Genomic DNA, 72,089 nt, shown 5'->3' on the forward strand with positions numbered 1-72,089 from the left:
AAAAAGTATTCACCTATCTTGGATTTAACGGCGCTTAGCCATTTTAACGGAGTCAGGGCACATCATAACTTCTTTGTATGTAGTTGGTTCATTATTGTTCAAAATCAATCCTTTGTCCACAAATCATTTAATTGATCACAAAGTAAACCATACCTACAAGGTTCAATGGGTACTTCGATCTCCATGACTATAACTCTTTGTAGACATGGGAGCTATGATTTTCGTGGCCGCTTCCGGAACCATTTCCGATGCTGCGCTACTCTGATCATCATGCTCAGGTTCATAAACCTTATCAAGTTCCATTGTCCTCCCACTCAAATACTTCGCTAGAAACAATTTCTTGGAAATAATTAAGAAACATCGACAAACACTTTTGTCTTTGTCTCCATAGTGGAAAGAATTCCCAATCAATTCTCTGGGATAACCAACAAAGACATTCATCCGATTTTGGTTGTAAACTTATTTACTTATGCTATGCATACCAAAATTTAAGAAAGGACTATTAGGGTTTATATCCATGCCATAACTCGTATGGTGTCATTTCAACGGATTATGATGATGCTCTATTTAGTGTAAAAGCGGTAGTCTCCAAAGCATAATCCACAAAAAATATAATAGCGTCATATTATTTTATCTCATCATTAACCCAACAAGGTTTGGATACGTCTCTCGGATACTCCATCATCACTATGATACTCCAAGAAACGTGAGTTGTAGAACAATTTCATGACTCTTTTAGATGTTCGCTAAAACTTGTAATTCAAATATTTCCACCATGATCCAATCATAGATATTTGAATTTTCTATTACGATGATTTCCACTTCATGCCAAAATTTATTTGAATCTATTCAAATGTTTCAAAAAAATCCTTATTGAATAAATATATCCTTATATATACACTCATTTCATTGTTGGAAGTTTTCATGAAGTAGAAGAATCTCCCGCACGCAACTATGCCCAGTGAACCACATACATCATCATGTATGATTCCACTAAGTTAGTTGCCCGTTCAACTCTTGGCCTATGAACGGTATTTCAGTCATTCTCTTTAGAAGAGATTTGCATGTGCCAGACGATTCATAAATCAAATGACACCAAAAATCCATTTGCATGGAGTTCCTTCATGCGTTCCTTTCTAACATGACCTAAATGGCGGTTCCACTAATAAGTGGAATTCACATCATTTGCCTTATGGCATTTTAGCGTCAGTGTTATGCATGTGTGCTTCACCATAAAGATTTATAATAACTTATCCATCGTACATGGAATACTGTCATAATTTGAACAACTCATTGTTTTCATTTGACCAGAACAAAATAAAAATTATGAAGTTCTTTATTATAAATCTAAAAGGCTATGTATAATGCCAATGACGAACACAATAACACTTTATTTTGTTCCAGACGTGCATTCCTACCATATTCCTTGTCAGTCATTTAGGCCATCGTATTCTAGTATTGCGTTGTTTTGTATGACACCTCATACCAACCAATATGGTATAAATACCCAAGAATTTCATTGTGTGACCAAACAAGGAATGCATTCATAACATGTATATCATCTATAGACACCTGAGCTAGACTTTCTAGTCTTTTCTTTCTTTCTGCCAAATTTTTTTGTAGTTTCTCTTTTAGCTTTCCTCATTCTCAGAAAACACTTCACCTTCAATAACTTCTAGGTCCATTGGTCAAATACTAATAACCTTGGGGTTCTTACTTTGAAGTTGATCATCACATGACAAGTGTTCCAGATTTCACTATTAGTAACCTTTTAATGTGATGAACAATTTCACTCATAATTTTTATCCATCAAATCATGATGACTTTCCGAGACCATGTCTGTACATGCTAGGCTCGTAAAGTTAACCTTAGTACTCGTATGTGCAAATCTGGCTTGCACTCGTTGTATGCACACGTAGAATCTATAACACCCGATCATCACGTGATGCTTCGAAACGACGAGTCTTAGCAACGGTGCATACTAAGGACGATCACTTCATGGATATGCGAATATCATCAGTGCCCAACTAGTTGGAGGATTGAGACGCCTAGCGTCTTCAACCTTCGTACATTCCCATAAAACTTATGAGTTTATGTAGTCTCACTAAATTAAATTCTATTATCTTGTAATAAGGTCTTTGATATCACATATATCTCACACCTTGTTTATTTCTGAAAACAAACTTTTCAGCTCCTTACTTTTCAAACGGATTTGAACATCAAGTTTCACGAAGACAAGATGATTTTAGTTACTAATTGAAACCATTGCTCTTTGAATCAGCAATGTGAGGTTTACTAAAAGTTTGCAATAGGACTTAATCATTTCTTGATTCTTTAACAATATGGTACCAGTCCATAAAGTTTCTTGTCAGACTTAACAGTATTTCTATCTCAATTATAAAACTAGCGTATGGTAGATAATGGATGCCAATTCTACAAATTTAATTCAAAATACTATTCAGACTATGTTCATGATAATTAGTTCTTGTTTTAATCTAATTACTAATGAACTCCCACTTAATACAACATCCCTCATAGTTGTTTAGTGGCACACGATCCATATCCACTACACCAAAACCGATCATCACGTGAGATGATGTAGCTTCAATGGTGAACATCAACATGTTGATCATATCATCCATATGACTCGTGTTCAACCTTTCGGTTTCCTGTGTTCCGAGGCCATGTCTGTACATGCTAGGCTCGTCAAGTAAAAACCCAAGTATTTCTGCGTGTGCAACATGGCTTACACCCGTTGTATGTGAACGTAGAATCTATCACATCTGATCATCATGAGATGCTTCAAAATGACGAACTGTAGCAATGGTCTATACGAGGGGAGAACACTTTATTATCTTGATATTAATGTGAGGGATCATCTTATAATGCTACCGTCGCGATCTAAGCAAGATAAGATGCATAAAGGATTAACATCACATGCAATTCATAATGTGATATGATATGGCCCTTTAGTCTTTGCGCCTTTGATCTTCATCTCCAAAGCACGGATATGATCTCCATAATCAACGGGCATGATCTCCATCATCCTCGGCGTAGCGTCAAGGTCCATGGTGCCGTCATCATGGTTGTTCACCACATGTAGCAACTATTACAACTACTTTGAAATAATACTACAACATGAAATATAAAGACAACCATAAGGCTCCTGCCGGTTGCCACAATACAATAATGATCATCTCATACATATTCATCATCACATCATGGCCATATCACATCACCGAACCCTGCAAAAACAAGTTAGACGCCTCTAATTTGGTTTGCATATTTTACGTGGTTTAGGGTTTTCGAGTAAGATCCAATCTACCTACAAACATGAACCACAACGCTGATACTAGTGTTGTCAATTGAAATAGTAAATTGAATTATAACTATGATGAGAGAGACAGACACCCGCAAAGCCACTTATGCAATACAAGTTGCATGTCGAGCGTGGAGCAAGTCTCATGAATGCGATCATGTAAAGTTAGCCCGGGCCGCTTCATCCCACCATACCGCAAGATGCAAAGTATATATAACAAGAGACAACAAAAGCATCAACGCCCACAAAACCATTGTGTTCTACTCGTGCAACCAATCTATGCATGGACACAACTCTAATACCACTGATGGGATTCGTACCATAGAAAACAAAAAAATTCCTACCGCAAGAACGAATAACAAGCCAAGATGTAATCTAGTAGATGGTAGCAACGAGATGAAGATCATGAGACTAACCCTCGAAGATTCCAAAGCCTACGAGATTAGATCTCGTTGTTGATGTAGTCGATCACTTGCCGCTTTCAAAAGCGCGTAGAAGATCTTGATGGTGCCACAGTCAGGCAGCACCTCCGTACTCGGTCACACGTTCGGTGTTGATGATGACGTCCTTCTCCCCGTTCCAGCGGCCAGCGGATGTAGTAGATCCTCCTCAGAATCCCGACAGCACGACGGCGTGGTGTCGGTGGTGGTGGAGATCTCCGGCAGGGCTTCGCCTAAGCACTGCGGGAGAAGAAGGAGGAGGGAGTAGCTAGGGTTTGGGAGAGAGGGGGCTTGGGGCGCCGGCCAGGGAGCCCCTTGGTGGTGCGGCCAAGTGGTAGCCAGCCCTCTCCCTCTCCCTCTCTTTATATAGGTGGAACCCCCAAGGGTTTGCCCAAAATCCGAATAAGAGTCCAACTCAAAACCTTCCATATGGGTGAAACCTAGGGAAGTGGGACTCCTCCCTTTCCTTCCCCTATGGCCAGCCATGGAGGTGGAGTCCACCATGGACTCCACCTTCCCCTTTGGCTGGCCGGCTAGGGTCGGTGGAGTCCATCCGGGACTCCACCTTCCATGGCGATTTCTTTTGGAAGGTTCTAGAACATTCTAGCGCCTTCCATAAATGCATCGGATTATTTCCAAACTTGGAAAGTGACTTCCTATATATGAATCTTATTCTCCGGACCATTCCGGAACTCCTCGTGATGTCCTGGATCCCATCTGAGACTCCGAACAACATTCGAACTACATTCCATATTCCATATCTACTTATAACGACATCAAACCTTAAGTGTGTCACCCTACGGTTCGAGAACTATGCAGACATGATCGAGACTCCTCTCCGATCAATAACTAATACCGGGACCTAGAGATCCAGAATAGCTCCCACATATTCAACGATGACTTCGTGATCGAAAGAACCATTAACATACGATACCGATTCCCTTTATCACGCGATACTTTACTTGTCCGAGGTTCGATCATCGGTATCTCCATACCTAGTTCAACCTCGTTACCGATAAGTACTCTTTACTCGTACCGTGATATGATATCCCTTGTGAACCAGTCACATGCTTGCAAGCTAATTGGATGTCATTCCACCGAGAGGGTCCAGAGTATATCTATCCGTCATCGGGATGGACAAATCCCACTCTTGATCCATACGCCTCAACTCATACTTTCCGAATACTTAATCCCATCTTTATAACCACCTATTTACGCAGTGGCGTTTGATGTAATCAAAGTACCCGTCCGCTATAAGTGATTTACATGATCTCATGGTCAAAGGACTAGGTTTACTATGTATCTGAAAGCTTATAGCAAGTTGAACTTGATGACTTGATCTCATGCTATGCTTACTATGGGTGTGTGTCCATCAGATCATTCACCTAATGATATGATCTTGTTATTAATAACATCCAATGTTCATGATCAGGAAACCATGATCATCTATTAATCAACAAGCTAGTTAAACAAGAGGCTTACTAGGGACTCTGGCTGTTTACACAACACACATGTATTAATATTTCCGGTTAATACAATTATAGCATGGGGTGTAAACATTTATCATGAACAGTAAGATATAAGAATAACTACTTTATTATTGCCTCTCGGGCATATCTCCAACATGATCGTGTGCACGGTTCTACCAAACTTTGAGTTATTCTACCCAAAAGAATATGTATCAAGCTACTCTTCTATATTCGTAAGTAAGAATGAATAATCCAGCAATTGCATAGGCTGCTATAGTATCTCCTCATATGGCTTATGCACTGAATATTTTTGTTTAATTTAACACATCCAAATTTATATGCCTCTCTTTTAGTCTTTTTCTTTCTCATGTGATCACTGTTGTTTCCTAACTTCAAGTTATGCATCATCTAATCTAGCGTTCCACTTGACGCGGATTTCAGAAATAAAAAATGACAAGTGTGGGTTTTCTCTACAGCTAGCTGGTACTCCTAAATCCCTTACTTCTGAAGAGACTTGTTATGAAGGTAACTCTCCTCTATAGACAACTCAGTTTCATATTATTATATTTTAGTATTTGATAGTTGGAATCACATTAAGGACATGCTTGCCATAAGCAAGTTAGCTGGTAGCAGATAAACAGTGTTAGCTTTCCATGCGTAGAGGGTATATTGGATTGGTTATTTGTCATGGAAATTTCATCATGGGCCCACTTTATCTTTTTGTCAATTACAGAATCTGCGTGCAAAAAATCCTTATTGTTCTTATCATGACATATATTCGATTTTAAGTTTTCAACATATTTCCGTGCATACTTTTGTATGAAAAAATCATAATCATAATGTGCTAAGTGTAATTCAATTCGTATGCACTTCTTTTTCTATGCACCCTTTCTATATGAGATATTTTTTCAGCGCTCATGGTTTTGCTAGACTAGAATGACATACTTGTAATTTGCCAAATTAGATTCAAATGCAAGGATAGTCTTTCGCCACTGTTAGATGTATATGGCTCCTCGGCTGTGTTGGTCCTTTATTGAGGTAATTAGTTTGCACATTTCTGTTGTCGTAGAAACATGTGTTGGGTTCACTTTTTCTGAGCATGTTATGCTGCTTAATGCCATGTATTATTGTTAGGTACATAGCAATAAAAGAACATAATCATTTTTCAGAACTAGCAAATTGTATAAGGTTTCACTGTGGTGTTCTATGTGGTCTACAGCTGTGTTGGATGATGGATATCTTATTCATATTTTTTATGTATTGGCGAGTTCCTTTTCTATGTAGGAAACATACCACGAAACTAAATTCGAGATTCATACCACTACTAGATCCAACATGCTCATGATGGGATTCGTAGCATAGAAAACAAAAAATTTCCTACCGCAAGAACGAAAAACAAGCCAAGATGCAATCTAGAAGATGGTAGCAACGAGGGGATCACGAGACTAACCCTTGAATATTTGCAAAGCCTACGAGATTAGATCTCGTTGTTGCAGAAGATGATCACTTGCCGCTTTCAAAAGCACGTAGAAGATCTTGACGGTGCCACAATCGGGCAACACCTCCGTACTCGGTCACACGTTCGGTGTTGATGAAGACGACGTCCTTCTCCTCGTTCCAGCGGGCAGCGGAAGTAGTAGATCCTCCTCAGAATCCCGGTAGCACGACGGCGTGGTGGCGGTGGTGGTGGAGAACTTTGGCAGGGCTTCACCTATGCACTGCGGGAGTATTATGTGGAGGAGGGGCGCTAGGGTTTGGGGAGAGGGGGGTCTTGGGCTCCGGCCACTAGGGGGTGCGGCCAAGGTGGAGGCTTGAGTGGCCGCCCCCCCTCCCCTTGCTCCTCTTTTTATAGGTGGAAACCCCCAAGAGTTGTAGTCCAAGTCTTCGAATAAGACCCCAACACAAAACTTGCCATAAGGACGAAACCTACTCAAGATGGGACTCCTACTCAAGGTGGGACTCCCACCTTTCCTTGGGAAGGGGGTGGCCGGCCACCATGGTGGAGTCCACCTGGAACTCCTCCCCCTTAGGGTTGGCCGGCCCTGCTAGGTGGAGTCCCAGGTGGACTCCACCTTCCACGGTGATTTCTTCCGGACTTTTTCAGAACCTTCTAGAACCTTCCATAAATGCACCAGATCATTTTCGAACTTGGAAAATGACTTCCTATACATGAATCTTATTCTCCGGACCATTCCGGAACTCCTCGTGATGTCCTGGATCCCATCCGAGACTCCGAACAAAACTTCGAACTCCATTCCAAATTCCATATCTACTTAAACGACATCAAACCTTAAGTGTGTCACCGTACGGTTCGGGAACTATGCAGACATGGTTGAGACTTCTCTCTGACCAATAACCAATAGCGGGATCTGGAGATCCATAATGGCTCCCACATATTCAATGATGACTTAGTGATCGAATGAACCATTACATACGATACCGATTCCAAGGTTTGATCATCGGTATCTCTATACCTCGTTCAACCTCGTCTCCGATAAGTACTCTTTACTCGTACCGTGATATGTCATCTCTTATGAACCATTCATATGCTTGCAAGCTAATTAGACGACATTCCACCAAGAGGGCCCAGAGTATATCTATCCGTCATCGGGATGGACAATATCCCATTCTTGAACCGTATGCCTCAACTCATACTTTCCGAATACTTAATCCCACCTTTATAACCACCCATTTACGCAGTGGCGTTTGATGTAATCAAAGTACCCTTCCGACATAAGTGATTTACATGATCTCATGGTTGAAGGACTAGGTAACTATGTATCGAAAGCTTATAGCAAATAGAACTTAATGACGTGATCATATGCTACGCTTATTTGGGTGTATGTCCATTACATCATTCATCAATGACATAACCTTGTTATTAATAACATCAAATGTTCATGATCATGAAACTATGATCATCTATTAATCAACAAGCTAATTATACAAGAGGCTTACTAGGGACTCCTTGTTGTTTACATAACACACATGAATCAATGTTTTGGTTAATACAATTTTTGCATGGTATGCAAACATTATCATAAACACAAAGATGTATTATAATAACTATTTTATTATTGCCTCTTGGGTATATCTCCAACAGCTCATCCTGTTTATATGCTAATAAAATGGCAATGCTAACCCTTCTAGAGCCTACTATTTTTACAATTGATATGTTATTTATCAATTAATACCTGATATCTCCACTCTTAAAAAAGTTAAAATGCTGAAGTTAGGATTCTAAAATCACTTGTTCTGTGCAGAGTGTGCCAGCTATTGAAGCAGATTTAGGGATGGATTCGATGATTCATTTCAGTAGGAGAAGAAAGATCGAGCACACCCTTCTCCTTGTCGTCCCGAGTACATCCAGGTATTTTTCCCAGTTCTCTCTTCATTATGGTTGGTTGCTCCTTTTATTTTATAAATTACCTAGACAATTTTTATAAAGAAAGTTTACCTAAGTACATAGTGTACAGTAATTGGTTACTTCAACAATCTCATATAGTACATGCTTCAATAGCTTAAGTTAATGCACTTAGACACAATATTTTAGCACCAGGGTCTGACCTCCTAATTTAATATCTCCATATGCAAACCTATATCACCATGACCTCTGATGCATAACACCATCGGTACCTAGGTACCCTAGTAGAAAATAGTCTTGATGACCCACAAGTATAGGGGATCGCAACAGTCTTCGAGGGTAGTATAACCCAAATTTATTGATTCGACACAAGGGGAGGTAAAGAATACTGATAAGCCTTAACAACTGAGTTGTCAATTCATTGCACTGGAAAAGCACTAGCAACAGGGGTGATGTGAAAGTAGCAGTAATATGAGAGCAGTAGTAATGTGAATACAAGAAGCAAAGAATAGCAATATGAGAGCAATGGCACCGGAAAATAGTTGATACTACTTCCAATGACATGTAGAACAAGTATATTATGATGAGAGATGGACCGGGGTTCCCAGCGATCTACACTAGTGGTAACTCTCCAATAACAAGTGACAAGTGTTGGGTGAACAAATTACAGTTGGGCAATTGATAGGAATCAAAGCATTAAGACAGAACATCAAGATTATTAATTATGTAGGCATGTCTTCCAATTATAGTCGTACGTGCTCGCAATGAGAAACTTGCACAACATCTTTTGTCCTACCAGCCGGTGGCAGCCGGGCCTCAAGGGAAACTACTGGATATTAAGGTACTCCTTTTAATAGAGTACCGGAGCAAAGCATTAACACACCGTGAAAACATGTGATCCTCACATCACCGCCATCCCCTCCGGTTGTCCCGATTCTTGCCACTTCGGGGCCTTTGGTTCCGGACAGTGACATGTGCATACAACTTGTAGATACAATCTAAGCAATAATTATAGAGCTTAAATCTAAGATCATGCCACTCGGGCCCTAGTGACAAGCATTAAGAATAACAAGATTGCAGCAACAATAACTTCACAAACTTTATAGATAGACTAATCATAATGTATCATCCATCGGATCCCAACAAACACAACACCGATTACATCAGATGAATCTCAATCATGTAAGGCAGCTCATGAGACCACTGTATTGAAGTACATGGGGGAGAGTATACCGACATAGCTACTGCTAGAACCCGTAGTCCATGGGGGAACTACTCACGGAGCATGGCGGAGGCGGTGGCATTGATGGAGATGGCTTCCGGGGGCACTTCCCCGTCCCGGCAGGGTGCCGGGACAGAGTTCTGTCCCCCGAATTGGAGTTTCGCGATGGCGGCGGCGCCCCAGTAACTTTTCTGGAGTTTCGTCAATTGGTACTGCGTTTTTAGGTCGAAGATTTTATAGGCGAAGAGACGGCGCAGGGGGGCACCTGGGGGTGCCACACCCTAGGCCGGCGCGGCCAGGGTCTGGCCCGCGCCGCCTTGTGGTGTGGTGGCCCCCTGGCCCCTCTCCGACTCTTCTTCGGTGTTCTGGAGCCTTCCGGGAAAAATAGGAGGTTTGGCGTTGATTTCGTCCAATTCCGAGAATATTGCCCGAACAGCCTTTCTGGAACCAAAAACAGCAGAAAACAGGAACTGGCACTGTGGCATCTCGTTAATAGGTTAGTTCCGGAAAATGCATGAAAACATCATAAAATGCAAGCAAAACATGTAAGTATTGTCATAAAACAAGCATGGAACGACATAAATTATGGATACGTCGGGGACGTATCAGCATCCCCAAGCTTAGTTCCTGCTCGTCCCGAGCAGGTAAACGATAAAAAGAATAATTTCTGTAGTGACATGCTACTTACATAACCTTGATCATACTATTACAAAGCATATGAAATGAATGAAGTGACTCAAGGCAATAATCTATAGTTGCTAACAAATAGATAACATATAGCAAAACTTTTCATGAAGAGTACTTTCAAGACAAGCATCAAAAGTCTTGCACGAGAGTTAACTCATAAAGCAATAGATTCAAAGTAAAAGCATTGAAGCAACACAAAGGAAGATTTAAGTTTCAGCGGTTGCTTTCAACTTTCAACATGCATATCTCATGGATAATTGTCAACATAAAGTAATATAATGAATGCAAATAAGCAAGTGTGTAAGAATCAATGTACAGTTGACACAAGTGTTTGCTTCTAAGATGGAAGGAAGTAGGTAAACTGACTCAACATAAAGTAAAAGAATGGCCCTTCGCAGAGGGAAGCAGGGATAAAATCATGTGCTAGAGCTTTTTAAGTTTTTGAAATCATATAGAGAGCATAAAAGTAAAATTTTGAGAGGTGTTTGTTGTTGTCAACGAATGGTAGTGGGCACTCTAACTCCCTTGCTAAACAGACTTTCAAAGAGCGGCTCCCATGAAGGACGTTATCTCTACCAGCAAGTAGATCATCCCTCTTCTCTTTTGTTTACACATGTACTTTAGTTTTATTTATGGTTGACACTCCTCCCAACCTTTGCTTACACAAGCCATGGCTAACCGAATCCTCGAGTGCCTTCCAACAATCTCATACCATGGAGGAGTGTCTATTTGCAAAATTAAGTTGCTTACTGATGAATCAGAGCAAAACATGTGAAGAGAATTATTAATGAAGTTAATTAATTGGGGGCTGGGAACCCCGCGCCAGCTCTTTTTGCAAAATTATTGGATAAGCGGATGAAGCCACTAGTCCATTGGTGAAAGCTGCCCAACAAGATTGAAAGATAAAACACCACATACTTCCTCATGAGCTATAAAACATTGACACAAATAAGAGATAGTAAAATTTTGAATTGTTTAAAGGTAGCACATGAAGTATTTACTTGGAATGGCAGGAAATACCACATAGTAGGTAGGTATGGTGGACACAAATGGCATAGGTTTTGGCTCAAGGATTTTGGATGCATGAGAAGTATTCCCTCTCGATACAAGGCTTTGGCTAGCAAGGTTGTTTGAAGCAAACACAAGTATAAACCGGTACAGCAAAAACTTACATAAGAACATATTGCAAGCATTATAATACTCTACACTGTCTTCCTTGTTGCTCAAACACTTTTACCAGAAAATATCTAGACCTTAAAAGAGACCAATCATGCAAACCAATTTTAACAAGCTCTACAGTAGTTCTCCACTAATAGGTTTAAACTACATGAAAAAACTTTAATCATGATCTACTTGAGAGCTCAAAACAATTGCCAAGTGTCAAATTATCCAAGACATTATGAGGCATTTTCTGTTTCCAACCAAATAAAAATAATTATTGTAGCTTCCAACTTTTATCATTGAACATTAAAAGTAAAACGAAGAACAAGCGTTCATATGAAAAAGCGGAGCGTGTCTCTCTCCCACACAAGGATTGCTAGGATCCGAATTTATTCAAACACAAACAAACAAAAATAAAAGCACACAGACGCTCCGAGTAAAGCACATATGATGTGACCGAATAAAAATATAGTTTCAATAGAAGAAACCTGATAAGTTGATGAAGAAGGGGATGCCTTGGGCATCCCCAAGCTTAGACGCTTGAGTCTTCTTGAAATATGCAGGGATGAACCACGGGGGCATCCCCAAGCTTAGACTTTTCACTCTTCTTGATCATATATCATCCTCCTCTCTTGACCTTTGAAAACTTCCTTCACAACAAACTTCTCATAAACTTCATTAGAGGGGTTAGTACTCAAAAAATTTGAATCCACCTTGGTCCTGTAGTGGCACATTGCAAGAACTCAATAAAACATTAGCTACAGCTCTCTATGTCTAGAAAAGCTCGCTTAAAGTCCACAAGAGACAATGCAATAAACAGAGACAGAATCTGCCAAAACAGAACATCCAGTAAAGACGAATTTTAATAAAATACTTCCGTTGATCAAATCAGAAAACTCAAAACTAATGAAAGTTGAGTACATATCTGAGGAACACGCACGTAAATTGGCATATTTTTCTGATTTTCCTACAGAGAAAACAGCCCAGATTCGTGACAGATAGAAATCTGTTTCTGCGCAGAAATCCAAATCTAGTATCAACCTTCGATTAGAGGCTTCACTTGGCACAACAAAACACAAAACTAAGATAAGGAGAGGTTGCTACAGTAGTAAACAACTTCCAAGACACAAATATAAAATAAAGTACTGTAGCAAAATAACACATGGGTTATCTCCCAAGAAGTTGCTTTCTTTATAGCCATTAAGATGGGCTCAGCAGTTTTAATGATGCACTCGCAAGAAATAGTATTTGAAGCAAAAGAGAGCATCAAGAGGCAAATCCAAAACACATTTAAGTCTAACATGCTTCCTATGCAAAGGAATCTTGTACACAAATAAATTCATGAAGAACAAAGTGACAAGCATAAGAAGATAGAACAAGTGTAACTTCAACAATTTCAGCATATAGAGAGGTGTATTAGTACCATGAAAATTTCTACTACCATATTTTCCTCTCTCATAATAATTTTCAGTAGCTTCAAACTCAACAATATAACTATCACATGCAGCATACTTTTCATGATCCACTAACATATAATTTTTATCAAGCTCAAAAATAGTGGAATTAAAACTTTCGAACACACTTTTATCAATAATATAACAAGATGAATGATCAATCTCAAGAGATATGGGACACATAGATAATGTCAAGAACTCTCCAATCCCATTTTCATTAGTAGTACAATTAATATTATCAAGTAACATAGGACCATCATCTAAAGCTTTATCATAAACATTTGCCAAGCAAAATTCTTTAGTACCATGCATTTCGACATCAGGCACAAACAAAGCATTATCATAAGATTTATCAAAGTAGCATGGATTATCATAAATAACAGTAGCATAATTATTCTCACAAGTTTTACTCATAGGGAATATTTCAAGAGAATCCACAGGAACATAACATTCAACCTCTTTCGGTAAGCATGGAGGACAATCAAATAATGTAAGAGATAAAGAGTTACTCTCATTAGAAGGTTGGCATGGGTAGCTAATCCATTCTTCCCCCTTTTGTTCGTCGCTCTCCTCTTCTTTTTCATCCAATGAGCATTCAGGTTCATCAATTTCCTCCTCTTTTTCATCCAATGAGCTTTGAGGTTCATCAGTTTCTTCTTCCACAGGTTCCTGCAAATTGTGAGTGCATTCTTGTGCATTAATGTGTCTCTCTTTATAATCAAGGATATAAGGATTCCTATTGTAGCATTCTATGCAAGAATTAAGGATAGTAGAGACATAATCTTTAAGGTCCTTACAAATAGCACACGTTTCATAATTCTCAACCATGAAGGATTCTATCTCGGAGGCTCCCATAAATAAGACAAATTGTTCTACCTCTTCGAACCCATAATGAATATAACAATTCTGATTATAGTTTTTAATTAAAAATTCCTCACTAAAGCCACATTGAAATTTAAGATGTTTATCCTGTTGAGAGCAACAGTTTATATCATGGCGTCTGAGCAAGATTTTAGCCATTGTATTCAATTTTTCTATCATAGCACTCATTATTTTACCAGTTCTCGATTCTCTATAATTATTATAGCATTCTATAAGCTCCAAGTAGGTTGTAGGTTCTCCCATAACATCAGTTTTTAATTTTTTGGTTTTTCAAATTTTTATGGATTTTTGGGTATATGAGACAAATAAAACAAGACAGAAATAAGCTAGACAAAAATAAACTAAGCAAAGTAATACTAGACAGAAATAAACTAAGCACAAGCAAACTAGGAAAAAGTAAACTAAGCAAAACAAAATAAAACAAAATAAAAACAGAGAGAGAGGTAGAGTATACTCCCCAGGTGAACTTATGAGTAGAGCTATGCCTCCCCGGCAACGGCGCCAGAAAATAGTCTTGATGACCCACAAGTATAGGGGATCGCAATAGTCTTCGAGGGTAGTATAACCCAAATTTATTGATTCGACACAAGGGGAGGTAAAGAATACTGATAAGCCTTAACAACTGAGTTGTCAATTCAGCTGCACCTGGAAAAGCACTAGCAACAGGGGTGATGTGAAAGTAGCAGTAATATGAGAGCAGTAGTAACAGTAACACAACAGCAGTAATAGCAATATGAGAGCAATGGCACCGGAAAATAGTTGATACTACTTCCAATGACATGTAGAACAAGTATATTATGATGAGAGATGGACCGGGGTTCCCAGCGATCTACACTAGTGGCAACTCTCCAATAACAAGTGACAATTGTTGGGTGAACAAATTACAGTTGGGCAATTGATAGGAATCAAAGCATTAAGACAGAACATCAAGATTATTAATTATGTAGGCATGTCTTCCAATTATAGTCGTACGTGCTCGCAATGAGAAACTTGCACAACATCTTTTGTCCTACCAGCCGGTGGCAGCCGGGCCTCAAGGGAAACTACTGGATATTAAGGTACTCCTTTTAATAGAGTACCGGAGCAAAGCATTAACACACCGTGAAAACATGTGATCCTCACATCACCGCCATCCCCTCCGGTTGTCCCGATTCTTGCCACTTCGGGGCCTTTGGTTCCGAACAGTGACATGTGCATACAACTTGTAGATACAATCTAAGCAATAATTATAGAGCTTAAATCTAAGATCATGCCACTCGGGCCCTAGTGACAAGCATTAAGAATAACAAGATTGCAGCAACAATAACTTCACAAACTTTATAGATAGACTAATCATAATGTATCATCCATCGGATCCCAACAAACACAACACCGATTACATCAGATGAATCTCAATCATGTAAGGCAGCTCATGAGACCATTGTATTGAAGTACATGGGGGAGAGTATACCGACATAGCTACTGCTAGAACCCGTAGTCCATGGGGGAACTACTCACGGAGCATGGCGGAGGCGGTGGCGTTGATGGAGATGGCTTCCGGGGGCACTTCCCCGTCCCGGCAGGGTGCCGGGACAGAGTTCTGTCCCCCGAATTGGAGTTTCGCGATGGCGGCGGCGCCCCAGTAACTTTTCTAGAGTTTCGTCAATTGGTACTGCGTTTTTAGGTCGAAAGGGATTTTATAGGCGAAGAGGTGGCGCAGGGGGGCACCTGGGGGCGCCACACCCTAGGCCGGCGCGGCCAGGGTCTGGCCCGCGCCGCCTTGTGGTGTGGTGGCCCCCTGGCCCCTCTCCGACTCTTCTTCGGTGTTCTGGAGCCTTCCGGGAAAAATAGGAGGTTTGGCGTTGATTTCGTCCAATTCCGAGAATATTGCCCGAACAGCCTTCCTGGAACCAAAAACAGCAGAAAACAGGAACTGGCACTGTGGCATCTCGTTAATAGGTTAGTTCCGGAAAATGCATGAAAACATCATAAAGTGCAAGCAAAACATGTAAGTATTGTCATAAAACAAGCATGGAACGACAGAAATTATGGATACGTCGGGGACGTATCACCTAGCTAGGCCCGAAGATTTTGTAAGCACTTCACACAATGGGGAGCTTGCTTTGTGAAATTGGGACCTTTTAGAAACAATCACAAATATATTATATTATAAGCTACTTATGAATTATGAGTTATATGTCGGTGTAATATATTTGGATGATCATGTATTTATTGGTTTGTATCAGTAACATATTTTTTATTATACGATAGTGATGAGAAAGAGTGGAAGATGAGCATGCCACACAGATGGGCAGTGATAGTCTCCCCTCTGTTTTTTAATCTACTTTAATCACTTTTTGATATCAGAAATTATTTTTTATCCAACAGGTGCATATGCAAGATGACAAGGACAGAAGAACATGTACATATGCAAGGTGATAAGGACATAAGAACATGTACATATGCAAGGTGACAAGGACAGGGAGAACACAAAAGTTGGTGAGCAAAAAACCGGTGTTCTTTTAATGCTTCCTTTGTGCTATCTAAGGCGACATTACAAAGAAAATAATGAGGTTGGTCGTAAATTTGCAAGTAGCCGAAGAACAATATGGTTATTCTCTCAGGGCGACGTACTGATATTGGAGCAGAACGTAGGAACAAAGGAGCGAGCAGATTGAGAGGGGCCTTGGCAGGGACGATAAAGCATATAAATTACCGGACATGCGAAGAGCTCTTCGAGATATAGGGCGTAGGCACATTGCTAGCGAGGTTGGCAGGCAATGTATTCTCTCCACCTCTAATACCTATTGGAAAGTACTTACATTTATAGCATTTCTTGGGACTGTAATATTTTTTTGTTTCAAAATGATTTTTTATTGAGATGGGAAAAGAGTTCTGTGTTAGAACAATCCTTGAGATGATGTAGTTTTTGAGGGTTTTGTAAGATTGATATAAAGTGGATGACACATGGAGTCGACCTTGAGGGTGGAGGGATACTATTATCTTGAGTTTTTATATATGCGGTAGTAGTTGATGTGCTTTCAGTAAGCAAGTTTGACCGGTTGCTTCCTTATAAGGTTTTTCTGCGAGAAAAATATATTTAAGGTCTTAATAGGTTATAATTATGCTTTTGGTAAAATAGATTCAATTTCCTTGGATTTTTACAATAAGTGGAAACAAAGTTCCTGCTGCCACCGTATCCGCACTTCATTTACCAACTGGGCACCTGTCTACTTATGAGGATACATCGCTGACCAATGTGAGGCGTGCGTCGGATACAAGTCAATGTAAACCTCATGAATCATGACACCGGACATTGCAGTCCAAAGGAGGCGCTGTCATGGGCCACGGCTACCGCGATGGACGCGAGAACAGAGCAGAGGCCTTCAACAGAAAGTGTGATTGTGGTCAGCTGCCGATCTGCTGCCTCCGAGGATCCAGCGAAGGTGAAAACAATTAATGCCACTTTTTTAGATCGGGTTCAATTGATGATCGGATTTTTTTTTCTGGAGCACGAACCCCACTTGCTTTGTTTCTAAACTTGATTTTCCATGTTATATCCTGGTGTGAGTGGCTTTAAAGATAAGTGCTTTGAAAAGTACCTATATTTGATTTTCTCCATTCCCCATGGAAAAGCTTGGTGAAGTTTTTCACCGGTGTGTTGCATCAGGTAGCAAAAGCTAATTACAGATTGCACAATTAAGATTTCAGATGATTTGTGTCATCATATGATATGTTGGTTCGTACGTGCTAAATTCAGCTACGGTTACATATTGAGCTTTAAGATAAAAGCTGGCATTAGTTGGTTAGTTAGATTTGTATGCTCGTGTATAAGAGTTTTAATGAAATTTCATAGCAATTAATTTTTTATGGTATGGAACGCTGCCGGAAACAATCCCATGCATTTTCTTTGACATCTTATCTTTTCTTGATGTGGTGTTCCGTTGCAATGCACACAGTTGACGATCCCTTGCAATACCATCAAGCCCGCACGTATTGGCCTATTGATGTTGTCTCTTCGTAGTGCAAACAAATTTAATAAGTTACTCTCCTTTAGCAACCGTCACCAACGTACAAGGATTCAGAGTTTGACCCTCGTGTCTCCCAAAACGAACATCTCAGTTTTATTTTCATTGCAACGCACGGGCAAATATTCTATTAAAAAAGATATTCATGTTCTCTAACAATTGTTCACAGACATTTAAAAAAATGTTCATTACATTGCAAAGATATTCTGTTTCTAAAAAAGGTTTACCAATTTTTTTTAAAAAAATCATGCATTTCAAGAAATGTACATGTGGGAATTATATATGTGTATTGAGAAATAAAATTTAAAGATTCGTGGCAATGCACGGGCATTTGTACTAGTAAAAAATCAATTTTAGAATTTCAAAGCCTTGGTTGGAATGGAATGGAAAGGAGTATTTCAACAACCCAAGAAGAGAACACAAAAAACGGAAGGAATGGAAATTATGGTAGCTGCGCGGCTGGATCCGTCGGCACCGTGGGATCCTCTTACCCCGCTGACGGGCGGGCCCCGCATCACAGCAGGATAAGAGCACGGTTGGCCTTGGCCACAGACAGACAGACAGACGGACTGCCACCTTCCGGCGAGCTCCAAGTTCCAATGGCCACCACCGCCTCCGCCTCCCCGGCCCTGCACCTGCTCCACCCAACCACCTCCTCCCGCCGCTGCCATGGCGGACGCGCACGCCTCGTCACCCCACGCGCCTGCTCCGCCCCCACCCGCCGCGGCCTCATTGCCGACACCGCCACCGCGGCCGTCGCCGCCGCCGCCGCTCCCCTGCTCCTCCCCCGCACCCCCCCGGCGCTGGCCGCGGATCCGCTGTCGGAGTGGGAGCGCGTGGGCCTCCCCATCGACCCCGGCGTCGTGCTGCTCGACATCGCCTTCGTCCCCGACGACCCCTCCCACGGTAACTAAAAATCTGATCTTCATGGCCAAACGCGCTCTCTGAAAATGTTTCAGTCCATCCGTCTCATCTGAAAGTCTCCGTCGACGGCCATCAGGGTTTCTCCTGGGGACGCGGCAGACGATCCTGGAGACCAAGGACGGCGGCGGCAGCTGGTTCCCGCGCTCCATCCCGTCGGCGGAGGACGAGGACTTCAACTACCGCTTCAACTCCGTCAGCTTCAGCGGCAAGGAGGGGTGGATCGTCGGCAAGCCCGCCATCCTGCTCCACACAAAGGACGCCGGAGAGAGCTGGGAGAGGATACCGCTCAGCGCACAGCTCCCTGGGGACATGGTAGCTGCATTTTTTTTCTCTGTTACGTATTATCTTTGCATTGCTTACTTTTATGTCCAAACAACTTCAGTCAGTTAAGGGGAGAAAACTATGGTGATTTTTTCGGGGGGGCAGGTCTACATCCAGGCCACCGGGGAGCAGAGCGCCGAGATGGTGACCGACGAGGGGGCCATCTATGTCACCTCCAACCGCGGCTACAACTGGAAGGCCGCCGTGCAGGAGACCGTCTCAGCCACTCTCAACAGGTAGAGTACAAAGTTCTGCAGAACAATGTCTGTCTGTCCAACAGAATTTATATGACAGAGTTCAATGAGTTTGCAAAATCACTCAACTGCATTTTGGCTATCAAGCTCTATCGACATTACTAAATTGTGTTTGACAGACCATGTTACTCTGATGAAAATGGTTCCATCCAAATTTTTCTCTGGCTCAACATGATGTTGCATCTTAGCCGGTGCTAAATCATGCATGTCATGCGTGACTGAGTGATCAATGCATGCCATTGTTTGCTGTGTCGTCTTTGTCTCTGCTGCAGAACAGTTTCGAGCGGCATTAGTGGTGCGAGCTACTACACTGGCACTTTCAACACAGTGAACCGCTCGCCTGACGGCCGCTACGTCGCAGTCTCCAGCCGTGGGAACTTCTACTTGACATGGGAGCCTGGGCAGGTTCGGTTTCTACCCCAATAACTGATTCGGATAAATTGTCTGTCTAACCTGAGGTTTGCTTCTGAAATATCTATCTATCTACACCTGCGCGCAACTGCAGCTATACTGGCAGCCACACAACAGGGCAGTGGCGCGGCGGATACAGAACATGGGGTGGAGAGCAGATGGTGGTCTCTGGCTCCTCGTGCGCGGCGGTGGACTCTTCCTCAGTAAAGGAACTGGGGTGAGAACTAGCTGATCTTTCAGCTTCATCTGTTTTATCATGCATATTTATTAGATGGGCAACTAGCTCATCTTTTCAGCTTGATCAGATTAGCTAGCAAACATGTGCCAATGCAGCATAATGTAGTTGTAAAACTGCCTTTCAGAACTCATCAGCAACCTCTAATTACGCTCCATTTCCACTTCCAGATAGTTGAGGACTTTGAGGAAGCTTCGGTGCAGAGCAGGGGATTTGGAATCCTCGATGTGGGCTACCGCTCAAAGGTAACAATCACTGAAATGAACTGCACTTGGTGTGTGTGTGTGTGTGCCTATATGACAAGTAAGATTGAATGGGTGGTTCCGTTTTAATCACAGGATGAGGCGTGGGCTGCCGGAGGGAGCGGCGTACTGCTGAAAACAAAAAACGGTGGCAAATCCTGGGTGCGCGACAAGGCCGCCGACAACATCCCCGGGAACCTATACTCCGTAAAGTACGCATTCCTATCGACTTCGGTCTGCAGAAGATATCATTATCTGTTCATGGTTTCAGTTTGTTTCTTGTTTGAACTGAAAATCTGAAAACTTCCGTGGTGTGATGTTGCAGGTTCATTGGTGACAACCAAGGGTTCGTACTCGGGAACGACGGCGTCTTGCTCCGATACGTTGGCTGAAGTAAAGGGAATCACCACGGCTATTTAAATACTTTTTGTACTTAAATGATCCATATGTATACCCCCATGTCAAAGGCTGCTGACTGTCCCAAGATTCCTCCTAATGCAAAAGAGTGTAAATCTTCCCTGTCTGTTACTTGACTGATGATGATGGTTGTTTCCAGTATTCAAAGAAAGTAGTACTTGAGCACATTTGTGTACCTGAATCTGATATTACATGAAAGAAGCTTGTAAAGTGCAAACTAATGGTTATTTCCAACATCCAGAGTATGAGATATGCACACCTTAAGGACCATATATATTTGGTAGGTATTTTTCATTCCATCATCGACCAATTGATTTCGCAGAATACATACCAACAAAATGATTCTCAAACAAGACGAAAGTTATTTCGACGCGACTAGAACACTTTTCACAGACTGGCCACAAATTATATCAAAAATTGCTATTAGCTCCCGAGCTCCCTGGAGCACTTTAAAAAAAATCGAAAACCAACATCACTCATACTGCAATTAGAATATCAACAAAAGAAGATGAGCTCAGAGCACTGAAAAATCATGTGCACATTAGAGATACTAGTACCGAAAAATCATGTGCACATCAGAGATACTAGTGCATTATTTCACCAATACAGGGAACATAATATATTCAGCATGCATATATCCAAAACCTAACTAAGACAACCTGTCTTTTCTTAACAATTTGTTGCGAGTGCACAATCTGCTTTTCTCGATTCAAGTAAAAAACTTGAAGTAAAGGGGTAGTACATCTTAAACCAACATATGCCGCGACATTCAGAAACCGCAACATTCAGCAGTTTCAGAGTGCACAACTCTGTTTTCTCTAAAAAAAACTGTTTTTTTTCCTGGACTAACGAGGAACATAATATCTGACTAACATCTGGAGGCCAAAAACTGGAAGTAAAGGGACATACATCACCTTTGTCTTAATTTTGACTCTGGAAAATGATTCTCAAACAAGACGAAAGTTATTTCGACCCAACTAGAACACTTTTCACAGACTGGCCACAAATTGTTCCAAAAATTGCGATTAGCTCCCACGCTCCCTGGAGCCCTTAAAAAAATTAAAAAAACAAACTAGTGTCGCCCATAATGAAATCAGAATATCAACAAAAGAAGGTGAGCTTAGAGCACCGAAAAATTATGTGCACATCAGAGATAGTGTACTATTTCACCAATCCAGGGAACATAATACCTGACTAACTATTTCAGCATGCATATATTTGAAACCTAACTAAGACAGCCAATCTTCCATAACCATTTGTTGCGAGTGCGCAATCTTCTTTTCTCTGGATTCAAGTCAAAAACTTGAAGTAAAGAGCATTGCCTTCCCAGCAGCCAAATAACACATATCAAGAGTCAGCAAAACAGCTCGTCTTCTTCTACACTAGTGGAGGACAGACTTTGGGCTAGACCCCCTCGATGAATTGCCTTCTAGTTTTGAAAAAAAAACAAAAGAAAATGACAGAAATTCCAAAATAATAAAATCCTTGAGATGATCATGTGTTATGTGTTCTAATTGTTAGTAAAATTAACAAATATGAATTTCATTTTTTTTGCAAAATCTTACATACGACCACTGATGAAAAAGTTTTTATATGAAAATATATTCACAGAAAAAGTTACATCCGATTTCAGTTAAATAATAGAAAATCTTGATTTCATCATCGGTGAATAGTAATGAACAGTATGAGGATGTGGGCATAGCCCAGTGGTTGGGGTCGCAGTGGCGCACCCCAACGACCAGAGTTCGAATCCTGTCAGGAACAAATTTCTGAAATTCTCACGCCGAGGTCCCGCTTCTACTATATCATTTAGTGTCTAGTTGCACTAATTCATTTCGTAATGAACATTACACTATAATCTAGATTTGTGAGATTTTGTCATTTTTTACTTAGGGCAAAATTCAACGTATTTCAATATGAAATTAATAGATTCCAACATTCTCTGCGTCTATGTATTTTTTTCAAAATTCAAAACTATAAAATCAAAAGTTTTAAAGTTTTTGAGAAAAAAGAAACCGGGCTACATGTAGCAGCCCAGGCTACAAAAGAGGTCTTCGTGTCTACACACACATTTACTCAGCCACACACCAAACGTCTTGTACAAACACTGAACCAGTCATACTATCCCACCATCAAAACACAACAGCGGGAATGCATGGATACAAGTCAGAGGGTTCACGGCCAAACTTCTCAGGTATGGAACTATGAAATACTCTCCTCTTTCAGGCATAAACACAAGCACTCACAGGGAACACAAGCGACACATCTCCGTTAGATGCATAATAGCATGACTAGTTCCAGAGACAAAATCAGCGAGAAAGAACTTTAGAGCAGTTGGTAAAATTCATGGTTATAGTTTGTTCATGAGTCTCTTGGCAAGTGTTTAATAAGTACCGGTTCTCCCTTGGCTTCCTTAAAAAGAGATGCATAGGATTCAAGGTCCCGAAATATAAATAGATTCAGTTTAACCATAGGACCATTTTGTTATTTGAACTGACTTTATGTTGTTACAAAATTTATATACTATTTAGCCCATAAGACTAAATGTCTTTTCCTACTGCAAGTGCCACCCCTTGTGAGCATTATGCAATTACAAATCTAATAATTAATTTCAGATGGGGCATGGATAAAGATTTTTGACCGTCATGAGTGCTTGTAGAAGAATAATTGTACTTAGAAAATCTGACCATATCTTCTGGTTGATTCCATAAGAATCAGGTCATTCCATGACCAGCTCAAACATGAAAATTTACGTTTCTTTTATCATGGTTGCAGCTGTGGTGCATGAGATGGACCAGCTAATGGCGAACACAAGCGTGAACACCAAAGGCTGTTGACGGAACCCCTCATTATGAAGAAAGCCATCATGAACCGGCATACTCCCCTGTTTTTATGAAAGGCTATTCTATCAACATACCTGAACTTCTGGATGATCAGGTAGGACAGTAGGAGTCAGGGAAAAACCAGCCAAAGGAGAGCAAAATGGCCCACTCGATGACAGGTGGAGCCTGGACATGTCGACCGAGGAAATAAAATGGTGAATGTATTTCACACCTTTTCTGAATGCAACAAATCGGATAGAGAGCACAAGTCCAGTGATCTAACCAAACGTGCATGCATTTTACTCTTTATATATAAGTATATATACTGTGATGTACATATGCCAGAAGAATGACGAATTATCAGGTACTCCTACGGTCCTACCACATTATGAAAACTAGAGAGGGAGGGAGTTATGCAGCTGCAATGGCAGCGTCTGACAAATCCGCAACTGCATCATGTGATCGCCGCTCTTAGGAACGGGGATAGACGCGGGCAAATCATGTCTCCTCTTCCACTTTTGTCGGATTCAGCTGGCAATATTGCAGATGTTATTTGCTGCAGCGGGTGGATCACAGCAAACAGAGCAGACAAAGTTCAGTCCAGAGCAGCCTTGGTCCTGCGAGCTGGTGCGGGCTTCGGCAGGCCGTCGAGCAACGGCCGGGTGAAGGACTCGTGGTTGAAGGTCCACTTGGAGCTCGACCACATGGAGACCCCGCTGTTGTGCTCCGTGTCAACGAAGCTCGGGGCACTGGGTGACTTCCGCACAGAGGATTTAAACCCATCGAGAAAAGAGCCGCTGGTCTTCACGGCTGGATGCCGGCTGCTGCTCGTGTCCATCATATTCAGACGGATGCTGGAGATTGGCCTTGGTAGGAAACTTTTGATCATCTTGATCGAATTCGACAGGACGTCGTCCTGGGTGTTGACTTCCACTTTCTGCCGCCGGCGTATGGAACCGTCTTGCTTTTCTTTGGTTGCCCCACTGCTCTGCATAACACCTGCACCATTTGTCGTGTCTTCCGAGTTCCGGCTTCTGCCAGTGCTTTGCATCCTGTCCGGTGGAGAAAAGGGGTTGAGCAATGTTTCGTCTAGCGAGCTACCCTTTCTGTACAAGGACATCTCAGTGCTGCAATTCATGTCATCACTTCTTTGAGAACTTAGGCCGTAGTAGCTTTGCAAGCTGCTCATTGCAAGTGAGGACCGCTGCTGACTAGACTTGGACGAATCTAATGAATCCAGGTCCCTGTTTTGCTGATTATTCTGAGCCCACGCTCTGTAAAAATGAGTGCGGGGAAAAAACCTTAAAAATTACTCAATTACAACTAAAGTAATTAATAATATCTCTGGTATGACAAAACAAAGGCTCATACGCCAACCAAAATGGTCAAAATGCATGTAAATTGTTGTATTGTGATCAGTTATGCACGCGAACTACAGCCATCAGGTAAAACTAGCAATTAAGAAACGCTATGCACACACACAAAAAGAAAGAGTTGCGTGACAAGCAGAGCACCAACTAAATTATGTACAGAAAAAATGATTTATCTTTGAGTCAAGGAAAAACAGGTTGCATTTTATATTTAACTGAGGGGAAATCAACAGTAATATAACTTACAGAGCGAGCACTAGATCATGGAACAGCAAGAAGGAAAATTAGTGGAAATGCTTACCTTTTCGATGTTTCAGTCGAGCCATTGAATCTCACAGAGGATGGCATGGGCCTTCCTGGCAGAGGAATGAGCAATGCCTTGCGTGCATACATCTGGCTGTCACTCACAAGACCATTCGACCTCTTAATGTCGGATATCTACACGCAAAACAAGGAATAAATGTTAAGTAAATCTACTTGACAATGAATTAAGTAGTAATCTAGTTGAGAAAGATGATTTCCAGGTCTGCAACGAAATACAGGAATGTTTCGGGGCGTCACTTGTCGCTCTCACTAAAAACAATGGTTGTTGCGCTTGATGTCTAAACTCGGTGCTTTGCATCGCGTTCCACGGTGATATCACAAATAAAACGTGAATATCATGCTAGCTGGATGCAAAGTACTACTCCGGAGTATTTCGGAGTTGAGCAATACAAAAGGGCATACCTATTTTCGCACAAAATTTAAAACAGATATCCTATTTTTGCACAAAATTTAATTAGTAATTTTTTTACCAGATGCCTGAACTGGATGATACATTGCATTGAGCAAGAACGTGGTTGACCCAGATCACCTCCTAATTAAGCAAGCTCAGCGGGCAACCAGAGCATGAGACCAGATCGGCAGCGATGGGGAGGGAGTGCACTCAGTCACCTGGACGCCGTACTTGATGGCGATGCCGGCGAGCGTGTCCATCCGGGACACCTCGTGCTCGAGGAAGTCGTCCTGGCCGTCCACCGCCGAGCAGCATGACGCCGGCGACGGTGGCGAGGACGGAGGCGTCCTCTCCGGCGACATCAGCATCATCCCTCCGCCGCCGAACTCGTCGGACAGAGGGTGCGAGATCCCCATGGCCAGTAAATACCTTCCCGCTGGTGTGTGGCGCAAAATCGCACGCGCGCGGGGAAGAAATCCGGTGTCGGCAGGCAGAGGCAGATCCCGGCTAGCCGGCTGCGCCGGGAGGGGGCTCGGGCCGGCCTCCCCTGAGGAAATGCGGTGGGGAGTCTAGGCGGCGTCTGGTGGGGTGGGGTGGGTGGCCTTTGCTTGGCTGTCGCAAAGGAGGAGGAGGAGGAGGAAGAAGAAGAACGCAAAGGCGCAAAGATTCGAGTTTTTATATTCTGTGTTCCGTTCGTTTCTGTTACGCGGTTCGTGGCCGCCGTGTTCCACGGTTCCACATTTCTCACCACCTCCTTGTTCTATCTATCACACGCTCTGACCACACAAAAAAAAATCACATGCATACTAGGTCAACTAGAGATGCACCGACGCAGCAGCAGAATATGATTGATTAATCTCTTGCATAATTAACGTTTTTCTTACGATCAATACCACATATATTTATAGTAACAAATAGTACATGCTAGAGATACACAAGCCGACTCCAACAATTACAAAATAAAGTCTAAAAATACTAGTAACAATTCTTTGAGGCCTTTAAATTTTTCCTTCTTCCAGAAAATAATCTTGTACTCTTCTGAAGGCAGCCAAAGATAGATAACGAATCATAGACCTGTAAATACCGACGAAAGTTCTCCCATAATTTTAATTTGAGCCGCAATGCCAAGGCTGCCTGCACGCGCACAACCATTAAAGCAGTCATTCAACATCGGTAAGAGTACCAACACCAGTATGTCAGGAAATAACAACCGACTAGCCTTATCGATATCGATGGAGAGCCGAGAATACGAATCACCATTGTCGAGGATGTAGCAGCCGTAACAAAAACTGCGAGGATAATCCTCCTTGCGGCAACAACAACAGAAGATCCAAAATTGATCTGGCGAAGCAAGATCTGAAGGACCATACCTAGATGATTGTAATCTTTCAACACCACCATTGACGTCGGGAAGAAGATCTCGTCGAACGAAAGCCCGAAGATCACTTATTGCAGACAATGCCATCTCCATTGAGGGGAAACCAACAAGAAGATGACTACCAAAATCCTAACATAATCAACTGATAACACTACTTTTATTGGAAACTTCACGCATAGATCGGGTTCCCCACTCCTCCCGACGCCGGTGAAGCCAACCGAAGAAGGGAAAACCAATCTACGAAGAAGGCTGAAGTGGAGGCGGCTAGGATTTTGAAGAGGCGGCGGCTATCTTTTTCCGTACGTCGATCGTCCAGCTGCACAATTAACGGTTTAGTACACGCATGAGTGTATTTTGCTTACTAAGAAGATGCTTAAGGTGAAGAGGCCAACTCACTCACCAAGAATCATCCATCCACTCAATCGATCGAGTCCAACACTCTCTAAGCACTAACCAACTAAAAAAAACTACTACTGTTTAAAAATTATAAGCAAACACGTACCAGCCCTTAAAATCGTGTAAACTGTAGCCAAAGTACACCACATTATTTCACAACAACAAAAAAACGAAAGCTCAGAATTAAAGAAGACAGATGGTTCTTGTGCCAGATTATGCCAAACTATGCCTACGCCCTACCCACATAAACAAAAAGCATCACCTTTGACCAAATGCAAAGGCAGTAGCAATAGTAGTACTAGTACACGTTAGAACGAGCTAGTCGCATTTACCAAATAAATTCAGTTCAACTGGCCAGTCAAACCTAGCACGCTAGCCAGCCAGCTAGCCAGTTTAATGAACATCTTCAGTGGCATCATCTGTCCAACAAAATAAATTAAATTTGCTAAAACCACAACACTTATTATGGATTAGAAGGAACACTAAAAAGTTGTGTTATCACATCAAACACATCCATTGGCCCTTGCTCGTTTCTTAAGAGCATCTCCACCGGCATTCTTTAAATAGGCGCCGACAAAATCCTATTGGGGCCGTCGGCACCTGCTTCCTAATTTGGGGAGAGGTTGCACACACCAAAGACCCCGAAACGTAGAGCGGTTAGGATTTGAATTTGCACAAAATATGTCGGATTTCGATCAAATTTATACAAAGTTTGCAAAATAAATACTAAAAGACGAAAAATAAAAAACGAGCGGTCGAAGGCGATGAGGCCGATGGCGCTGTCGGCGCCGTCGCCATGGTCGGTCGAGCCGAAGTAGAAATTGGAGGAAGAGTCCTCCTTCACCGCCGGTGCAGGTGGCGGTGGCGGTGTCGGAGCAAGACGAGGTCCGTCGAGGTCGACGACGTTGTTGTTGTTGTCGATCACCGACCATCTACTCGTCCTAATCGAGGCCTGGTTTAGGAGATGATTCCAGCGACGCAACGGATCCGTCGTCCACTCTTTTTTCCTTTTTTAGATGCAGTTTTTCATTGTTTCATCGTTTGTTTGTTCATCGTTCTTCAGATTTGGAACTGCTGTATTCACGAATGTGAGCTCTCCTTCATTTGTTTGTTCTAGATCTCATTCATTTATTTGTTCTATTAAACATGCCATTTCTCCTTGGATTTTCTATGAATTTTTGGATAAAACATGGTATCAGATCGACAAACCCTACATTCAACAAAAAAACAGTCACGGTAGAAACATAATTAGAGGGCGTCATTTCGTCTTTTTCTTTCGCTTTGCACTGCCGACATTTGCAGCTCGCCAAGCCGGCATCGAAGAAAAGTAGATTCCAAGCTGAAAAGTTGACTTCGCGTCATGTTCTCACCCTGAACATCTCTGTGCTTTGCGCACATCTCAAAGCAAATTGGGCAATGAAGAGTGACGTGATCACCAAATCCACTTTCTTATGAATTGCATGTGATGATAATCATTTATGCATCTTATTTTGCTTAGATCACGACGGTAGCATTATAAGATGACCCCTATCACTAACTATTAAGATAATAAAGTGTTCGTCCTTAGTATGCACCGTTGCTAAGACTCGTCGTTTCGAAGCATGACGTGATGATCGGGTGTTATAGATTCTACGTATGCATACAACAGGTGAAAGCCAGATTTGCACATGCTAATACTAAGGTTAAACTTGACGAGCCTAGCATGTACAGACATGGTCTCGGAACACGGAATACCGAAAGGTAAAGCATGAGTCATATGAATGATATGATGAACATGTTGACCGTTCTCCTTTGAAGCTACATCTCCTCTCGTGAAGATCGGACTTGGTGTAGTGGATTTGGTTTGTGTAATCACTAAGGCAACATAAGGGATGTTGTTTTGAGTGGAAGTTCACCTAGTTCATTTAAAAATTAAAAAATAAACTAAATTTATCATAAACTTATTCTAAACTCTTTGCAAATATGTTACAGATCATGGCTGCCCCCACCATCAAGTTTAATTCGTTCCTAGAGAATGAAAGCTGAAAAACAATGGAAGCAACTTTACAGACCGGTTCCATAACATGAGGATTATCCTCACCGCTGGACAACTGCTCTATGTGCTTGATGCACCGCTAGGTGACCCACCTGCAGAAATTGCCCACGACGAGGTTAAAAATGTTTACCTCACTCGGAAGAACCAATACTCCACAGTTCATTGTGCCATCCTCTACGGATTAGAATCAGATCTTCAGAAGCGTTTTGAGAACCACGACCCCTGTGATATTATCCGTGAGCTCAAAATGATATTTGAAACTCATGCGGCCGTGGAAAGCTATATGAAGCCTCTGAACAGTTCTTTGGCTGTAAGATGGAAGAGTGCATCTCCATTAGCGAGCACGTGGTCAAAATGTCTGGGCACGCAAAGAAGCTTCAAGATTTGAGAATAACGATTCCTAATGCGTTAGGGATTCATCGTGTCCTCCAATCACTGCCACCTAGTTATAAGAACTTTGTGATGAACTACAACATGCAGTGCATGAACAAGATGTTGCATGAACTCTTCTCCTTGTTGAAAATTCCTGAAGTGGTGATAATGAAATAGCACCAAGTGTTGATGGTCAATAAGACCACCAGTTTCAAAAAGCAGGGCAAGCCTAAGGAAAAGGGCAACTTCAAGAAGGGCGGCAAGAAAGCTGATGCGCATCCTAAGAAGCCAAGGCTGACCCCAAACCTGATACTATGTGCTATTACTGCAAGGGTGATGGACACTCGAAATGGAACTGCTCCAAGTACCTAGCAGATCTGAAGAACGACAACATCAAGGAGAAAGGTACTAGTAATCGTAGTAGTGCCTGAGTATTTGATACTGGTTCTGTTGCTCACATTTGTAACTCGAAACAGGAGCTGCGGAATAAACAAAGACTAGCGAGAAGGAGGGGGGCACCGTTGGCCTCGACGGCCAGGATGAGGAGGAGGACTCAGACGCATGGTGGACACGGCTGACGAGGCGGCGGCAGCAAGGAAGGAGGCAAGGGCCCGAGCGTAGGCTCGTCATCCGTTCACCGACAACGAGGAAGACCCTAATGAGCACTCGTTGGAGGGGAACTCAAGCTCATCGGACGTGTCGACCGACAATACCTCTTCGGAGGAGGTGAAGAGCAGCAAGCGGGTCCGTGAGGATGACGAGGCGGGACCTTCTAACAAGAAGTACAAGAAGTAGCTACTTTAAAATTTGTTTGTTCTCGTAATTCTTGGTGATGAATGGTAGCCGCTTGGAGATGAAGTAGAGCAGACGCAGGGGTTTTATTGAGCGGAGATTAATGGCGGCGCATATAACGAAGAGGTGTGCGGTTTCTCTTTCGCGCCGGTTCGGCACTCCATTCCGGCGGTTGGCGCGTCGATCGATGCGGTTGCCACTCTGGCGGTTGCCCTCCCCAACAGTTGTTCTTCTTTAATTCACGTCAGCTCGAGCCAGAGTCGCTGCCACGTGGGCCCGTGGGAGAAGCGAGTGGACGCTCGGCGCGAACGTGACGCATATTTGCGCCACGTTTGCGTCTCCGTGGATGGCCCGGATACTATGCGTCGTCCTGCTGAAGCAGGATGCAGGCGCATTTCCGGTCCGCGCTGACGCAAACGGTCGTGCAACATCTGGCTGCGTCGCCCCATTGGAGAGGCCCTGAGAGCATCTCCAGCAGCGTCAGCCGCGTGCCCCAAAGACTTTTTTGTACGGCGTGGCCTGATACGTCTCCAACGTATCTATAATTTCTGATGTTCCATGCTTGTTTTATGACAATACCAACATGTTTTGTTCACACTTTTATATCATTTTTATGCGTTTTCCGGAACTAACCTATTGACGAGATGCCGAAAGGCCAGTTGCTGTTTTCTGCTGTTTTTGGTTTCAGAAATCCTAGTAAGGAAATATTTTCGGAATCGGACGAAATCAATTCCGGGGATCTTATAATTTCAGGAAGCTTCCGGAGCACCGAAGAAAAGTCAGAGGGGTGCCAGGGGGCCCCACACCCCAGGGCGGCGCGGCCCAAGGGGGGCGCGCCCCCCTATGGTGTGGGCACCCCGTGGCCCCTCCGACTCCGACTCTCGGCCTATTTAATTGTCCCTGACCTAAAAACCTCGACAAGTTTGACGGAAACAGAGAAAACCATCCAGAGCCACCGCCATCGCGAAAGTCCAATTCGGGGGACAGAAGTCGCTGTTCCGGCACCCTGCCGGGACGGGGAATTGCCCCCGGAGCCATCTCCACCGCCGTCTTTACCGCCATCTTCACCGCCATCGCTTCCCCCATGATGAGGAGGGAGTAATCCACCCCCGAGGCTGAGGGCTTCGCTGTAGCTATGTGGTTCATCTCTCTCCCATGTACCTCAATACAATAATCTCATGAGCTGCTTTACATGATTGAGATTCATATGAGTTTTGTATCACTACTATTCTATGTGCTACTCTAGTGATGTTATTAAAGTAGTTTTATTCCTCCTGCACGATGTAATGGTGACAGTGTGTGCATCCGTGTTAGTACTTGGTTTATGCTATGATCATGATCTCTTGTAGATTGTGAAGTTAACTATTGCTATGATAGTATTGATGTGATCTATTCCTCCTACATATGCATGAAGGTGACAGTGTGCATGCTATGTTAGTACTTGGTTTAGTCTTTTGATCTATCTTACACTATAAGGTTACTAAAATATGAACATTAATTGTGGAGCTTGTTAACTCCGGCATTGAGGGTTCGTGTAATCCTACGCAATGTGTTCATCATCCAACAAAAGTGTAGAGTATGCATTTATCTATTCTGTTATTTGATCAATGTTGAGAGTGTTCACTAGTGAAAGTGTAATCCCTAGGCCTTGTTCCTAAATACTGCTACGTTACTACTGCTTGTTTACTGTTTCACTGTGTTACTACTGCTGCAATACTACCACCATCAACTACACGCCCGCAAGCTATTTTCTGGCACCATTGCTACTGCTCATATATATTCATACCACCTGTATTTCACTATCTCTTCGCCGAACTAGTGCACCTATTAGGTGTGTTGGGGACACAAGAGATTTCTTGCTTTGTGGTTGCAGGGTTGCATGAGAGGGATATCTTTGACCTCTTCCTCCCTGAGTTCGATAAACCTTGGGTGATCAACTTAAGGGAAAACTTGCTGCTGTTCTACAAACCTCTGCTCTTGGAGGCCCAACACTGTCTACAGGAAAGGAGGGGGAACGTAGACTGATACGTCCAATTTGCATCACCATTTTATATCATAATTTGCTGTTATTCATTGATATATTTCATATTGGGACACAATACTTATGTTATTTCATCTATTTTGCATGTTTCATCATTATTGGAGGATCAAGCACCGGGAGCCGGATTCTGTTTGGAAAAAGCACCGTCAGAATGCAATATTTCGGAAGATCAACTGTGGGAGGAAATTATACCAAAAATACTATTTTTCAAGATGACGAAGGAAGCCGGAAGGAGGAGTCAGGAGGAGCCAGGGTGGGCCCACACCCTAGGGCGGCGCGGCCCTGGCCCTGGCCGCGCCGCCATGTGGTGTGGAGGGCCCACGGCCCCTTTCGCCTCCTTTTCTTCGCGAAACCCTTCGTCCCGAAGACCTAAGCCACAGAGGGTTCCTCACGAAGAGTTACAGCCGCCTCTGCGGGGCGGAGAACACCAGAGAGAAAAGAGCTCTCCGGCGGGCAGGAATCCGCCGGGGAAATTCCCTCCGGGAGGGGGAAATCGACGCCATCGTCACCGTCATCGAGCTGGACATCATCGCCATCACCATCATCATCATCTCCACCATCATCACCGCCATCTCCTCCGCAGCACCTCGTCACCGCCGTAGCAATTTGGGTTTGATCTTGATTGTTTGATAGGGGAAACTCTCCCGGTATCGATTTCTACTTGTTGTTGATGCTATTGAGTGAAACCATTGAACCAAGTTTATGTTCAGATTGTTATTCATCATCATATCACCTCTGATCATGTTCCGTATGATGTCTCGTGAGTAGTTCGTTTAGTTCTTGAGGACATGGGTGAAGTCTAAATGTTAGTAGTGAACTATGGATGAGTAATATTCAATGGTGTGATATTTAAGTTGTGGTGTTATTCTTCTAGTGGTGTTATGTGAACGTCGACTACATGACACTTCACCATTTATGGGCCTAGGGGAATGCATCTTGTATTCGTTTGCTAATTGCGGGGTTGCCGGAGTGACAGAAACCTGAACCCCCGTTGGTATATCGATGCAGGAGGGATCGCAGGATCTCAGAGTTTAAGGCTGTGGTTAGATTTATTCTTAATTACTTTCTTGTAGTTGCGGATGCTTGCAAGGGGTATAATCACAAGTATGTATTAGTCCTAGGAAGGGCGGTACATTAGCATAGGTTCACCCACACAACACTTATCATAACAATGAAGATTATTTAGCCGTATGAAGCGAAAGCACTAGACTAAAATCCCGTGTGTCCTCGAGAACGCTTGGTCATTATAAGTAAACAAACCGGCTTGTCCTTTGTGCTAAAAGAGATTGGGCCACTTGCTGCAATTATTACTCTCGCACTTTACTTACTCGTACTTTATTCAACTGTTACATCAAAACCCCCTGAATACTTGTCTGTGAGCATTTACAGTGAATCCTTCATCGAAACTGCTTGTCAACACCTTCTGCTCCTCGTTGGGATCGACATTCTTACTTATCGAAGATACTACGATACACCCCCTATACTTGTGGGTCATCAAGACTATTTTCTGGCGCCGTTGCCGGGGAGTGAAGCGCTATTGGTAAGTGGAATTGGTAAGGAAAACCTTTACTGTTGTGCTGATTTTATTCCTGACTGCTGCTATAAGTCATTATGGAGAGATCTTCTCTTCAATTTTTATTTGGGAAATCTACTACTACTGCAACGGTAGTGGATGAGGCGCCAGGTGAGGAAGTGATACCATATAAAATACCTACGAAAATTATTGAACGTGTTATGGATAACCGCTATGAAGGGGATGGAACTGTCCATCCCGGTGATCATTTACTGTTTTTGCATGAATTATGCGGGTTATTCAAATGTGCAGGTATTGCTATGGATGAAGTGAGGAAGAAGCTATTCTCTTTATCGCTGTCCGGTAAGGCGGCGCATTGGTATAAATTACTGGATAATGGGGATTCTCTTGAATGGAATGATATTGTGCCCCGGTTTTATTCTAAGTTCTATCCTCCAAGTGAAATTCACAAGGATCGGAATCGCATATATAATTTTTGGCCTCATGATGGAGAGAGTATTGCCCAAGCTTGGGGGAGATTGAAGTCTTTAATGCTCAAATGCCCCATTCATGAGCTTCCTGGTAATGTTATTATTGATAATTTCTATGCAAGACTTTCTTTTCAAGACAAGACCTTGCTGGATACTTCTTGTTCTGGATCATTTACACGTAACAAAGAAGAGTTTAAAAGGGACCTTCTTGATCGGATCCAAGAAAATACTGAAGCTTGGGAGAACGACAAGGATAGAGAATCAGGTATAATTTATGATTATAAATGCATTGAAGCTTTTATGGATACTGATAAATTTCGTGATATGAGTGCTACATATGGTCTTGATTCTCAAGTTGCTGCAAATCTTTATAAATCTTTTGCCTCTCATTATGAATTGCCAAGGAAGAATTTTGATAAGTATCATGAACCGTATAAAGATAAAATTGATTCATCTATTAATAAATGTGTTGTAGTTGAAACTGCTGATCATGTTATTCCTGAAGCTTATATTGAAAAAACTCCTTTCCCTGCTAAAATGAAGGAGTACTCTGTTATAAATAGTGCGGTTCATAAAAGTGAAAAGAAACCTGTAGAACCTGAAGAACAAATAAAAGTTGAACCTCTTTGTTGCAATAATTAAAGATCTTGTGACTGAAAATGTGGAGGATGGTCATATTATTTTCTGTGAAGATGCTTCTAATATTGTTTCACATCCTAATAAACCCAAACAAGCTAGTGTTCCTATGCTATCTGTTAGAATTGGTGATCATTGCTATTATGGATTATGTGATATTGGTGCAAGTGTTAGTGCTATTCCGTATGAGTTTTACACGGAGATTATGCATGAAATTGATTCTTGTGAACTTGAAGATATTGATGTGGTTATTCAGCTGGCTAATAGAGAAACTATCTCTCCAATTGGTATTGTTCGAGATGTGGAAGTTTTATGCGGTAAGATTAAATATCCTGCTGACTTTTTGGTACTTGGTTCTGCTGCTAGTGATTATTGTCCTATTATTTTCGGTAGACCTTTTCTAAATACTTGTGGATCTATTATAGATTGCAAGAAAGAGAAAATTTTGACTAAATTCGCTGGTGAATCTTATGAGTTTAACTTCTCTAAATTTACTAAAATTCCTTATAAAGCTGACTTGCCTAGTAATGATCTTAAAATGGAGCAATGTGCATCTATTGTTCTTGTTCCTAATAATCCTTTGCAGCAACATTTGGAGGATAGCGAGAGTGAAGTTTTTAGGAAAGAAAGAGATGAGCTTGAGGAAATTTTTCTTCGCCAACCTATTCTCAAGCATGATTTACCGGTGGAAGATTTGGGTACAACACCTCCACCAAAGGAAGATCCTGTTTTTGATTTAAAGCCTTTGCCTGATAATCTTAAATATGCTCATATTGATGATAAGAAAATATATCCTGTTATTATTAGTTCTAAGCTTTCAGAGATTGAGGAAGAAAGGTTATTGGAAATATTGAAAAAGCACCGAGGAGCTATTGGCTACACTCTTGATGATTTGAAGGGGATTTCTCCTTCTATTTGCCAACATGCTATTAATATGGAAGATGATGCAAAGCCTGTTGTTGAACATCAGCGTCGTCTAATTCCGAAGATGAAGGAAGTGGTAAGAAATGAGGTATTACGACTTCTTGAAGTTGGTATTATATATCCTATTGCTGATAGTAGATGGGTTAGTCCTGTACATTGCGTTCCCAAGAAAGGAGGAATGACTGTTGTGCCTAATGATAATGATGAGCTCATCCCTCAAAGAGTAGTTGTAGGGTATAGAATGTGCATTGATTTTCGAAAAGTTAATAAAGTTACTAAGAAAGATCATTACCCTTTACCATTTATTGATCAAATGTTAGAAAGATTGTCTAAAAATACTCATTTTTGTTTTCTTGATGGTTATTCTGGGTTTTCACAAATTGCTGTTAAAGCTAAAGATCAAGAGAAAACCACTTTTACTTGTCCCTATGGAACTTATGCTTATAGACGCATGCCTTTTGGTTTATGTAATGCTCCTGCTACTTTTCAAAGATGCATGTCTGCTATTTTTCATGGTTTTTGTGAAAGTATTGTAGAGGTATTCATGGATGATTTTTCCATCTATGGGAATTCTTTTGATAGTTGCTTGCGAAACCTTGATAAAGTTTTGCAAAGATGTGAAGAAACTAACCTTGTTCTTAATTGGGAGAAATGCCACTTTATGGTTAATGAAGGAATTGTATTGGGACATAAAATTTCTGAGAGAGGTATTGAAGTTGATAGAGCTAAAGTTGAAGCAATTGAGAAGATGCCCTATCCGAGGGATGTTAAAGGTATTCGTAGTGTTCTTGGTCATGCTGGGTTTTATAGGAGATTTATTAAAGATTTCTCCAAGATTTCAAAGCCTCTTACTAATCTTCTTCAAAAAGATGTACCATTTGTTTTTGATGATGATTGTAGGGAAGCTTTTGAGACTCTTAAGAAAGCCTTAACAACTGCTCCTATAGTTGAACCTCCTGATTGGAACTTACCATTTGAAATTATGTGTGATGCTAGTGATTTTCTTTGTAGGTATTGTTCTTGGACAGCGAGTAGATAAAAAGCTGAATGTTATTCATTATGCTAGTAAAACTCTTGATGCTGCTCAAAGAAATTATGCTACAACTGAAAAAGAATTATTAGCTGTAGTTTTTGCTTGTGATAAATTTAGACCTTATATTGTTGATTCAAAAGTTACTATTCATACTGATCATGCTGCAATTAGATACCTAATGACAAAGAAAGATGCTAAGCCGAGGCTTATTAGATGGGTACTCCTTTTGCAAGAATTTGATTTACATATTGTAGATAGGAAAGGTGCTGATAACCCTGTTGCTGATAACTTGTCTAGATTGGAAAATATTGCTTATGATCCTGTTCCTGTTAATGATAGTTTTCCAAATGAACAATTGGCTGTAATAAAGGTGAGCTCGCGAGACAGTCCTTGGTATGCTGATTATGCTAACTTTATTGTTTCCAAGTACTTGCCTCCAACCTTTTCAGCTCAGCAAAGGAGGAAGTTCTTCTATGACTTGAGGCATTATTTCTGGGATGACCCACACTTATATAAAGAAGGAGTGGATGGTATTATGCGAAGATGTGTTCCCGAATATGAACAGCAGGAGATATTGAGTAAATGTCATGGTAGTGCCTATGGAGGACATCACGCCGGAGAAAGAACCGCGCAAAAGGTTCTACAATCAGGTTTTTATTGGCCAACTCTCTTCAAAGATGCGAGGAAGTTTATTTTATCTTGTGATGAATGCCAAAGGGTTGGTAATATCTCCAGACGTAATGAGATGCCAATGAATTATACTCTTGTTATTGAACCGTTTGATTGTTGGGGATTTGATTTCATGGGACCTTTTCCGTCTTCAGAAGGTAACACTCACATACTTGTTGTTGTTGATTATGTTACTAAATGGGTGGAAGCTATACCTACAAAGAGTGCTGATGGTGAGACCTCTTTAAGAATGCTTTTAGATATTATTTTTCCTAGATTTGGAGTACCTAGATATATTATGACTGATGGAGGTTCTCATTTTATTCATGGAGGTTTTAGAAAAACTCTTGCTAGGTATGGTATTAATCATAGAATTGCTTCCGCTTATCATCCTCAAACTAGTGGTCAAGTAGAACTATCAAATAGAGAGATTAAATCTATTTTGGGGAAGACCGTTAATAAAACTAGAAAGAATTGGGCTAGTAAATTGAAGGATGCACTTTGGGCTTATAGAACTGCTTATAAAAATCCCATGGGAATGTCACCTTATAAAATGGTTTATGGGAAAGCTTGTCATTTACCTTTAGAACTAGAGCACAAAGCTTATTGGGGTACATTAGAGAATTAAATAAGGATCCTAAACTTGCCGGTGATAAGAGGTTGTTGCAATTAAGTTCTCTAGATGAATGGAGAAGTGAAGCTTATGAAAATGCTAAACTCTTTAAAGAGAAAGTTAAAAAATGGCATGATAGAAGGATTATCAAAAGAGAATTTAATATTGGGGATAAAGTTCTATTGTATCGGTCTCGTCTCAGATTCTTTGCAGGGAAATTACTCTCGAAATGGGAAGGACCATATATTGTCGAGGAGGTGTATCGTTCAGGAGCAATCAAAATTAGCTCTCTCCAAGGCAATGCCACGCAAGTGGTGAATGGACAAAGACTCAAGCATTATATCTCAGGTGATTCTTATAATGTTGATGTTGATATTATTCAAGTGGAAACACCGGAAGCTTTTATTAAAGGACAAGTTGACAGTCCGCCAGAACTCGACTTTGAATAGGACAGTACTGGTAATGAAAAGTACGCAATTTACTTTCCGAACAATATTTTATTTGTTTTTGGAAAATATGAAAAATTACGAGTTCGAAACGGAGTGGAAAGGACGCACGAGGCGTGGCACCATAGGCCGGCGCGGCACGACCGGGCCCGCGCCGCCTATGGTTTGGCCGCCCCGTCGCCCCTTTCCAGACTACGGTTCGATCTGGTACTTTCCGTTTGTCGCGAAATTTTTTGTTATATAATCCCCCGGACCCCTGGAGGTCCGTATATCGTTTTCTCGACGTGTTTTGTTTCGAGCTGTTTCTGCCAGGATCTGTTTTCAGTTTAGGAGCACCATGGTCTCCCACAACAAGGACAAGGAGCCTTCGGAGGAAGATATCCAAAACCCCGAGTTGAAGGAAGAAGTCAAGGAGGATGAAGAGGAAGTTCCGCGAGTGCGTCCGCACACCACCATTGCAAGCATCGGAGTGGTGTCAAACCCGTTCAACGCCAAGAAGAGTGCACGGATTAGCACTGGAGGAGGAGTTCCACGTCATTACCTAGCTCCAAAGACATCTCCTCCAGGCACCTACAACCCCTTCCGTAATCTAATTTACAATAGTCAAATTGAAAGGACTCCCAAGGCAGCATTGCCTAGCAATTGGGATATAGATCGTTCTAACACTGCAGGAGAGAAGGAGCACGAGAGGTGAAGGATGGGGAAATAACTCCAAGAGTTGGGGCTCGCCGTCGGATATACTTCTTAACCACGTCGAGCATAATTCGGAGATGATCCGCAATCTCATGTACAAGATTGATGAGCTTCAGGAGCTTGTTGAGAAGCTTGTCAAGAATTCATCACCACCATCGCCGCAGGAGTAATTCATCATCGGTATTGGCATCCCCTTGGTTTGTTCCAAGCTTGGGGGAGTGCCGCGGTATCACATTATCACTACCTTTTACTTTTAATTGTCAAGTAGTGTCATATCATGAGTAGGGAAGTTATCATATAAGATGGATTGCAGTTTGGAAGTATCTCTTCTTTAGTTGGTTGTCTATGTATCCCTTGGTGTGAGTTATCGTTATGGAATATTAATGAGAAGTCTTATCATTTACATATTGCACATCTTATTTTAGTTTGCAATCTCTACTATATGATTTACCTTGTTGTTAGTATCGGTATCACTTTGGGAGCATTGAATAAATCTATTTGGTTTTGGCAAACTTAGCATTGGTCAATAGCAACAACACTTTGAGGTTTAGTTAGAAAAGAGAAATACATATAGATGTTTCGTTGTCTTTCTTTCTTGTTAGCTCATAGCTTATTATTCTGAAGTTAAGATTGTTTGTGCTTACAAGGAAGATGCATGATTGTTTCTATCATATGTATATTTGTTTGTTTCCCTCGACTCTTATGCTTGCTAATTAACCTTGCTAGCCAAAGACACATCTTGAGAGGGACTACTTCTCGTGCATCCAAACCTTAACCCAAACCTATGTCATTTGTGTCCACCATACCTACCTACTACATGGTATTTTCTGCCATTCCAAGTAAATACTTCATGTGCTACCTTTAAATAATTCAAAACTTAGTATCTCTTATTTGTGTCAATGTTTCATAGCTCATGAGGAAGTATGTGGTGTTTTATCTTTCAATCTTGTTGGGCAACTTTCACCCATGGACTAGTGGCTTCATCCGCTTATCCAATAATTTTGCAAAAAGAGCTGGCAATGGGATTCCCAGTCCCAAATTAATTAAACTAAATAGACACTCCTCCATGGTATGTGATTGATGGACGGCACCCGAAGGATTCGGTTAGCCATGGCTTGTGTAAGCAAAGGTTGGGGGGAGTGTCATCATCATCATAAAGCTAAAATAAAAAGGCACTCCTTCATGGTATGAGATTGTTGGCAGGCACCCGAGGATTCGGTTAGCCATGGTTTGTGAAAGAAAAGGTTGGATGGAGTGCCACACAAAATGAAAATAATATGGGAGCCGCTCTTTGAAGGTTTGTCTGGCAAGGGGGTTAGAGTACCTGATACGTCTCCGACGTATCGATAATTTCTTATGTTCCATGCCACATTATTGATGATTTCTACATGTTATATGCACACTTTATGTCATATTCGTGCATTTTCTGGAACTAACCTATTAACAAGATGCCGAAGTGCCAGTTCCTGTTTTCTGCTGTTTTTGGTTTCAGAAATCCTAGTAACGAAATATTCTCGGAATCGGACGAAATCAACGCCCAGGTTCCTATTTTCACCGGAAGCATCCAGAACACACGAGAAGCACCAGGGAGGGGGCACAGGCCCACCAAACCCTAGGCCGGCGCGGCCAGGGGGGCCCGCGCCACCCTATGGTGTGGGCACCCCTTCGACCCTCCTGCGCCGCCTCTTCGCCTATTTAAAGCCTCCATCGCGAAAACCCTGAGGCGTTCGACGAAACCCACAGAAACCTTCCAGAGCCGCCGCCATCGCGAAGCCAAGATCTGGGGGACAGGATCTCTGTTCCGGCACGCTGCCGGAGCGGGGAAGTGCCCCCGGAAGGCTTCTCCATCGACACCGCTGCCATCTTCAGCGCCATCTTCATCACCGCTGCTGCTCCCATGAGGAGGGAGTAGTTCTCCATCGAGGCTCGGGGCTGTACCGGTAGCTATGTGGTTCATCTCTCTTCCATGTACCTCAATACAATAATCTCATGAGCTGCTTTACATGATTGAGATTCATATGAGTTTTGTATCACTACTATCTATGTGCTACTCTAGAAAAGTTATTAAAGTAGTCCTATTCCTCCTGCACGTGTGTAAAGGTGACAGTGTGTGCACCGTGTTAGTACTTGGTTTATGCTATGATCATGATCTCTTGTAGATTGCGAAGTTAACTATTGCTATGATAATATTGATGTGATCTATTCCTCCTACATATGCATGAAGGTGACAGTGTGCATGCTATGCTAGTACTTGGTTTAGTCTTTTGATCTATCTTACACTATAAGGTTACTTAAATATGAACAAATTGTGGAGCTTGTTAACTCCGGCATTGAGGGTTCGTGTAATCCTACGCAATGCGTTCATCATCCAACAAAAGTGTAGAGTATGCATTTATCTATTCTGTTATGTGATCAATGTTGAGAGTGTCCACTAGTGAAAGTCTAATCCCTAGGCCTTGTTCCTAAATACTGCTGCGTTACTACTGCTTGTTTACTGTTTCACTGTGTTACTACTGCTGCAATACTACCACCATCAACTACACGCCAGCAAGCTATTTTATGGAACCGTTGCTACTGCTCATACTTATTCATACCACCTGTATTTCACTATCTCTTCGCCGAACTAGTGCACCTATTAGGTGTGTTGGGGACACAAGAGACTTCTTGCTTTGTGGTTGCAGGGTTGCATGAGAGGGATATCTTTGACCTCTTCCTCCCTGAGTTCGATAAACCTTGGGTGATCCACTTAAGGGAAAACTTGCTGCTGTTCTACAAACCTCTGCTCTTGGAGGCCCAACACTGTCTACAGGAAAGGAGGGGGAACGTAGACATCAAGCACTTTTCTGGCGCCGTTGCCGGGGAGGAAAGGTAAAAGGCACTCACACTTCGGTTGCAGGTAACAGTACTTTTCTGGCGCCATTGTGTTTGTGCTCGAAGCTATTTCCTTTAGATTCTGCAATTGCATCTTTTTGTTTCTTGTTTACACTAGTTTGGCATAATGGACAACAATGAGCTTTTTACTCTATTTCCTTATTTAAGACATGGATGGTTTGATCCGAAAATTAAAAAACCCATGGAACATGTTAGTATGAATACTTTGAACACCATTGTTACTAATGATATGGAAAATTCTAAGCTTGGGGAAGCTGGTTTTGATGAGCATGATCTTTTTAGTCCCGCAAGCATTGAGGAGAAAATTTACTTTGATGATACTTTGCCTCCTATTTATGATGATTACAATGATATTAGTCTTTTGGTTCCACCTGTTATGGAGGATAAATTTAATTATGATTACAATATGCCTCCTATATTTGATGATGAGAATAATAATGATAGCTACTTTGTTGAATTTGCTCCCACTATTACTAATAAAATTGATTATGCTTATGTGGAGAGTAATAATTTTATGCATGAGACTCATGGAAAGAATGCTTTATGTGATAGTTATATTGTTGAGTTTGCTCATGATGCTACTGAAAGTTATTATGAGAGAGGAAAATATGGTTGTAGAAATTCTCATGTTACTAAAACACCTCTCTATGTACTGAAATTTTTGAAGCTATACTTGTTTTATCTTCCTATGCTTGTTACTTTGCTCTTCATGAACTTGTTTATTTACAAGATTCCTATGCATAGGAAGCATGTTAGACTTAAAGGTGTTTTGAATTTGCCTCTTGATGCTCTCTTTTGCTTCAACTACTATTTCTTATGAGTGCATCATTAAAACTGCTGAGCCCATCTTAATGGCTATAAAGAAAGAACTTTTTGGGAGATAACCCATGTGTTATTTTGCTACAGTACTTTGTTTTATATTTGTGTCTTGGAAGTTGTTTACTACTGTAGCAACCTCTCCTTATCTTAGTTTTGTGTTTTGTTGTGCCAAGTTAAGCCGTTGATAAGAAAGTAAGTACTAGATTTGGATTACTGCGCAGTTCCAGATTTCTTTGCTGTCACGAATCTGGGCAAAATTCTCTGTAGGTAACTCAGAAAATGATGCCAATTTACGTGAGTGATCCTCAGATATGTACGCAACTTTCATTCAATTTGAGCATTTTCATCTGAGCAAGTCTGGTGCCCTTTTAAAATTCGTCTTTACGGACTGTTCTGTTTTGACAGATTCTGCCTTTTATTTCGCATTGCTTCTTTCGCTGTGTTGGGTGGATTTCTTTGTTCCATTACCTTCCAGTAGCTTTGAGCAATGTCCAGAAGTGTTAAGAATGATTGTGTCACCTCTGAACATGTGAGTTTTTGATTATGCACTAACCCTCTAATGAGTTTGTTTCGAGTTTGGTGTGGAGGAAGTTTTCAAGGATCAAGAGAGGAGTATGATGCAACATGATCAAGGAGAGTGAAAGCTCTAAGCTTGGGGATGCCCCGGTGGTTCACCCTTGCATATATCAAGAAGACTCAAGCGTCTAAGCTTGGGGATGCCCAAGGCATCCCCTTCTTCATCGACAACATTATCAGGTTCCTCCCCTGAAACTACATTTTTATTCCATCACATCTTATGTGCTTTTTCTTGGAGCGTCGGTTTGTTTTTGTTTTTTGTTTTTTTTGAATAAAATGGATCCTAGCATTCACTTTATGGGAGAGAGACACGCTCCGCTGTAGCATATGGACAAGTATGTCCTTGGTTTCTACTCATAATATTCATGGCGAAGTTTCCTCTTCGTTAAATTGTTATATGGTTGGAATTGGAAAATGATACATGTAGTAATTGCTATAATGTCTTGGGTAATGTGATACTTGGCAATTGTTGTGCTCATGTTTAAGCTCTTGCATCATATACTTTGCACCTATTAATGAAGAAATACATAGAGCATGCTAAAATTTGGTTTGCATAATTGGTCTCTCTAAGGTCTAGATAATTTCTAGTATTGAGTTTGAACAACAAGGAAGACGGTGTAGAGTCTTATAATGTTTTCAATATGTCTCTTATGTAAGTTTTGCTGCACCGGTTCATCCTTGTGTTTGTTTCAAATAACCTTGCTAGCCTAAACCTTGTATCGAGAGGGAATACTTCTCATGCATCCAAAATTCTTGAGCCAACCACTATGCCATTTGTGTCCACCATACCTACCTACTACATGGTATTTTCTGCCATTCCAAGTAAATACTTCATGTGCTACCTTTAAACCTTCAAAATGCTTCTCAATTTGTGTTAATGTTTTATAGCTCATGAGGAAGTATGTGGTGTTTATCTTTCAACCTTGTCATTTGCTTTTGACAGACTTTCATAATGGACTAGTGGCACATCCGCTTATCCAATAATTTTGCAAAAAGAGCTGGCAATGGGGTTCCCAGCCCCAATTAATTACAACTTGCATTAATAATTCTCTTCACATGTTTTGCTCTGATTCATCAGTAAGCAACTTAATTTTGCAAATAGACACTCCTCCATGGTATGAGATTGATGGTAGGCACCCGAGGATTCGGTTAGCCATGGCTTGTGTAAGCAAAGGTTGGGAGGAGTGTCACCCATAAATAAATAAAAACTAAAGTACATGTGTAAACAAAAGAGAAGAGGGATGATCTACCTTGCTGGTAGAGATAACGTCCTTCATGGGAGCCGCTCTTGAAAGTCTGGTTGATAAGGTAGTTAGAGTACCCATTACCATTCGTTGACAACAACAAACACCTCTCAAAATTTTACTTTTATGCTCTCTATATGATTTTAAAACTTGAAAAGCTCTAGCACATGATTTATCCCTGCTTCCCTCTGCGAAGGGCCTTTCTTTTACTTTATGTTGAGTCAGTTCACCTATTTCTCTCCACCTCAAGAAGCAAACACTTGTGTGAACTGTGCATTGATTCCTACATATTTGCATATTGCACTTATTATATTACTCTATGTTGACAATATCCATGAGATATACATGTTACAAGTTGAAAGCAACCGCTGAAACTTAATCTTCTTTTGTGTTGCTTCAATACTTTCTACTTTGAATTATTGCTTTATGAGTTAACTTTTATGCAAGACTTATTGATGCTTGTCTTGAAGTGCTATTCATGAAAAGTCTTTGTTATATGATTCACTTGTTTACCCATGTCATATACATTGTTTTGATCGCTGCATTCACTACATATGCTTTACAAATAGTATGATCAAGATTATGATGGCACGTCACTCCAGAAATTATCTGTGTTATCGTTTTACCTGCTCGGGACGAGCAGAACTAAGCTTGGGGATGCTGATACGTCTCCGACGTATCGATAATTTCTTATGTTCCATGCCACATTATTGATGATTTCTACATGTTATATGCACACTTTATGTCATATTCGTGCATTTTCTGGAACTAACCTATTAACAAGATGCCGAAGTGCCAGTTCCTGTTTTCTGCTGTTTTTGGTTTCAGAAATCCTAGTAACGAAATATTCTTGGAATCGGACGAAATCAACGCCCAGGTTCCTATTTTCACCGGAAGCATCCAGAACACACGAGAAGCACCAGGGAGGGGGCACAGGCCCACCAAACCCTAGGCCGGCGCGGCCAGGGGGGGCCCGCGCCACCCTATGGTGTGGGCACCCCTTCGACCCTCCTGCGCCGCCTCTTCGCCTATTTAAAGCCTCCGTCGCGAAAACCCTGAGGCGTTCGACGAAACCCACAGAAACCTTCCAGAGCCGCCGCCATCGCGAAGCCAAGATCTGGGGGACAGGATCTCTGTTCCGGCACGCTGCCGGAGCGGGGAAGTGCCCCCGGAAGGCTTCTCCATCGACACCGCTGCCATCTTCACCGCCATCTTCATCACCGCTGCTGCTCCCATGAGGAGGGAGTAGTTCTCCATCGAGGCTCGGGGTTGTACCGGTAGCTATGTGGTTCATCTCTCTTCCATGTACCTCAATACAATAATCTCATGAGCTGCTTTACATGATTGAGATTCATATGAGTTTTGTATCACTACTATTCTATGTGCTACTCTAGTGATGTTATTAAAGTAGTTTTATTCCTCCTGCACGTGTGTAAAGGTGACAGTGTGTGCACCGTGTTAGTACTTGGTTTATGCTATGATCATGATCTCTTGTAGATTGTGAAGTTAACTATTGCTATGATAGTATTGATGTGATCTATTCCTCCTACATATGCATGAAGGTGACAGTGTGCATGCTATGTTAGTACTTGGTTTAGTCTTTTGATCTATCTTACACTATAAGGTTACTAAAATATGAACATTAATTGTGGAGCTTGTTAACTCCGGCATTGAGGGTTCGTGTAATCCTACGCAATGTGTTCATCATCCAACAAAAGTGTAGAGTATGCATTTATCTATTCTGTTATGTGATCAATGTTGAGAGTGTTCACTAGTGAAAGTGTAATCCCTAGGCCTTGTTCCTAAATACTGCTACGTTACTACTGCTTGTTTCTTTGTTTCCTTTGTGTTACTACTGCTGCAATACTACCACCATCAACTACACGCCCGCAAGCTATTTTCTGGCACCGTTGCTACTGCTCATATATATTCATACCACCTGTATTTCACTATCTCTTCGCCGAACTAGTGCACCTATTAGGTGTGTTGGGGACACAAGAGATTTCTTGCTTTGTGGTTGCAGGGTTGCATGAGAGGGATATCTTTGACCTCTTCCTCCCTGAGTTCGATAAACCTTGGGTGATCCACTTAAGGGAAAACTTGCTGCTGTTCTACAAACCTCTGCTCTTGGAGGCCCAACACTGTCTACAGGAAAGGAGGGGGAACGTAGACTGATACGTCCAATTTGCATCACCATTTTATATCATAATTTGCTGTTATTCATTGATATATTTCATATTGGGACACAATACTTATGTTATTTCATCTATTTTGCATGTTTCATCATTATTGGAGGATCAAGCACCGGAGCCAGGATTCTGCTGGAAAAAGCACCGTCAGAATGCAATATTTCGGAAGATCAACTGTGGGAGGAAATTATACCAAAAATACTATTTTTCAAGATGACGAAGGAAGCCAGAAGGAGGAGTCAGGAGGAGCCAGGGTGGGCCCACACCCTAGGGCGGCGCGGCCCTGGCCCTGGCCGCGCCGCCATGTGGTGTGGAGGGCCCACGGCCCCTTTCGCCTCCTTTTCTTCGCGAAACCCTTCGTCCTGAAGACCTAAGCCACAGAGGGTTCCTCACGAAGAGTTACAGCCGCCTCTGCGGGGCGGAGAACACCAGAGAGAAAAGAGCTCTCCGGCGGGCAGGAATCCGCCGGTGAAATTCCCTCCGGGAGGGGGAAATCGACGCCATCGTCACCGTCATCGAGCTGGACATCATCGCCATCACCATCATCATCATCTCCACCATCATCACCGCCATCTCCTCCGCAGCACCTCGTCACCGCCGTAGCAATTTGGGTTTGATCTTGATTGTTTGATAGGGGAAACTCTCCCGGTATCGATTTCTACTTGTTGTTGATGCTATTGAGTGAAACCATTGAACCAAGTTTATGTTCAGATTGTTATTCATCATCATATCACCTCTGATCATGTTCCGTATGATGTCTCGTGAGTAGTTCGTTTAGTTCTTGAGGACATGGGTGAAGTCTAAATGTTAGTAGTGAACTATGGATGAGTAATATTCAATGGTGTGATATTTAAGTTGTGGTGTTATTCTTCTAGTGGTGTTATGTGAACGTCGACTACATGACACTTCACCATTTATGGGCCTAGGGGAATGCATCTTGTATTCGTTTGCCAATTGCGGGGTTGCCGGAGTGACGGAAACCTGAACCCCCGTTGGTATATCGATGCAGGAGGGATCGCAGGATCTCAGAGTTTAAGGCTGTGGTTAGATTTATTCTTAATTACTTTCTTGTAGTTGCGGATGCTTGCAAGGGGTATAATCACAAGTATGTATTAGTCCTAGGAAGGGCGGTACATTAGCATAGGTTCACCCACACAACACTTATCATAACAATGAAGATTATTTAGCCGTATGAAGCGAAAGCACTAGACTAAAATCCCGTGTGTCCTCGAGAACGCTTGGTCATTATAAGTAAACAAACCGGCTTGTCCTTTGTGCTAAAAGAGATTGGGCCACTCGCTGCAATTATTACTCTCGCACTTTACTTACTCGTACTTTATTCAACTGTTACATCAAAACCCCCTGAATACTTGTCTGTGAGCATTTACAGTGAATCCTTCATCGAAACTGCTTGTCAACACCTTCTGCTCCTCGTTGGGATCGACATTCTTACTTATCGAAGATACTACGATACACCCCCTATACTTGTGGGTCATCATAGACATCAAGCTATTTTCTGGCGCCGTTGCCGGGGAGGAAAGGTAAAAGGTACTCACACTCCGGATCTCGGCTACTAAGCTATTTTCGCCGTTGTAAGTACTCGAAGCTATTTCCTTTAGATCCTGCAATTGCAACTTTTTGTTTCTTGTTTACACTAGTTTGGCATAATGGACAAGAATGAGCTTCTATTTCTATTTCCTGATTTAAAACATGGATTGTTTGATGCGAAAATTAAAAAACCTATGGAATCTTATTTGCATGCTGGTAGTAATATTAGTATGAACGCTTTGAACACCATTGTTGATAATGATATAGAAAGTTCTAAGCTTGGGGAAGCTGGTTTTCATGATCTTTTTAGTCCCCCAAGCATTAAGGAGAAAATTCTCTTTGATGATACTTTGCCTCCCATATATGATGATTATCATGATAGTGGTCTTTTGTTGCCACCTACTATGGAGAGTAAATTTTGTTGTGATTATACTATGCCTCCAACACTTGATGAGAATAATAATGATAGCTACTTTGTTGAATTTGCTCCCACTACATCTAATAAAATTGATTATGCTTATGTGGAGAATAATAATTTTATGCATGAGACTCATGATAAGAATGCTTTATGTGATAGTTATATTGTTGAGTTTGCTCATGACACTACTGAAAGTTATTATGAGAAAGGAAAATATGGTTGTAGGAATTTTCATGTTACTAGAACACCTCTCTATGTGCTGAAATTTTTGAAGCTATACTTGTTTTATCTTCGTATGCTTGTTACTTTGCTTTTCATGAACTTGTTTATTTACAAGATTCCTATGCATAGGAAGCATGTTAGACTTAAATGTGTTTTGAATTTGCCTCTGGATGCTCTCTTTCGCTTCAAACTACTATTTCTTATGAGTGCATCATTAAAACTACTGAGCCCATCTTAATGGCTATAAAGAAAGAACTTCTTGGGAGATAACCCATGTGTTATTTTGCTACAGTACTTTATTTTATATTTGTATCTTGGAAGTTGTTTACTACTGTAGCAACCTCTCCTTATCTTAGTTTTGTGTTTTGTTGTGCCAAGTAAAGTCTTTGATAGTAAAGTCAATACTAGATTTGGATTACTGCGCAGAAACTGTTTTCTTGCTGTCACGAATCTGGGCCTAATTCTCTGTAGGTAACTCAGAAAATTATGCCAATTTACGTGAGTGATCCTCAGATATGTACGCAACTTTCATTCAAATTGAGCATTTTCATCTGAGCAAGTCTGGTGCCATTTTAAAATTCGTCTTTACGGACTGTTCTGTTTTGACAGATTCTGCCTTTTATTTTGCATTGCTTCTTTCGCTGTGTTGGGTGGATTTCTTTGTTCCATTACCTTCCAGTAGCTTTGAGCAATGTCCAGAAGTGTTAAGAATGATTGTGTCACCTCTGAACATGTGAGTTTTTGATTATGCACTAACCCTCTAATGAGTTTGCTTTGAGTTTGGTGTGGAGGAAGTTTTCAAGGGTCAAGAGAGGAGGATGATATACTATGATCAAGAAGAGTGAAAAGTCTAAGCTTGGGGATGCCCCGGTGGTTCACCCCTGCATATATCAAGAAGACTCAAGCGTCTAAGCTTGGGGATGCCCAAGGCATCCCCTTCTTCATCGACAACATTATCAGGTTCCTCCCCTGAAACTATATTTTTATTCCATCACATCTTATGTGCTTTACTTGGAGCGTCTGTGTGCTTTTGTTTTTGTTTGTGTTTGAATAAATTGGATTACATCATGCTTGTGTGGGAGAGAGACACGCTCCGCTGGTTCGTATGAACACATGTGTTCTTAGCTCATAATATTCATGGCGAAGTTTCCTCTTCGTTAAATTGTTATATGGTTGGAATTGGAAAATGATACATGTAGTAATTGCTATAATGTCTTGGGTAATGTGATACCTGGCAATTGTTGTGCTCATGTTTAAGCTCTTGCATCATATGCTTTGCACCCATTAATGAAGAAATACATAGAGCATGCTAAAATTTGGTTTGCATATTTGGTTTCTCTAAGGTCTAGATAATTTCTAGTATTGAGTTTGAACAACAAGGAAGACGGTGTAGAGTCTTATAATGTTTACAATATGTCTTTTATGTGAGTTTTGCTGCACCGGTTCATCCTTGTGTTTGTTTCAAATAAGCCTTGCTAGCCTAAACCTTGTATCGAGAGGGAATACTTCTCATGCATCCAAAATACTTGAGCCAACCACTATGCCATTTGTGTCCACCATACCTACCTACTACATGGTATTTTCCGCCATTCCAAAGTAAATTGCTTGAGTGCTACCTTTAAAATTCCATCATTCGCCTTTACAATATATAGCTCATGGGACAAATAGCTTAAAAACTATTGTGGTATTGAATATGTAATTATGCACTTTATCTCTTATTAAGTTGCTTGTTGTGCGATAACCATGTTCACTGGGGACGCCATCAACTACTCTTTGTTGAATATCATGTGAGTTGCTATGCATGTCCGTCTTGTCTGAAGTAAGAGAGATCTACCACCTTAATGGTTGGAGCATGCATATTGTTAGAGAAGAACATTGGGCCGCTAACTAAAGCCATGATCCATGGTGGAAGTTTCAGTTTTGGACATATATCCTCAATCTCATATGAAAAAATTATTAATTGTTGTTACATGCTTATGCATAAAAGAGGAGTCCATTATCTGTTGTCTATGTTGTCCCGGTATGGATGTCTAAGTTGAGAATAATCAATAGCGAGAAATCCAATGCGAGCTTTTCTCCTTAGACCTTTGTACAGGCGGCATAGAGGTACCCCTTTGTGACACTTGGTTAAAACATGTGCATTGTGATGATCCGGTAGTCCAAGCTAATTAGGACAAGGTGCGGGCACTATTAGTACACTATGCATGAGGCTTGCAACTTGTAAGATATAATTTACATGATACATATGCTTTATTACTACCGTTGACAAAATTGTTTCATGTTTTCAAAATCAAAGCTCTAGCATAAATATAGCAATCGATGCTTTTCCTCTATGGAGGACCATTCTTTTACTTTCAATGTTGAGTCAGTTCACCTATTTCTCTCCACCTCAAGAAGCAAACACTTGTGTGAACTGTGCATTGATTCCTACATACTTGCTTATTGCACTTATTATATTACTCTATGTTGACAATATCCATGAGATATACATGTTACAAGTTGAAAGCAACCGCTGAAACTTAATCTTCTTTTGTGTTGCTTCAATGCCTTTACTTTGAATTATTGCTTTATGAGTTAACTCTTATGCAAGACTTAATTGATGCTTGTCTTGAAGTGCTATTCATGAAAAGTCTTTGCTATATGATTCACTTGTTTACTCATGTCATATACATTGTTTTGATCGCTGCATTCACTACATATGCTTTACAAATAGTATGATCAAGATTATGATGGCATGTCACTCCAGAAATTATCTGTGTTATCGTTTTACCTGGGAATGACGAGAACTAAGCAGGGATGCTGATACGTCTCCAACGTATCTATAATTTCTGATGTTCCATGCTTGTTTTATGACAATACCAACATGTTTTGTTCACACTTTATATCATTTTTATGCGTTTTCCGGAACTAACCTATTGACGAGATGCCGAAAGGCCAGTTGCTGTTTTCTGCTGTTTTTGGTTTCAGAAATCCTAGTGAGGAAATATTTTCGGAATCGGACGAAATCAATTCCGGGGATCTTATAATTTCAGGAAGCTTCCGGAGCACCGAAGAAAAGTCAGAGGGGTGCCAGGGGCCCCACACCCCAGGGCGGCGCGGCCCAAGGGGGGGGGGGGCGCCCCCTATGGTGTGGGCACCCCGTGGCCCCTCCGACTCCGACTCTCGGCCTATTTAATCGTCCCTGACCTAAAAACCTCGACAAGTTTGACGGAAACAGAGAAAACCATCCAGAGCCGCCGCCATCGCGAAAGTCCAATTCGGGGGACAGAAGTCGCTGTTCCGGCACCCTGCCGGGACAGGGAATTGCCCCCGGAGCCATCTCCACCGCCGTCTTCACCGCCATCTTCACCGCCATCGCTGCCCCCATGATGAGGAGGGAGTAATCCACCCCCGAGGCTGAGGGCTTCGCTGTAGCTATGTGGTTCATCTCTCTCCCATGTACCTCAATACAATAATCTCATGAGCTGCTTTACATGATTGAGATTCATATGAGTTTTGTATCACTACTATTCTATGTGCTACTCTAGTGATGTTATTAAAGTAGTTTTATTCCTCCTGCACGATGTAATGGTGACAGTGTGTGCATCTGTGTTAGTACTTGGTTTATGCTATGATCATGATCTCTTGTAGATTGTGAAGTTAACTATTGCTATGATAGTATTGATGTGATCTATTGCTCCTACATATGCATGAAGGTGACAGTGTGCATGCTATGTTAGTACTTGGTTTAGTCTTTTGATCTATCTTACACTATAAGGTTACTAAAATATGAACATTAATTGTGGAGCTTATTAACTCCGGCATTGAGGGTTCGTGTAATCCTACGCAATGTGTTCATCATCCAACAAAAGTGTAGAGTATGCATTTATCTATTCTGTTATGTGATCAATGTTGAGAGTGTCCACTAGTGAAAGTGTAATCCCTAAGCCTTGTTCCTAAATACTGCTGCGTTACTACTGCTTGTTTACTGTTTCACTGTGTTACTACTGCTGCAATACTACCACCATCAACTACACGCCCGCAAGCTATTTTCTGGCACCGTTGCTACTGCTCATATATATTCATACCACCTGTATTTCACTATCTCTTCGCCGAACTAGTGCACCTATTAGGTGTGTTGGGGACACAAGAGACTTCTTGCTTTGTGGTTGCAGGGTTACATGAGAGGGATATCTTTGACCTCTTCCTCCCTGAGTTCGATAAACCTTGGGTGATCCACTTAAGGGAAAACTTGCTGCTGTTCTACAAACCTCTGCTCTTGGAGGCCCAACACTGTCTACAGGAAAGGAGGGGGAACGTAGACATCACGGCCCGATATGGTATCCGGCTACCCGAGCTCGTCCCCGCTACACAGGGGACGCTCCGTGGACGCCGGACGCAACTCAGCGTGCCGGCGTTAGAGAGCCCCACCGCTCCCCCGCCTCCCTTCGATCTATAAAAAGGGCCGCTCTCTCATCGTCCCTCTCACACACAAATCCTAGCGCCTCTATCCCCAACCTTAGCCGCCACCATCTTAAGATTCAACGCCATGGCTGGTAGAGGTGGAGGCCGAGGTTGCGGCCATGGCCGTGACAGAGCTTCACGCTCGATGTCGCCTGCGACGCCGTCGTCTTCATCGCCGGACCTACAGGAGGTGGAGCGGCAAGTGCTGTTCGAGTTCGTTGTCGTCCTCAAGGGCGACCCACATGACATCCAAAGGCTGTCGGACACCTTCGCCGACTTCGTCGCCGGCGACGAGCCGGGCTCGCTGCATCTGCGGGAGGCTGCCTGCAGGTGCTGTCGGTGGATTGTGGACGTGATGTACGACGCGCGCGTCAAGATGTACCTCCACATCGGCTGGGAGAAGTTCATGCGCTACCACCACCTCTAAGTCGGCTTCGTGCTCATGTTCTCCTACCTTGGCGAGGGGGACATGAGCGTCAATGTGTTCGACTAGACGCGTTGCCACCGGCACTACCACGGCGATAGTTCCGAGGAGAACGACGACTGAGTGTTGTTTCTTCGCAGCGAAAATAGGCTCGTAGGTTTCTGGTTGTTCTTCCTCGAAAGAACTAATAGGGGCACCGTCAAGAGCTGGATTTTCCAGTTTAGGTGACTGGTGGTGCCTCAGAGTGTTATTTCTTGGCAGCGAACACACGAAATCTTTGATGCCAACACTAGTTAGGTTTAGTTATTTTGCAATGTTTTATATTTGTGTCAACCATGGTTCAAACTATGTATTAGTTTGTGGAAAATCATATTCCAAATTATATCTTGGTGTAAACCATGTTCCCGATTACTACGTATTAGTTTGTGAAATGTTTTTCTCTTTATTGAAATAAAGATGCAAAAAAACAAAATTTTAATATTTGGGGGCCGTGGCTAGGGAGCGATGTCCCTCAAACGCGGCACGAACGAAACACGTTTTTTAAAAGCTTTATGAGATGCCGTTTAGGACGCGGCTGCTTGTCTCAAAGATTAAGCCATGCATGTGGAAATGGTGTGAGTACCCCATTTCCTCTCACTCTCTCAGCATGACATGCACACGATCTACTAGTATCTGGGACGCTCTTTTTGCTGATCAGGGGGACGAAGTCGGACTTGGACCGGGCCAGCACAGCACAGCACGCACGCAATGTGACCTGTAGTACTGTACTAGTACTACACAGGAAGGAGCCTGCTGACAAGGTGGGGCACGGAAAGCGAGGACGAGACGAGACGAGTGACTCCTCCTCATTCCGTGCTCCCGGTTCCTTTCCTTTCCTCTCCCCCCGACAGCGACTCCGACCACCAGCCCCGGCAGGCGATTTCTAGGGTTCCGGCGACCCCCCCCCCCCCCCTCCCGAGGTCAGCGGTGAGCCCCCCTCCTCTCCTCTCCTCTCCTCTCCCGCGCAACCCCTTCGCTTCTCATCTACGCGCGCCCCAAGATGCGTCCTCTCCTCTCCTCGGGGTGGGGTTGGGTTGGATCTGACGTGCCCGTTCCTCACCCCCGCCCACGGCGGCAGGGGAGGCTCTGTTTTTCGGTTTCAATGCCTAACTGCTTTTCGATTTGCAAATAGCTGCTACCTAACAGCTCCTGTATGTATGTATGTATGTTTTTTATTTTATTTTTCATCCAGCCTTTGTCGAATTTGCAAAGTCATGTGTAAACTACACTCGCAAGCTTCTTCTTAGGGCCCATCGAGTAATCCCTAGAGTCATCTTAAACTGCATGTTTTTCTCTTTACTAATACAGTACTACTCTAGTAGTATCTGTAGCTAACCAAGTATTGGGCTATGCACCAGCCAGCCAGATAATCCTAGAGTGAGGGAAGAGCTACTCGTCTTGTTTCTTATATATACACGCATGTTTGGCTTTACATACTCTGTTTCTATATGATCTGTATACACGCTTCGATTATTATTGTCTCCAACCGATGCGATGCGATGCGATGCCCCACAAATAAATCCGCAATACATCTTACTCATCATCATCATCATCATACTGGTGTACATTTTCAGGGTCCTGAATGAGTCTTGCTCGACCGCCCAACCAGCCAAGACTCGGTTCGGCGCCCAACTAGTAGCGCTGCAGCAGCAGCACAGAGCGTTGGCAAGCAGGATGCTGGAGGATTTCTTCACTCCTACGGAGATGGAAGAGGGCATCTCAACCGTGGCGAGAATCGGGGACCTCGTCTCTGAGATGCGCGAGCTCAGAGACGCCGTCGCGCTCAATGAGGCCGACCTGCTGAGGCGGTGTTCGGCCGCCGTGAACGCGCTAGCGGTCACCGCGAACGAAGAGTGCTTGCAGCATTTCGTGCAGCTAGACGGCGTTGCTTTTCTCACCAAGTGGTTTCAGGATGTTCAGAGTTGCAGCAAGGATAGCAGCAGCGCGGCACAGGATCTAATGCTTGCAATACTCACTGCTCTCGACGGCCTTCCAGATACCGCGCGAGCACCAGCGTCCTGTGGAGTCCTCCTGCCTACTGTTCAGAATCTGCTTGTTCATGCGAATGCTGAGGTCAGCCAGAAGGCGCGAGTTCTCTGTCAGAAATGGAGCAGCGTATCGAAAGGTTGTTGTACACATGACCAGGACATGGATACACAAGATGCAACACGGTTAGATCGGCAGCTTAAAGATTCACAAGCTTGCCAGGAGACGGAGAATGGTGAAAAGGATGGAGCAAATGAGCCTGTGATTGCTGATGATGATGAATCTAATGGAAATGCCATTTTAGGAAATGACATCTCAGTATCATCTCATGGCAGTTCAGAAAAGCTGCTGCCCTACGCTGACGAGATTTCTGCCATGAATGATGTAGGCCTGGCCACCAGTGGCATGCCGCGCTTGGACTCTCTTGAAGCAAAGAGTGGTGCTGCGCAAGTTGCAGCACCAGACATGACCACAGAGGCCAAGTCTCCAGAGCCTAACAACTCATTTCTTAGTACGGAAATGCATGTGGAGGACCAAAATGATCCAGCTTGCTTGGATGATATCAAGAAAGATGAGCCATTTTCAGCAGACGTGCCACATTCTGTGAAGGACACGCTGGAAGATTTAAACCATCTCGCAAATGTAAGCCACGTTATGCAAGATTCATCAGATGAAGAAAGATTTGGCAAAGAAGAGGCACCTACATCATCATCTGATTCAGATGCAGAGGGTGCCATTAATGAATATAGGTTCCAGAGATGCATGGATAGCTTTGGAGATTCCTCAAAGGCAGCAGACTCAAAGTCGGCTGCGTTAAATGGAGATAAATCGAGATCATTAGCAGAGTATGATGACACTGATGCACTGGAAGTAGCTCGTCTTGTTGCTATTGAGGTGGAGCGGGAAGTCATCGACTACAGAGAGCCATTTTGTGATTCTCCTGATATTAATTCTCGCGATGATAGTCCTGACTTGGTAGCAAATCAGCAGCCTGAGCCGCCTATTGATGAATCAAATGACAATAAATCCTCCACTACGGGGAACGGTTCAGGGAGTTCCTCATCTCTTAAGGAGGATGGCTCGGGTATTACCGATGACACTGGCCCTTTCACTAGAAAACTTACACGGAGCACAGAACTGGAAGACTTTGATCTTAACGAAAATCAGTGCCCTGAGGAAACTGACTGGCATACAAAGTCTGTTCTGAGTAATTCTGTTAATCTGTCAACACCTATTGCTGTGGCTGCTTCGAGAGCATCTTCTGTGTTCCCATCAAGACTCCATTTCGAAGGTGAACATGGATGGAAAGGTTCTGCTGCTACTAGTGCTTTCCGGCCAGCTTCTCCTCGACGGAATTTCGAAGGAGACAAGTCAATTCTTGCTTCTTCGCAGAAAGCAAGCAACATGTTTGACCTGAATTTAGCTGATAGCGACAATGCCGTCGCCGAGGAGCCACGTTCAGCAGCCATCTTCCCAACTTCTGGGCTAGCATCCAAGGATAAGTCCGCCGCTTTGGCTGTGAGTTGGGGGTTTGAACTTGACCTTAACGGCCCGTGCGATAATGAGGAAGCCGCAGTCACTAAAACAGATGTGCCATTGTTCTGGAATCGGCGACAGTTTGCTGGCACAATCAGTCAGCCTCCTTCGTCTTCATCTTCAAGGCAACCTGCAGTCAATAACTTTGACTTGAATGACAATATGTCGAACATATATGGCTCATCACGGGCAGTAAACGAGTTCTCTGCCAAGGCTTCAGGGAAGGAAACTTCAGGCAGTTCTGAAGTTACAATTCTGGGTAAGCGAATACTTGTTGGACAGCAAGAACATCGCCACCAAATCCAGCATAACTTTCTTGGTCCGAGTATGGAGTCTAGAGTTCATACAAGACCAATGCAGTCTTATGCACACGCACCCCCTAGCGTCGAGAGCTATCCGTATCTCTCTGCTTTATCATTTCCGGGGCCTATGATGTCATTAGCGGGTGGTCCTTACATGGTTGATGCCAGGGGTGATCCGGTTATGCCATCATTGCTAGGCTCAGGTGTCGGCGTTTCTCATCCATCTTTCAGCAGCAGAGCGATTCCACCGTCTTCTACAGAACTGAGCTATTTCCATCCTAGCATGGGTTTCAGCTATGGACCCTCATCTGAAGGCGTGCGGCGGGAAGATGGGGGCTACTGGCCTGTGTCGTTCCAAGGTCAGAACATGTTTGGCGATGAACGCATGAGAAACATGTCACAGGGTGGCGGCAGTACCTCCTCTGGGGTGGCACCGAAGCGGAGAGAGCCAGACTCGGGCTGGGATCTGTTCCAAGGCCAGAACATGTTTGTCGATGAACGCATGAGAGACATGTCACAAGGTGGTGGCAGTACCTCCTCTGGGGTGGCACCCAAGCGGAAAGAGGCAGACTTGGGTTGGGATCTGTTCTCACGTCGCTAGGCATGAGGCGTGAGGGGTTTTTTGGCACCTGAAATTGGGTCCAGTTGTACTAGGTTGGAGGACATACACAGAGAACTGAATAAGGCTAGCTACCTGCGGATTTCAGAGATGCAATGGATCTGGTTAGCGGCTGAAATCGTTGTGTAGATTTGCTTCTTTGTGAGAGTAGCTAGATTCTTTTAGTTAACTTAATACAGCCAACTGCTCTCTACGGAAAGCTGAATCTATGTATATCATTCTAGAACTTATAATTAATAGATGACGATTGCTTCAGTTTTGGAAAGGAAAAGAACCTCCGTAATATGTGTTTCATTTTGCTATATTATATTTATCCTTTTGCAGATTTGAGAAATTAGCTGAATGCTCGTGCGTTGCTACGAAATAATAATAAACTATTTACATGTTTTTTTGAAATATTGCTCAATTTTATATCATGAGTGAGTCTCGTTACAAACATCTATATCTTCATCTTTATTCTCCCTCTCATTAGTGGCTTAATAAATCTAGACATATTTTAGTTTATAAATTTTGTACTGATGAATAAGCTCATGTACGTCGTGGTGTGCTGATGATGGGGCAGACCGGCAGTATGATGGTATCATCGTAGGCAGCCTCGATCAATCATGTACCGCTTACCAGCTTATTCACCATGTCTGCCTGAACTTCGCACGCAGTAGCCCGATTCTCTACAATGCCTTCACTGCTTCTTCTTAGGGCATTTATAACAGGGCGACGTGAGCGACCGTTTGCGTCCTTGAAGACCGAAAATGCGTTTGGATCCTGCTCCAGCGGGGCGACGCAAAGTGACCGGGCCGTTCGCGGAGACGCAAATTTGACGCACCAGGTTTGCGCCGAGTGTCCACTGTACGTAGGACCCGCGCGTCAGTGGTAGGGAGGCCGATAACATTCCCGCCAATGACCATTCCCCACCGAAAAATCAAAGTAGACCGGCGCCAGCAGTCCTGAAGCGATGGATGTCCTCGCCGCCGCAGCCACCACCATGGGTTCCGAGGGAACCCTCGCACCCGTCGCCGCCCCAGACTCCCCCATAGCCACGATCATAGCCTCAATGGAGACCGCAACTCCAGCGGAAGCAAAGCGTGCCGCCACCGGTGGCCGGGACGCTAAGCCGAAGGCGGCAAAGAAGGTGTTGTCCAAGGAGAAGAAAGGCGCAGGAACCAGAAAGAGAGGAATGCAGCGGCCGCCACCATGGAGGCCACCCAGCAGGCGTAGCAGATGCATCTAAAAGCCGGCGCGGCGCAAGTAGACATCCATCCGAGCTTTGCGAAGACCATGTTGCTCGTCAAGCCAGAGGGGATCGTCGGTGTCGCTCCCCCGGCCTCGTCAGGGAGCTCGGTAAGTTCCTAGTTGCGTCCTGGAACACCCGCTCCCTTGCAGGTCCACGCGGCGTCGCGGTTCGCCTCCGGCGTGGCGCCGGTGTAGTTCAATGGGGCGCCGGTTCCCGACCTCAACTGGACACCGAGAAGCGGTGACTCGTGCCCATGCATGACACACACGACGCGTCAGGTGCTGGAGGAGAGCATGCCGGTGCCCCACAGCCTGTTTGAGAAAATGGCACCATTTGTCCCGACGATGGATGACCCGGTACGTAAGTTCTCTCACTGTGTGAAATTGCCGTGTATCATGCATCTGAAGTTCGGTCAAATTGCAAAAACGAATAAGAAGCTAAGATCTTGTATAAATCTCCGATAGTTATTTAAGCCTTGAGTACTAAGTGTTTAAGTTCGTTGATATTAGCTACGTCATCATCGCTTGCAATTGTTAGTTGTGTACAAACCGGACTGCTCTTCCGTTTGCTACATACTACGTATGAAAATCAGATAGCTTTGTCATCTCCATCTCATTTTCTGTATCAGCTTCGGAAGTGGACGTGGTCCATCATGCCAAGCAGTTTTCATACGTTCTTGTTTGTTTTTTTAGGTAAAAGCAGTTTCCTCACGTCGGTAGTTATCGATAGTTATTAGGCCCAGGGAACTTGGTGGAAAGTTCCTCGAGCTGGGCCACCTATCCATCCGGCAGGAGCAGCAACGCTGGGATGTACGAAACGGACGAAAGGTTCTTGGCGCGCTGGGCCTATGGAAATAATTTGTTGGCCCATTTGTGACACCAGACATGGTGCTGCCTTATTTTGAGAAGATGGGGATCACAGGGGGAATCTGGAACATGTCATGACCTGCAAGGTAATGTTATTTTTAGTGATGTTCAGTCATATGTGGAATCACCCCGTGCTTCACGTTTATCATGTGCTTTTATTAAACCTTCGCTTTTATAAAATTGCATTTGGTTTGGCTTTGCTTTTATTTGCTTGTGTTCGTCCTCTCTCTTGTTTCATCCTCCACCTCTTGTGATGTTCAAGCCAACCACCTTTCCACCACTCGACCTAATTTTAAGGGAAAATTTGCTATAAGACACCGTTATTTTCCGGCGTTTGCCAAAGCACACCGCTCGATTGTGTCAGAACATAACACCTCGCCAAAAACGGAAGGTCATGCCAAAATTCTCCATTATATGGTTGATATAAACATACCCATCCCTTTCTAGTTTACAATGCAACTATTCTCTTGAGTTGGGTTCTACCCTTTCTCAAATGGCTAAACCCATTAGGGTTCACCAAATATTTTGAATACCAAATATTTCTCCTTTTAAATCTTTATGTCTCCCCCCTTTTCTTTTATTCCTTTTATTTTTCAAGCCACCATAGTTTGGTATATAAAGGCTTGAGCCTTCTCTGATATTCAAAAGTCCATTTCAAATTTCAAATCTTCTCTCCAAATTTTAGAAAAGAGATTCAAAAAGAAATATTTTAAAAATAGAAAACATAAAAGAAAAGAAAAAGAAAAACCTAAAGCTAACCTAACCCCAGCCCAACCTAGCTAACCAAACCGGCGGCCCACTCCCTTCCCATCTTCCCGAAACGGTATGCGTCGTCCCCTTTTTCTTTTCCGTCGAGAGCCGTCATCCTCTTCCTCACTTTACTGGCAAAAGCCTCCGACGCCGTCACCTTCCCTCACGGCCACCTGCTCCCTCTCCTTTTTAAGCGCCGTGTTGCCTCGCCGAACCCTAGCCTCCCCTTCCTCTTCTTTCGCGTCGCACCTTTTTCCCTTCTCCTTTTCTTCCACCTCTGTGTGTGCGAGAGGGTTTTACCCCGAGCTTTTACCGACCGCCGCCATCGCCATGACCGTTCTCGAGCTCACTTGAGCGGTGGAATAGAACCGTCGTACCCTCCTCTTCCTCATCGACTTCTTCACGGAACCAGGGACGCCAAGAACTGCTCGGATTCTTCCCCGCCGCCGCGCCTTCTTCCTGGACTCCGACGAACGCTGCCACCTCTGACCAATTCTCTTCGTCGGCAGCCTTGCGATGAGCAGCTGCTTCACCTCCGGCCTTTCCCCACACGTTTACTTCCATGCATCGCCGATTTGAAATCGTCTCTGTCCGCCACCGCCGCGGACATGAATTCCGGCGACGTCTGCCGCCGTTACAGCCCCAACTAGTAGAAAAACGGGCATCGATACCGGTTCCAGAGGGCCATTTGCACCGGTTTCGCAACCGGTATAAAACATCTTGTACAAAAGGCCCCCACCCTTTCGTATCGGTTCCTTACGAACCGGTGTTAATGGGACCTCCACGTGGGCGCCCAGGAGAGCGCACGGCGAGGGAGCTTTGCTACCGGTTTGTATACAAACCGGTACCAAAGGTTGGCTACCGCGGCAGGAAATATGCATGAATCTCTGCCGCGACAGAGAATTCAGGGTTTAGGGTTTTTGCAGGGGTTTAGGGGTATCGGAGCGTTTCATATCGCGTCGATGCACCGGAAACGCGTTTGGGTTTACGTAGTACATGAAGACCAAGGTGATGCATATCAAGTTGGTGCATATAATATAACACACATGTAATTGCATAAGTAGTACTCTCCGATGCATATCAAGTCGATGCACCAGAATTAAGTAGTACATGCAGGAAGATCGATCTATTACATGTACCATAGTGGTACACTCCGAGTCAAACTATATATACACACAAAGAAATCGAGGAGCTGGAGAAGATCTTTATGCATAGTGGTACTCTCCGGATGGTGGTATGACTTCCCGAAGGAAAAATCCCGCCAATTCCTCGCCAATTGCTTTGAAGCGCTCCTCGATTGAGATCTTCTCCCGCTTTATTCTCAACTGTAAAAGAATAAGATACAAATGAATACATGAGCTATGTATGTGTATTTATATGTATATATCAAATCACAAATCAAACAATTATTACTGAAACTCAACACAACTTATGGTAAGAAAATAAATTTGTGAATATTGTTTTTGTACCTCTTTATTTCTTTCATTATTCGCTCTCTCGCTGACAATTATGTGGATGTACTCGCAAACGTAGTATCCACATAGATCAGTCCCCGGTGGTTGTTTCGCGCATTTCTGTACAACAATATAATTCAATCAAACAATAATCAAGTATGATAAAGGTGTGTGGACCTAGATAGTACTACTTACTTTGTTCGCACGCCATATCAGCTTCGGTGCCCATTGAAAGGACTGATCTTCCTTGATGAAAGTTTCCCATACGCTGCCCGACAAAAGAAAATGCACAAAAGAGTTATCAATCAGTTGATATCAGGAAATTAACAAAAAAACCGATAAGAATTTGAATTACCTTTTGAGCATAAGAAAACAAGATTTGTATAGTATAGGCTCTTTGGTTAGTGAGTCAAAGACTTCAACTTCTCCTTCGTACATTTTAATGGCGATAAGAATAAAGTGAAACCTGCGCACGTTTAAATATGTAGTGTCATATATATAAGTCATCAGTTAATATTTTAACATATGTTAATATTTTAACATATGGTGAGCAAAATAGAATGTGTTATAAGAGAGTAACACTCACTGGAAGTTGTAAGGCCAAAGTATTGTCTTTTTGTCACGTTGTCGCTTCAAAAACCTTAGCAAAGTCTCCGGTGTATCCCTGTTATAGAGGGGTTCTTCTATGGTCCTGACATGCATTGTGTCCGGGTCAATGAACCCAATGTTTGTGATTTCATCCCTTTTGCATTCGAGCATCTTTGATCTGCATAACATAGCGCACAAAAGATTATAATTTGCAGATAATCAAGGAGCTGAGCTAAAGACTTCTCAAATTATATAAATAAATCACTTACAGACAATAGCAACTGATGATAGATTTGTCGAGGGCCCGAAGCTCGCAGAAGTCAACGCTCACAGAGTATTCTTGGAATTAGTGCTCTTACTTAACTCGCACCATGATAGTCTCGATCCCTCCCTTTGTGGCAACACCGTACCACGTATGCAAGTTACGCATACTTGTTGGTAGCTTCCTGAGATTCTCGACCAAATCTTTCCCTTGAACATATTTATAGACTACCTTAGCCATGGCGTAATCGGTTGAGATTTGTCGAGATCTTTGAACGGCCTTCTCGTCAAACACCTTGAGAGGGGGGGGGGGGGGGCGATTGAACGGGTTGTTTTCCGAGCTGGTAGACTTGGTGTATCCCTTTTATCTCCTTGATACCCGAGCTGGTAGTGGGGTTTTTCGCCTCCATCATATCGTCATATGACCTTTCAATAGAACGCCTATAGTCAGATGGCGGCGATGGTTCAGGGTTATATAGATTCTCGACTGTACAATAAACTTTCACCGGATCTAGTGTCTTCTGAAAAGGTATCTCTGGCTCTTTCTTAGCAAAAAAAGGCCCTCAGCTGGGAGTCAACGGCTTCCTGGTTTTCCTCGGGAGTTTTTTCCCAAGGTAACTTCTCAATAGGCGGTAGTGGTTTCTCCTTTCTAGCTTTCTTCCTAGGCGGCGTACCGTTCCGCTTAACGGGCGCTGTCTTACGCGGAGGATCTCGAAGTGGTGGACTCACGCTGGGGTCCCTCTCAGGTAGGTGTGGACTTTGCTGCTCATGTGGACTGCTAGGAGGAGGAGTCGAAGGCCTTTGATGCTCATGTGGACTGCTACGAGGAGTCGGTGGCCTTTTGATACGTCCAAAACGTATCTACTTTCCCGAACACTTTTGCTATTATTTTGCCTCTAATTTGTGTATTTTGGATACAACTAACACGGACTAACGCTGTTTTCAGCAGAATTGCACTGGTGTCTTATTTTTGTGCAGAAACTCAACTTTCAGGAAAATCCCCGGAAATAATCGCAATGGGCCTATTTTCACAAAGACCTCACGGGGCCAAAAGGGCAAGCCAGGAGGGGGCCCACGGCCCCCACACCATAGGCCGGCGCGGCCAAGGAGGGGGGGGCGCCGCCTTATGGTGAGGGCGCCTCGGCCGCCCCCCGACGCTCTCCTCTGGACTACTTAAGGCTTTCGACCTAAAAACGCCAGGGGGTTCGACCATATTTCCAGAAGACATCCAGAACTCCGCCGCCATCGCGAAACTCCGTTCTGGCACCCTGCCAGGACGGGGAATTGGAGATCATCGCCATCATCACCACCGACGCCTCTCCATGGACCATCCATGCTCCTCCCATCCATGTGTGAGTAATTCCCCCGCTGTAGGCTGAAGGGGATGGTAGGGATTGGATGAGATGGATCATGTAATAGTCATAAGATTGTTAGGGCATAGTGCCTAGTATCCGTTGTTGGTACTTTTATGATATTGTTGCAACTTGTTATACTTAATGCTTGTCACTAGGGCCCGAGTGCCATGATTTCAGATCTGAACATGTTATTTATTCATGATGATATTCATTGTTTTATGATCTTACCTGCAAGTTGTATACACATATTGCTGTTCGGAACCCGAGGCCCCAAAGTGACAGAAACTGGGACAACCGAAGGGGAAGCCTGTGATATGAGGATCACATGTGTTCATGGAGTGTTAATGCTTTGCTCCGGTACTCTATTAAAAGGAGTACCTTAATTACTAGTAGTTTCCCTAGAGGCCCGGCTGCCACCGGCTGGTAGGAAAAAAGATGTTGTGCAAGTTTCTCATTGCGAGCACGTACGACTATATACGGAACACATGCCTATGGATTGTTTAGTACTTGGATACTGTTTTATTACTATCTGCAAATGCCCTGCCTTGATTGTTACATGAGTTCTCTTATCCATGCAGCGCCCGTTCATCCATCCTTGTGCCTACAGTATTTTAATCCTGCTGTTTACTATAATCACTACTGCTGTCTTTGTTACACTGCTGCTTATATTTCACTACTGCTACTGCTATAAAACTGTTGCTACTGATAAACTCTTGCGAGCAAGTCTGTTTCCAGGTGCAGCTGAATTGACAACTCCGCTGTTAAGACTTACAAATATTCTTTGGCTCCCCTTGTGTCGAATCAATAAATTGGGTTTTACTTTCCTCGAAGACAGTTGCGATCCCCTATACTTGTGGGTCATCAAGACTATTTTCTGGCTCCGTTGCCGGGGAGCATAGCTTTATTTGCAAGTTCACCTGGATTGATATTGTTCGCTGCAAATCCTCCATCATGGGTAAAACTCGCGATGCTAAAGTCGCCATATTACCGTCCACTACAAGAAAAGGTACTACTCTGAGTACCTCTGCTGCTCTTGATTCACGATCTGTGATAAGTCAACTTGTTTCACCACCACAAGCTTCACGTGTTGGTACTTCTGCTGAATCTGAAAATTCCTCTGATAATTTTGATGATGCTTCTACTGTGCTTGATGATAATGGTTCGTTAGGTCCTTTTCTAGATGCTACAATTGCTAGGTCTAGACAAATTGAAAATACTGAAACTCCTAATGAAATACTGTTACACCTGTTAATTCACCTGAGTCTGATGACCTTGATGAATATTATGTGGAACTTGATGATGATTTTATTGATAAATGCAATGCTACTACTGGTGCAAGTAACATTAAAAAGCTTCTTGCACAACGTGCTGTTAGATATAAACTATCTCCTGATCCTAAATTTGCCACATCTCCTATAAACATTAAGGATAAAGATTATGATTTTTCTTTTGATTTATCTCATATATCTATTGTTGAGAAAACACCTTTATGTGGTACTGAAAAAGAAAGTGCTGTAGAGCACATGAATGAGCTTTCTACTTTAAGTAGCTTGTTTTCTGATGATGTTAAGATGCGTACTTATTTTGTTGCTAAATTTTTTCCCTTCTCATTAAAGGATGATGCTAAGATTTGGTATAATAGTTTGCCTCCTGATTCTATTGATAGTCCAAGTTGTTTGCTTGATGTTTTCTTTCGAAAATATTTTCCTGCTAGTGCTCAACATATTGCTTTGCAGAAAATTTATAGTTTTGACCAGGAAGATGGGGAGAAATTGCCTGAAGCTTGGGCAAGGTTTTGCTCTCTTATTAGAGCTCGGCCTGGACATGATTTGGAAAAGCATGACTTACTTGATATATTTTATAGTGGACTAACCATTGAGTCTAGGGCGTACCTGGATAGTTGTGCTAGTTGTGTTTTCAGGAAAAGAACTCCAGACGAAGCTGAAGAATTATTGGCGAGAATAAGCCAAAATCATGATGATTGGACTACACCTGAACCAACCCCAACACCAATATTGAAGAAGAGGGGTATGATTGAATTAAATTATGAAGATATGAGGGAAGCCAAGAAATATCTTATGGAGAAAGGTATTAAATCTGAAGATGTGAAGAATTTACCTCCCATAGAAGATTTATGTAAGATAATTCCCCCTTCATCCACGATTGAGGTACGTTCTCTTCAACGCTTTGATAAAGGGGACATTCCTTACTCAAAACCTCCTGATCAATGTTTAGATGAATTTGATAATTATGTTGTTAAGCAAGATAACTTTAATATGAGAGTAGAGAATCATCTAATGGAAAATTCTCAAGCTATTAGTAAATTGCATGATATTGTGGAGAGAACCTCCAATGATGTTAAGATGCTTGTTAAACATTTTCATATGATTCAAACTCAAATTGATCAACTTACTAAAGTGAAAAATGATTTGTTAAAAAATACTCATAAAGAAAAACATGCTTATGAAGTAACAACTAGAGGTGGTGCTTCTACCCAGGATCCTATATATATCCTGAAGGGCATCCCAAAAGAGTTGAACAAGATTCTCAATAAACTAAAGAAACTAGTGCTCCTTCTAAGAAAAAGAAAAAGAAACATAAAACTGTTGTAGAATCCTCTGAACCTGTTAATGATCCTAATAGTATTTCTATTTCTGATGCTGAAACTGAAAGTGTAATGAACATGATAAAGATAATGATAAGAATGATGCTTTTGATAAAGAAGAGATTGAAAATGAACCGGAAAAGCATGCTAAAAATAAAAAGTACACTAAAGAAGATTTTATTGCTAAGAAACATGGTAATGAAAGAGAACCTTGGGTTCAAAAGCAAATGCCTTTTCCTGCTAAGAAACTAAAATCAAAGGAGAAAGAACACTATAATAAATTTTGTGATTGGATGAAACCTTTGTTTTTGCAAATCCCTTTGACTGATGCTATTAAATTGCCTCCTTATTCAAAATTTCCTCCTTATTCAAAATATATGAAAGATATTGTCTCTAACAAAAGGAAAATTCCTAATGAGGAGATTTCCACTATGCTCGCTAATTACTCTTTCAATGGCAATGTTCCAAAGAAGCTGGGAGACCCAGGTATACCGACTATCCCTTGTTCCATCAAGAATAATTATGTTAGAACTGCTCTATGTGATTTGGGAGCAGGAGTTAGTGTTATGCCTTTTTCCCTTTACAAGAGACTTGATTTAGATAAGTTGATACCAACCGATATATCTTTGCAAATGGCTGATAAATCTACTGCTGTTCCTGTTGGTGTATGTGAGGATGTTCCTGTTCAAGTTACTCAAAATTGCTTAATATTAACTGATTTTGTTGTGTTGGAAATGCTTGAAGATGATAATATGTCTATTATTCTTGGAAGACCTTTTCTTAACACTGCAGGGGCTGTTATTGATTGCAATAAAGGAAAAGTCACTTTCAATGTTGATGACAAGGAACATACTGTTTATTTTCCCAAGAGGATTGATAAAGTGTGTGGAGTTAATACAATTTCCAATTCAAGAACTATCAAAGTGGGAGTTATTGATTGTCCTATATATGAGCCTAAAGAAGGATATCAAACTATTGTGATTGGATCCGTATCAATACAATATAAGGTAACATGATTGATTTGAGGTTTATTTCTTCTTATGTCATGTAAAATCTATTTGGTAGCAAGACTTGATCAACCTTGTTAACAAGTATATTTTAAATGCATGGAAGAGCTAAACAACATTTCTTTCTTTGTCCACTTGTTTTACTTGCTGTAGTACTATTTGTTTTGCAAGATGCTTTAGCTGTTTAAAATTTTGAAAATCTTTTTCTGCCCTGAAATAGTAATTTTAACACCCATAAATATGCGTTTTTCGAGGTTTTCAAAAATTTACAAAAATTATACCATTGGTCCTATTTTTCGAAATGCAACCTGGGAGTGCCTGGGGCTGACCAGTGGGGCACCCTAGGGCTGGCCCCCATATGCCGGCGCGGCCAAGGAGGGGGGCGCGCCACCCTGTGGTGAGGGCCCCTCCTGGCCCCACTTCGTCATCCCTTCCACTCATTGCACTCTCTCTCCCGAAAAAACTCGTACCAGTTCGTTCTCACTCGCGTTTTCGCCCGAGAGCTCAGAATTTTTCGATCTCCTTGCTCAGCCCAGATTTCAGTCTGAAATTTGGCACATTTGCTCTCCGGTATGTGACTCCTCCGATTATCCAAATAGAATTTTGTGTGGTTGAGTATATCTTGAGTATTTTGCTGCTGTAGGTGACATGTTGAGTGAGTTTGCATGCTTGATTCAAGTTGTAGAAATTAGTTTTGATGCATGTTTAGTACTCTATCAAGTTCCTATAGTAGTTTCCCTCAATTATATGTCTCGAAATCAAGTTTTATAATGATTGTTGAAAAATTTCAGAAAAGGAAAATGAATAACCACACCTTTGGAGAGGTGTTTGAGAGGGATATGCCAGAAAAAGGAAACGACGCCACTCATTGGTGTATGGAAAAGGAGGTCCGTGTTTTGGGACTTGCCGTACTGGAAAATTCTCGATACACCTCACTGCCTTGATGTCATGCATATTACAAAGAACGTGTGCGAGAGCTTGCTTGGCACTCTTCTCAACATGCCGGACCGGACCAAAGATGGGCCGAAAGCAAGACACGACCTGAAATTTTTGGGCATCAGGGAAGAGCTTCAGATCCCGCCGGCCCAAGAGGGACATTCGGAGGAGGAGGCGGACGGCGGTCAGAAGCGCAAAAGGATTAAGCAGCCAGACTATTACTGTCCCCCCTCCTGCTTCACTTTTAGTCCGGCCGAAGTCGATCAATTTTTCAATTGCCTTGTAGGAGTCAGAGTGCCCTTCGGTTACTCCGGGCTAATAAGCAGATACATGGACCCCAAGAAACGAAACTTCAGCGGCATGAAGTCTCATGACTATCACGTGATGATGACGCAGATTCTTCTGGTTGCAATCCGAGGTATAATGGATGACCATGTCCGATCAACGCTGACTGGGCTCTGTAACTTCTTCGACGTCATAACTCGGAAGTCGATAAGCGTGAAGAAACTCGCAAGGCTCCAGGAAGAGATCGTGGTGATCCTATGTGAGATGGAGATGTACTTCCCGCCTGCATTCTTTGATGTGATGGTCCATCTGTTGATCCATATCATGGATGATATCGTCAGTCTAGGGCCGGCATTCTTACACAACATGATGCCGTTTGAAAGAATGAATGTGGTCATTAAAGGATACGTTCGTAACAGGTCACATCCGGATGGAAGCATCGTCCAGGGCTGGCTCACCGAAGAGTGCATCTCATTCTGCACGAATTATCTAGACATCGAGGACCCTGTTGGTTTGCCTCAAAACAAGCACCTCCGCAGGTTCGAGGGAGTAGGCCATAAAAATGGAAGGAAGGAACTGCACGTGCACATGTCTGGTCAGACTTCCGACTTTGACAGGGCCAACTTAATAGCGCTACAACACATTGACTTGATCGATCCTTGGTTGAAAGAGAACAAAACCATGATAGAGAACAGTGGCAAGCCGATGATGACGGAAGTAGAAATATACAGAGAGCACAACTCCTCTTTCGCGCGCTGGTTCAAAGACCACATTGATGCTAATCCCCCACCAATGGATTCTGACAAGGATAAACTAGTATTGGCCTTGTCACATGGCCCCGCGCCCAACATCATGACTTACCAAGCGTACGATATCAACGGGTACACATTCTACACGGAAGAAAAAGACAAGAACAGTGTTTACCAGAACTCAGGGGTAACGATGGATTCCTGGACGGGTAACGTAAAGACTAGATACTACGGAAGAATCGAGGAAATTTGGGAGCTTAGCTACGCTGGGGAGAAAGTGCCGATGTTCCGTATCAGATGGGCTAAGAGCGTCACAAAAGAAGACCGGTATTTCACCACCATGTTTCTACCCGAAGCCAACAAATCAAAGTCCACGAACGCCACCGCGCAGAATGAGCCATGGGTACTGGCAGAACACGTGCACCAATGCTTCTTCATAACCGACCCATCCAGCCCTAGCCGTGTTATCGTGAGGAGAGGCAAGAGGACCATCGTCGGAATTGATGGAGTCGCCAACGAGGAAGACTTCGAAGGACAAGTCGGAGACCCAATGATGGAAGAATTCGAGGACGAAGACACAACATACACCACAAGAAGAAGCAGGACCACGCTACCGAGGTCAGGTCGACCCTTCAAAAGAAGAAGTCACGACACGGGGCTAAATTATTCAATGACGAGCAAGAAAAGCAAGAAGAAAGCGAAACACTCTTCTCAATCGATGATGTAAAACTTTATTTGCAATCTATATCTCATATTTTGTGTAATTCATAACTACTCATATGGTCATGGCCAATATTTTATGTATGACTAATTAATATTGTGTTGGTCAATATTTTGTGTATGTATTATTTTGTGAAACACTCTTCATGTTTTTTATCTTGAAAAGATAAGAAAAATAAAATAGTATATAATTTTGGGTAAAAGAAAATAAACATACAATAAAGAGAAAAGAAAGAAATAAATAAATAAGTATAGGATTTTGTATAGCATGTATACT

At 42.6% G+C, this 72,089-nt stretch overlaps 3 protein-coding genes across 4 annotated transcripts; 2 read left to right on the forward strand and 1 right to left on the reverse strand.

Moving 5' to 3' along the window:
• The first annotated feature begins 18,541 nt into the window (after positions 1-18,541).
• Positions 18,542-20,974, forward strand: LOC127314348 (photosystem II stability/assembly factor HCF136, chloroplastic). Its single transcript, XM_051344806.1, has 8 exons — positions 18,542-18,911; positions 19,006-19,241; positions 19,356-19,486; positions 19,777-19,909; positions 20,010-20,132; positions 20,321-20,395; positions 20,489-20,604; positions 20,718-20,974. The coding sequence occupies exons 1-8, from the start codon at positions 18,605-18,607 to the stop codon at positions 20,782-20,784; spliced, it is 1,188 nt and encodes a 395-aa protein (XP_051200766.1). The 5' UTR covers positions 18,542-18,604; the 3' UTR covers positions 20,785-20,974.
• A 2,936-nt stretch (positions 20,975-23,910) lies between these two features.
• LOC127314349 (uncharacterized) lies at positions 23,911-26,373 on the reverse strand. Its single transcript, XM_051344807.2, has 3 exons — positions 25,935-26,373; positions 25,303-25,439; positions 23,911-24,905 (listed from the first exon to the last, which is right to left on the reverse strand). The coding sequence occupies exons 1-3, from the start codon at positions 26,130-26,132 to the stop codon at positions 24,227-24,229; spliced, it is 1,014 nt and encodes a 337-aa protein (XP_051200767.1). The 5' UTR covers positions 26,133-26,373; the 3' UTR covers positions 23,911-24,226.
• A 28,946-nt stretch (positions 26,374-55,319) lies between these two features.
• LOC127314356 (uncharacterized) lies at positions 55,320-59,260 on the forward strand. 2 transcript variants are annotated; one of them, XM_051344814.2, is made up of 2 exons: positions 55,320-55,489; positions 56,137-59,260. In XM_051344814.2, the coding sequence occupies exon 2, from the start codon at positions 56,237-56,239 to the stop codon at positions 58,985-58,987; it is 2,751 nt and encodes a 916-aa protein (XP_051200774.1). In that variant the 5' UTR covers positions 55,320-55,489; positions 56,137-56,236; the 3' UTR covers positions 58,988-59,260. The 2 variants fall into 2 exon arrangements, with proteins under 2 accessions (XP_051200774.1, XP_051200775.1); XM_051344815.2 differs by having other exon boundaries at positions 55,320-55,482.
• Positions 59,261-72,089: the final 12,829 nt, after the last annotated feature.

The sequence above is a fragment of the Lolium perenne genome, chromosome 7 (genome assembly GCF_019359855.2).
Source record: "Lolium perenne isolate Kyuss_39 chromosome 7, Kyuss_2.0, whole genome shotgun sequence".
NCBI classification, from domain to species: Eukaryota; Viridiplantae; Streptophyta; class Magnoliopsida; order Poales; family Poaceae; genus Lolium; species Lolium perenne.

Bases quoted from the DNA above. Each gene is read 5' to 3' on its own strand.
- LOC127314348 (XM_051344806.1), top strand. From the start codon at position 18,605: ATGGCCACCACCGCCTCCGCCTCCCCGGCCCTGCACCTGCTCCACCCA. The intron at 19,487-19,776 runs GTAGAGTACAAA...TCTCTGCTGCAG, and splicing joins GTCTCAGCCACTCTCAACAG to AACAGTTTCGAGCGGCATTA. The intron at 20,133-20,320 runs GTGAGAACTAGC...TTCCACTTCCAG, and splicing joins TCCTCAGTAAAGGAACTGGG to ATAGTTGAGGACTTTGAGGA.
- LOC127314349 (XM_051344807.2), bottom strand. From the start codon at position 26,132: ATGGGGATCTCGCACCCTCTGTCCGACGAGTTCGGCGGCGGAGGGATG. The intron at 25,440-25,934 runs GTGACTGAGTGC...TTTTGCGTGTAG, and splicing joins CCATCAAGTACGGCGTCCAG to ATATCCGACATTAAGAGGTC. The intron at 24,906-25,302 runs GTAAGCATTTCC...TCATTTTTACAG, and splicing joins TCGACTGAAACATCGAAAAG to AGCGTGGGCTCAGAATAATC.
- LOC127314356 (XM_051344814.2), top strand. From the start codon at position 56,237: ATGCTGGAGGATTTCTTCACTCCTACGGAGATGGAAGAGGGCATCTCA.